General features: G+C 39.0%; 4 protein-coding genes across 16 annotated transcripts; 2 read left to right on the top strand and 2 right to left on the bottom strand.

Moving 5' to 3' along the window:
- The first annotated feature begins 1,761 nt into the window (after positions 1-1,761).
- On the top strand, positions 1,762-6,184 carry LOC148854173 (putative LRR receptor-like serine/threonine-protein kinase At1g14390). Its single transcript, XM_088983431.1, has 7 exons — positions 1,762-3,754; positions 3,915-4,048; positions 4,527-4,770; positions 4,854-5,047; positions 5,174-5,223; positions 5,455-5,566; positions 5,707-6,184. Exons 1-7 carry the CDS (start codon positions 2,521-2,523, stop codon positions 6,013-6,015), a joined length of 2,277 nt encoding a protein of 758 aa, XP_088839557.1. The 5' UTR covers positions 1,762-2,520; the 3' UTR covers positions 6,016-6,184.
- Positions 6,185-7,009: 825 nt separating this feature from the next.
- Positions 7,010-14,597, bottom strand: LOC148854172 (ubiquitin-conjugating enzyme E2 2-like). 4 transcript variants are annotated; one of them, XM_088983428.1, is made up of 7 exons: positions 13,628-13,974; positions 12,912-12,973; positions 12,662-12,795; positions 12,532-12,557; positions 11,678-11,767; positions 10,358-10,446; positions 7,010-7,392 (listed from the first exon to the last, which is right to left on the bottom strand). In XM_088983428.1, exons 2-7 carry the CDS (start codon positions 12,918-12,920, stop codon positions 7,264-7,266), a joined length of 477 nt encoding a protein of 158 aa, XP_088839554.1. In that variant the 5' UTR covers positions 12,921-12,973; positions 13,628-13,974; the 3' UTR covers positions 7,010-7,263. The 4 variants fall into 4 exon arrangements, with proteins under 4 accessions (XP_088839554.1, XP_088839553.1, XP_088839556.1 ...); XM_088983427.1 differs by lacking the exons at positions 12,912-12,973; positions 13,628-13,974 and adding an exon at positions 14,336-14,597; XM_088983430.1 differs by lacking the exons at positions 12,912-12,973; positions 13,628-13,974 and adding an exon at positions 14,090-14,457.
- A 5,625-nt stretch (positions 14,598-20,222) lies between these two features.
- Positions 20,223-27,659, bottom strand: LOC148854171 (ubiquitin-conjugating enzyme E2 2-like). 2 transcript variants are annotated; one of them, XM_088983425.1, is made up of 6 exons: positions 26,792-27,659; positions 25,965-26,122; positions 25,846-25,871; positions 25,089-25,178; positions 24,098-24,186; positions 20,223-20,620 (listed from the first exon to the last, which is right to left on the bottom strand). In XM_088983425.1, exons 2-6 carry the CDS (start codon positions 26,087-26,089, stop codon positions 20,492-20,494), a joined length of 459 nt encoding a protein of 152 aa, XP_088839551.1. In that variant the 5' UTR covers positions 26,090-26,122; positions 26,792-27,659; the 3' UTR covers positions 20,223-20,491. The 2 variants fall into 2 exon arrangements, with proteins under 2 accessions (XP_088839551.1, XP_088839552.1); XM_088983426.1 differs by having other exon boundaries at positions 25,965-26,098.
- Positions 27,660-50,407: 22,748 nt separating this feature from the next.
- LOC148854170 (Small GTP-binding protein) lies at positions 50,408-58,733 on the top strand. 9 transcript variants are annotated; one of them, XM_088984007.1, is made up of 12 exons: positions 50,458-50,977; positions 51,882-51,937; positions 52,031-52,632; positions 54,137-54,293; positions 54,459-54,513; positions 54,991-55,058; positions 55,145-55,249; positions 55,344-55,415; positions 55,692-55,805; positions 56,727-56,867; positions 56,958-57,017; positions 58,247-58,733. In XM_088984007.1, the coding sequence occupies exons 1-12, from the start codon at positions 50,627-50,629 to the stop codon at positions 58,410-58,412; spliced, it is 1,947 nt and encodes a 648-aa protein (XP_088840133.1). In that variant the 5' UTR covers positions 50,458-50,626; the 3' UTR covers positions 58,413-58,733. The 9 variants fall into 9 exon arrangements, 7 of the variants coding, with proteins under 7 accessions (XP_088840130.1, XP_088840128.1, XP_088840129.1 ...); XM_088984006.1 differs by having other exon boundaries at positions 56,724-56,867; XM_088984005.1 differs by having other exon boundaries at positions 54,047-54,293; positions 56,724-56,867.
- The last annotated feature ends 2,608 nt before the right edge of the window (positions 58,734-61,341 follow it).

The raw sequence follows: 61,341 nt of genomic DNA, 5'->3' as shown, positions 1-61,341 counted from the left end.
TGGGGATAAAATGCTTTTAAATTTCTTGAAGTATTAAATGATGTATTGTGATATGTCTAAGAGTTGTAGTAGTTGGTATAAGGAAAGCAGACAAGCTTATTCAAGCTCTGAATTCCACAATTTCGTAAGCTTTATATGAAGGGCTAAGTGGGGATAAAATGCTTTTAAATTTCTTGAAGTATTAAATGATGTATTGTGATATGTCTAAGAGTTGTAGTAGTTGGTTTAAGGAAAGCAGACAAGCTTATTCAAGCTCTGAATTCCACAATTTCGTAAGCTTTACGGACTTAATTTGCACTTGCTTTAAAATGCAAATTGGCATTATAAATAGGTGTAGAAATGGTGGGTTTTGATTAAGAAACGCCAAGCCAAACACAAGGTGCATTTACATTTTGACATTTCCCAAAGCGGTAGCAGCAGCGGGTCTGTCTGTCTGGCTTATTAATGTATCCTTTTACATTTGACATTTCTCTTGTTTGCACATGCAACGCCTTATAGGCTTCTAATTTCTATCCGTCTATAATATAAATTAATGGTGCTCCATTTGCTTCATCTCCATGCCTTGTTCGGAATATATCCACAAGCTACTTAAATTGATAAATTCCCCCACCAGTCCACCACCACCACCATACCATAAAGAAACTAGCCAACGAAAACCACGCGACTCCTCGTTTGTTTGTGGATTGATTGAGTTGAGACTCTTCATGTGAGCTTGACATGACCTTGCACAGAAAAAGAGTTTAGGAAATGTTTGGTCCCACTCCCATGATCCCATCCCATATAATTCTCATCGTCGTTGCATAACAAAGCGGGAATGGGAATTCTGTTAATAGAACCGTGACCACACAGACAGAGAGATTAGAGAGAGAGAGTAGAGACTACTAGCCAGGCCCATTTAAGAACTAAGCCTATACAAAATCTTTCACACGCCGCGTTAACAGACTTCACCAATCACCACTAGAATAAAATAAAAGATTAGGCAACTCTCAGCCCAGCCCAGCCCAGGCCCAAAACGTCGTGAATATAATATATTAATCCCTAAAGTTTATTGAAATTTACTCCCTTACTTTAACGACAATGCCAAGCCAACCAGGCCAGGCCAGGCCCATACTCCGCAGCACCAGAATCCGAGTGAATGTAGTAGTAAGGGTTTGACCTGACACTCCCCTCCTCTCATCACTCATCTTGTACTTACTTCAAGGCAAATATTCACCGACCCAATTTCCAATAACCTAGAAATTATGACTTTTAATTCGAAATGGTATAGGTGTATGGTGTATCCCATCTGGACCGTCGAGATCCTTGTTCTTTCATCTTTGAGATGTTGACTATTCAAATTAAAAGAACTACTTGTAACTTGTAAGTAAGGAAGATAGAGGGAGATGCCCCCGTGATTTATTTTATGAATTATGAATTAGTAGCCGCGTGGCACGTGCACTCTACCAAAAAGGGAGAGTCGGATTGGACACTAATTAAAAAAAGGAAAGCCTTGAGTAGGTGGAAATTGGAAAGACAAACGGGGGCACATAAGGAAAACAAAATATATTCCAACTTGGAGGGTTTTTTCTTCTTTTCTTGAAGGGTTAAAAGTGAATCTGAGATCAAGCTTTAGTGCTTTACCTTGAGAATTGAGATGCTCGTTCGTTGTCGACTTGTCGTTGGTGTACTGTAGTACGTCGTTAAATTTAGTCAAACACCGTGGATCTCGATTCTCGAAATCTGCTGCATTTTGAAGTTTGAACAAAGCACTCGTTGACACGTACTCAATTTCAAAGTTTTCAACGCCAACCGCGTACTGAAACCCGCGAGCTATTTGCTATGATAGCTTGCGAGGCAGAGGATCACGATTCCTTTTTCTTTTTTTCCCATCTAGACTAGACTAGATGTGGGAATCCCACTCTCTCTCTCCCTTTCTGTGTACTAACTCGGTTATTGCTCTGGCTCTGCAAGTTCCAGACTTCCAGTCCTTTTGATTCCTTTACAACTCACAACCCTCCAATTAATTTCAATGTAAAATAGCCAAAGCTTCAGCCTTGGTCACAATGGTCTTCTTCTTCTTCTTCTTTTTCCCTGATAATTGTTCCGTAGTATAAATCCTGCTCCACGCCTCCATTCTTCTGATCACTGTCCGTCAATATTTACCTTTTCCAGTGTTCAAGTATCGTATGAACCTGAGACTCACTTCTGCTTGAAAGAGAAAGGAAGCTAGCTTTCCACTTTTAGCAAACGTTTGCTGCTTTCTGACAGAAACCAAAGACACTCTATAGAGTTTCCTTCTTCAACTGCTTTACAAAAGCCGACTTTATGAGGTCTACAGTGGAATTCATGAATACTGTTCTTCCATAAATGGCAGTAATTGCCGTTTTCTGAATTCTGGCGATCTTTTTTCAAGGTAGTTTCTCCTGGAACGTCAAAGAAGAAGCAATTAAATGAGGTTGGTTTCGTCATCTTCATCTCTCTCACTTTCTACTTTCGGAAAGCTTGGTTTTGGGTTTTGAGTTTTTCTTCATCTTCTTAGTAATGGAGAAGAGTCGGTGTTCGTGCTGTCTGCTACTAGTAGTCTTCATTTTAGCTTCACTTCCTCTTTGCTCCGTTGGGCAGTTGACCCAATTTGAAAGACGAATTCTTTTTCGAGTTCAAAAACTCCTTGAGTTCCCGCCTGCTCTTCAAGGATGGTCCAACTGGACCAACTTCTGTTACCTCCCTCCGTCGCCGTCTCTCACGATTGTCTGCTCAGGTAATCACGTAACTGAATTAACCGTCATTGGAAACAAAACCTCCCCTCCCGTCAACCCAAAATCGCTTCGAGGGAATTTCTCTGTTTCCGATCAAACTCTCTCTGAGCATTTCTCAATTGATTCATTCGTCACCACCATTACCAAGCTTTGGAGATTGAAGGTGTTGACTCTTGCGTCATTGGGGTTATGGGGTCCATTACCCGCCAAGATCAATCGTTTCCGGTTTCTCCAATTTCTGAATATAAGCTCCAATTTCATTTACGGAGAGATCCCTCCCTCGATTGCCTCTTATAAGTACCTAAGGAGTCTTGTTTTAGCTGATAATTTGTTCAATGGAACTGTCCCGAATCTTACTAGCTTAGCGTTTCTGCAAGAATTGGATCTGAGTGACAATCTTCTCGGACCCAAATTTCCCTCTCTAGGAAACGACATCGTGAGTGTTATACTGAACAACAACACGTTCCAAACTGAGATTCCTCTCGAGCTCAAGAGCTTTAACCAGATGCAGCGGTTAGACATCTCTTCCAACCAATTAAATGGGTCGATCCCCACTGCTCTGTTTTCTCTGCCATCATTACAGTATCTCAATATGGCTAGTAATCAACTGAAGGGGTCCCTCGAGACGAACATATCTTGCAGCGACAAGCTCGGTTTTGTGGATCTTTCTAACAACCAGCTAACAGGAAGATTGCCTCCGTGTATTGAATCTAATTCTTCGAACCGTATTGTGCTCTACTCCTGGAATTGTTTGTCCAGTGGGAACTCGAATTATCAACATCTTTACTCCTCCTGCTACCCAGCATTGGCTGTTCTGCCTACGACTCCAAAACAGAAGCACCATTCTAGCAACAAGTTAGGTCTCATACTCGGTATAGGTGGGGGTATAGTGGGAGGTGTGCTTGCTTTGGGCTTGTTATTATTTTTTATTTTCAGGAAGGTAAGAGCAAACAACAGATACAAGAAATCTATGTTCAACAGTCCCATTCGCAGCTCCCCGGTACTACTCACTGATACAAGTAAGTCTCTTTTATATCCATGTATAGACTAGAATTCATGAATTGTTGCTAGAAATATCTCCAAAACTGGATTACGTCCATACCTCTACAGCTTTGTTGCTGGGTTTAATCTTACTGCAAGATTTGTTTCGTTAATGAAGCAAACATTTGTTTTTGATAGGTTATGCATCCGAAGCGATGAGGTTCGGAGCACTAGGGCTCCCACCGTATCATGAATTCACCTTGGAGGAAATTGAAGAAGCAACCAATAACTTCGACCCATCAAATTTATTGGGGCAAGGATTGAAAGGACAGGTTAGGCAGCAGGTCTCTGATAGTTTTAGTTCTAGGATAATAAAAATGAAAAGAAAGAAACATCTGGTGGTCTGTGTCATAACTCTTATCTCACTGTAACTATAAACAATGTAGGAATGACTTGATAGGAACTCTTCTATCATGGTAAGATTGGTTAGTGCCCATGCCTCAATATGTGCTTGATGATAGAACCATAAACTTTAACACCTTTTTGTACCCAGTAATAGAACAGGGTTCTTACCAAGAATGAGTTGTTTTCAGAAAGTTTTTCTGTCTCTATTTGAAACCATGAAGTCAAGTTTTGTCATTGGAACACACCCAAACATCTCAAACCAAAAAGGGTAATTAGAAAACCTGGATTTGAATAATATTGTGATAGATATTTATAATTCCAGGAGGAATCATATACAAGGAATTGTGGTACACGTAGCCATCCATCAATTCCCCCAACTTAACCCTTATGTTTTGATGTTTTCAGCTTTATAAAGGTTGGCTGAGAGATGGTTCTGTGGTTGTAGTCCGATGTTTAAAACTGAAGGACAGGCACTCACCACAGAGCTTATTGCAACACATGGACGTAATTTCAAAGCTCAGGCATCGGCACTTGGTTGGAATTCTGGGACATTGCATTGTCACATATCAGGATCACCCTAATGCAGCCAACTCTGTGTATCTTGTTTTTGAATATATTTCAAATGGAACATTAAGGAGTCATCTAACCGGTAAAATGAATTCTGTCACAAACATTAATTTTGCAAAACCCACAAGTTAAAATTTTCTTTGATCTCTTGAAATTTTCTCGCAGACTGGAGAAAGCGGGAGGCATTGAAATGGTCACAGAGAATGGCGGTAACCATAGGTATTGCTAGGGGAATACAATTCTTGCATACTGGAATTGCACCTGGCATTTTTGGGAATGATCTAAAGACTGAGAATATTTTGATGGATGGTAATCTCTCGGCAAAAATCAATAGCTATAATCTGCCATTACCAGCTAGAGTAAGTACAAAGTTGAAGTTCATCATTTTTTTTTTTTTAACTTTTCATTCAGAACATGTACTAATTGTTTCATGTTTGAATGGGATCTACATGTTACACCAACTCTCTCTTTATTGGAACTTCCAGGTAGGTTCTGATGGCCCTTTTAATAAGCATTCTCTCGGTCATCTTAGCAGGTAAACTGCTTTTTCTTTTCTTCTGTCTCTTGTTTATTTTGTTTTCTCCTTTTTCTTTGTCTTAATAATTCTTTAATAGCTGGGCCTAATCTGCTGCCTAAATGGTTTATAAATTATAACTAAGCTATGGCCCATTAGCTTAAGTAGGTTTGTGTATGATCATGTAAAGTTGTATATACTCATTCGGAAAGGTCTGCTAGCTTTATTTGCTTAAGATTTTTGTATGTGCAGTGCTGAACAAGCAGAAAAAGAAGACATTTATCAGCTTGGTGCTATTGTAGTAGAAGTAATTACGGGTAAAACAATCACATCCCAAAGCGTATTGGATGAATTGAAACTTCAGGTATGAGTAAATGTTTCCATCAAAGTGAGACATTTCCTGATCCTTCCATGCCTGCATCAATTCAAGTGCTTTTTGAAATTATGTCACCATCAACAAAAGCAGAAATGATGCCTATCAATGCTTATTTTGGCTTTACACAGCTAGAGAAGGGCTTGACAGATGCCCCAGCAAAGCTACGAGCAGCCACAGATCCGGCTATTCGAGGCACATTTGCTTATGAGTCACTGAGAACCGCAGTTGAAATAACCACCAAATGTCTATCCAAAGATCCTAGCCAGCGGCCATCAATAGAGGATGTTCTCTGGAATTTGCAGTATTCAGTTCAAGTTCAAGATGGATGGACCAGTAGTGGTAACCTTAGCGGAATGCTTAGTGGAAGACTTAGTGGGAAGCTTAGTGGAAGACTCAGCGGAAACCTTGGTAGAAACATCAGTTTTAAAAGACCATGAACCCATGCACCTTTCATCTCCCTGTGCAATCCATCTTAATTCTTTGTATATTTGAATGATTTTCAAATAAATAAGCCAGACTCCATATTATTATTTTTCAAATGCCTAAACTTGTACTATTACTGCCTTAGTACAATATTATTCAAGAAACAAGATGTAGTTATCTCAACTTCACTGACGTTCAGTTCCAGTAAGTTCAGAGAAATCTTACCATGAAGGGATCTTGGTGCGGTATAGACTAAATAGATTACATAGACTACTGTTGAGAAAACAAAATGTTACATCAATGCTTCACCAGAACCAGATTGAATGCACTGGCACTGGTTGCGCCATTTTAGGTTTTCTATCTAGCTCCACCAGATTGAATGCTTCGCTTTTCGCTTACCCTCTAATTCATCTTGAATGATGCAAACATGCAACCAACCACCAACATTGCCCTGTCTGTTGGGTCTGTTTTCAATTCAACGGATGATTGGTGCAATTATCCATCGTCCCAACTCCCAAAACCCTCTTCATGCTTGACATGCACACGTAAAGGAAACACATTCGTGTCTTCCCATCTCAAATGTGAAATGTTAAACAAAGTCGTATTAAGGCAACCAAGGCTGAAGGCTCTAGGGCCTGGGCCTCGGTGGGGGTAGGGGGTGAGGGCACAAAACCGAAGATAGTCCTTTAAGCCCCTCCCAATTACTTGCCACCTGTTTCAGATCAGCATTCATATGGCTGGGGGTTCTCTCTAGAGAACTCTCCGTAATCTAATTAAATACATTATAATCTGAGGGCTACGGTCTTTGGTTGATGCTGATTCTGATGGGTCTCTTCTCTATGCTTGAAATATGGAACAGGTGGCAAGTAAAAGAGGTTCGGGCCAATGCACGTGTCCCATCTGACAAGCACTGCCCCCACAAGCCTACCCAGGATAAATACTTAACCCCGCTGCCAACCTTTATTCTACCATAAATATCATTTGCAAATTGACTCGAGCACAAGATAGTGATCATGTTACTTTATGCTGATGCATGTAATTGAACCATTGAAATTAATTAGAATTCAGAGCAAGTGATGCAGATAATGCCCTGTACATGAACCCAGACATAAATTTACCAGGTTTCTCTGAAATCATCCGTCCTCGAAAGGAAGCAAACATATACTATAATTGGAGTAGAATAGAGTTAACAATATAATGGTTTTCAACACTACTCGGGCATTCTCAAATCCTTGGAAACATTCAAAGCACCACATCAGGAGTCAGTCAGCTGTCCAGCTCTGTTCAACAATTTCACGTACTCTCCTGTTATACTCACGCTTGTTCTCGCTGAACATTCGTGCAGCTTCTGAGTTCGCAGGTGAGTTCGGATTTGGATCACAAAGCAACGACTACAATCACAAAGCAAACATAAGTGAACTGGTGCATGAAAGAGAACATATCCCTACACTAATACCAAATAAAGGTCACATACTTTTTGACTGAAAAATAACACTAAGTATTGGACTGGAAAATAACACATTGGGCCACCACCCGAGTTACCAGAAAAGTTTCCTTGGTCAACTAAATAGATAAAAATGACAACAGCTCCGATATCTCTGATATGTAAATAGCTAAAATGACGTCCCTGAACTAAACGTAACATTTGATAACAACTAGAAATTGTTCACGGTTGAGAAGTGAGAATCACAAAAATAACAGTTCCAGGTACAACCACAGAGCGTATCTAGGATGTGAGGCTACAGGACCAACAGTAGATAGATATGGGTGTATGCCACGTGTACCATATTACAAAGATATTAACCACCAATGGGTCTCGCACTCCACTGATACATATGGCAATTACCATATCCAAGTTATTACAACCAATGCTCTAAATGTTGTATCCAGAGCTCTATCTGTTTGAACTGACACAATACAAAGTGGATCTCAAATTCTCAATTTCATTAAAAAGAATACATATGGCAAGTCCTGCAGCCCTAATAACCCAAACCAATGTTTTAAAAACTGACCCAGAACAGGAACCACTTTGGCCACCGATTTTCAGGTCAGCGGTTCAACTGTCTGGTTTGAATGGACAGCTAGTTGTAATTTAAAAAATAAAAATATGGCCAAAAACCATTGTCTGGGTCAAACAAGTCAATGGTTTGACCACCTGGGTCAACAGGTCACTGACCAAGTCAGGTTTTTGCAAGGAATGGATTAAGAGTGAAATGGAACTGGTTGTCTAGATGTTTCCGGGCCGAACGGCCCAACCATCTGGGCCAACAACGGTTCGAAAACCATGACTCAAACTACTCAATCAAATATAATTAGATGTTCCAAAGATAGAACCTAAAGAGCAAGGGAGACCCATACATTCAAGAGCACCTATACATTCGTTTCCATCAAGGAAGAATAAATCTATTGCTCAGATGTATGGCATGTTCAGACAGGTTGGCATACATTTGTACACCATACTATGCTACACCCAGCTATTTAGTTCACTCACATTACATGGGCGGGTTTGTGAATATCAGATTTATATACCACTGGCATCATTAGCAGATGAAGGCTTAATGAACCATCCGAGAGGATAAGCAAAGAAACTGGGATTGAGCCATGAAACAAGGATAAGCAGGAGAGATGTGGTGCACTTGTATTGATGAACCCAAGAAGGGGCATGGTTTGTTGCCCAAAATATCCAAGTTGGTTACCTTGCTGGGAGAAAAATAGAGAATGAAAAACTACTACAAACTACTAGAAAAGCGTGCTACACTGCTATAGATGGTTCTCCTCTCGCCAAGGAAAGTTTACTTGTGTATCCAAAAACCATTCACCAACCATGACAAACAACACAACTATAGTGGTCAAAGATGATTCTAATATCTGCAACTCATTAAAAGTAGTGGAGAATAACCGTTTTTCAGATCCAATAATCATCTAGTGCTTTGCTCAAGCTCCTAGTGGTGGTAAACTATTGTCCTCTGTGGATTGAGAAATTTCTGTGTTTAATTTCATGGCAGACTTTGCCATCCCTCTTAGATGTTCTTAATCCAAGTACAATAACACTGAAATAAAATAGAAAATTTATGGTCACAGTTGAGCTCAAAATTATAAGAACAAAAGATTTTCTGAAGCAGTTTAGCTATCCAGCAACTGAGCTGTTCAGTGGACTCAGTTGCCTTTGTTTACTAAAAAGTCCAGTTTGTCATTGTGCAGGAACAATGGCAAGGTGGTCAGAGCCTCAAAGACAGTAAATGGGTAAAAAGATAGATCTAGGGGTGAAAGTCGCAACAGAACTAAAAGTATCTTTTTAGTAAACAAAGGCAACCAAGCTCCTTGAGAAAATTCAACTTTGTACATGAAGAACATTTATCAGAATAAGATTGGTCAGCAACATTGTCAAGACACAAAAGCCCTTGTAGGCTTCATTGTCTAATTATATTTATATTTTAGACAGCTGATGTCCCTGAGTTCCAGACTTTTTTTTTTTTCTGAAGGGCTACACAATGGGGGTAGCCCATCCCCCCAACCCATAACACCCCCCCAACCCAAGCACAGGCAAGATTTGATCCCAAGCCTCTGCCACAACCAGCAGGAGACCTTACCAACCAGCTGGTTGGCACCTTGCCCCTGAGTTCCAGACTTGATCCTTTCTTTATTCAATTTAGCAAACTGTAATACTGGTTAGCTAGCAAAATTAATCCTCAGTTTTGTAATTCTAGGGCCGTTTGATAACAAGGTAGAATAAATGCTTTTTCATCTGGAAATGAATACTTTTTCTATAACTCGGTAAATTAGGCCTCCTACAGGGGTTTGGGCTACCTTGGGCTATTATGCACTCTTGGAGCATATAGTTTCTTCAAACTTTTTACTAATACAAATCTGTCATTGAGAGAGAGAGAGAGAGAGAGAGAGAGAGAGAGAGAGAGAGAGAGAGAACCCTTGGAGATCGTGGTCAAGATTAGGCAAGATCATTGATATCATAGTGGAGCCCATATTCCATTGAAATGCTGTCCTAGGTCTGCAAATTTGATTGCCATGGTTTTTCATAGGAGAAGTGAGGACATCCTACTCCAGTCATGACAACATAGCCTACTAGCATGCCAAAGCTCCAATTCAACATCTTACCACTCTTAGCCTAGAGCGGAACAGTTTAAATAGAACTTAATACAATAAAGGAAACAAATTATATGAGATCAAATGTCATTACTTGGATTGTAAGGTAGTAATCATTTATTTTCATTCATAGGCCAATTAAAAAAAAACAAAAAAACCGTGAAAGTCAATCAGGCAAATCATTCTCAATTAACTCCATTATATATAAAGAGATTTAAATATCCACCAAACAGCAAATAGAAAAACCAATTGTACCTGGATAGATGTAAGTATAGCAGCTACATCATAAATGGGACTCCACTGGTTCTGTAGAATATCCAAACAGATACTCCCATCGGCATAAACTGGCAAAGTTCAAGATCGAAAGAGAAAATAGTTAGAAATTGTGCTAGCTGAATAAATATCCAACTGTAACCTGTCTTAGCCAATGTAAATTAGGTTTCACCACTCAACATGAGGGAGAGTGGAGAGATGAAGCAGGGAAAAACAGAGAAGGGAGGAGAGAAGGCTTATACGCTCACAAAATATACTTAAGAGCAGTGTTTTAAAAGTGCAAGAAGCAAGGGAATTTGTGCCTGAGGCGCAAGGCGAGGTGCACGCCTTTTTAAGCAAGGCGCAAAACATTAAAGAAAAAGACTAAAAAATAAAAAAGTCAGAATTTTCAAAAAAATGCCAAAAAATATTAAATATAATGTTAATAAAAATATAAACTTAAATTTAAAATAAATGTTTTAAAAAACCTAATATCTAAAATTAAAATACATAAACATAACATGTAAAGCATATTCAAATGGAAATTTAAAAATTAAAGCAAACATATAAAGAATTCTCAAGCATGTAAAACCCACAATCTCTTTTTTTCCTTAATTGCATTGCTTCAAGTAGCTTATGTGATGTAAAACATATTGCATTCTTCATTCTATGGGTCGCCTTTGTACCACGCCCCTCAAGGCAAGCCCGAACAAGTCTATGTTAGGGTTTCAAATTCTTATTTCTCACATAAAAAATAACGACTTTATAACTTTCATTGCCTTTTAAGAAGATATTTTATTGCAATGAATGAATGAACAACATTAGCAAATAGGGGGTTCTCCTTTATGTGAGAAATAAGAATTTGAAACGCTAACATAGATTTGTTCAGGCTTGCCCCAAAATGTGCCTCGCCTGTGCGGGTGCACCTTTTAAATCACTGCTTAAGAGTCAACTACCAAATTTGCTTTTTCTGTAGCTTTACCCTCTTGCACTGGAACCTAATATTGCTTTATTATGTAGAGTGTTAGTTGCTATGCATGGAAAATGTAAAACCAAGCATTTAAAGGAAATGCATTGCTTCATCCTATGTATAAACTTAAACCAAAAGGGCCCAAGAAATTCCAGTGCTACTTCATTTAAAGACAGTAAATGCAAGAAAAAACTGAGGAAACTTTGCAGCATGAGATATATAACTAATGATATTTAATTTCTGGCTTATTACATGCTCCAATTAGAGGCCAAGAATGAAAAACTAATAGAACATCGACCTCATCACAAATTGCATTATAGTAACATGTTTTACACTTCTTGCTCTCGACTTACTGTTTGGATGGAACATTCGAGAAACAAATCGCACTGTAGGTGGTTTATTGGGATAATCCTCTGTAAACTGAAGTGTCAACTTAAACGTACCTGAAAGATTCAAATAAAAATATTTTCAAGGAAGTAAAATCATGCTAATGGGAGAGACTTTAGAAGTGGCAATTTCTTAAAATTTGCAACAACCTTATAATCCAACAGATATCAGCAAATCAAAACCCACAAATGAATTATAGATCCAATAAACCCCTGGCCATGTTGAATTGTTTATACATTATGGAAATACAAAATAGGCCAAGAGAAAGTTCTAGGCCTAAGAATGCTAGTAATGATTCGGTAGCAGATCATTCAATAATCAACCTCATAAAAGACTCATTCTAAAGAATAGTTTTACATGTATAGGTATTAGTGGCACTTATCCCTGTATTTCAAGATGAGTGATGCAAACATAGAAAAGGGAAAGAAAGCATAGAAGAACAAATCTAGCTTTCCAGATTCCAATGCCGGTAGTGACTTCCTAATTCTTGGGTGACAACTTGCCTTAGGTGGACCAGTGCTTAGGAAAATGAGAAAAGTTTTTTCAAAAATTCACCTTAAATATTGTAGGTCAAACAGAGGGTTAAGCTTTGCATTATGCAGTATTGCAGTACATCACTTAACCTAACACACTTGGTCATCTATTTGTAACTAAAAAATAACAAGTCAATGGCTTATCACCTAAAAAAAAACGTGAAGGACTTCACATCTCAAGCAAGCCACAATAAAATAAGAGATAAGTTGACAAAGAGAAATGAACAATCTGACAAATGATTTAACATCCTCTTCAAGTCAAATGTGGGGTTCAAGGATTGACTCACCTCCATCCCAGGGAGTGTCATCAGGGCTGAAATGCAAAACCAAAACAGAGCATCAATAAGGCTGGTCCAGAACCAAAAAAAAAAAACAACCAGACCAAGATGTAAAAAAGCATTTCTACATCATACTTACCCAAATATTACAGCATGCCAAAGCATTATATTGTTGTCTTGAGGTGCACCACTGATGCCTGCAGGAGGGTCTTGCTGCAACCTTTTGAAATCCCTCATCAATCTCTTCCTTGCAGGAGTCGACATCCTCACCGCCTATGGATCTCAACCAGAAGCCAACCCAAAAGGGGGGAAAATCCAATATCAGAAACAGCCGTTCAAAAAAATGGACTTTTGCAAAAATACCAAAGGATGGTCCAGGAAAATTATACCCCATTCATTCCCCAATTAAAAAGGGGAAAAAATGTATCCAATATAAGAATGAGCTCAATTTCTGAAAACAAGCTATGGTCAAGACCTCAATTTCTCAAACTGGCAAAAGAATTTGCTAGCTAAATCCCCAACAAAAGGCTTTTACTGATTATCTGATTATGAGTACTGTCCCAGTTACAAGAACTGTAACACTAGTTGTTACCAGTGGCAAAAAGAACAAAAGGAAAAAAAAAAAGTCGATGTAACATAGCTTTTTCTGCGCAAGCTATCGCTGTAGCTTACTTAACTCTGGAAACCAACAAGAATTAAATTTGATCCACATAGCTAAAAAACAATGAAGCATCATCACATGTAGAATACCTCGGTTTAACTAATATTTTTTAAGGATTTAAAATTGGCATAATATGAATCATAATCAGAACACCGGGATCCAATACATGAGGTTCTTCCCCAATCTAACTTAAATATACCAGAGACAAAACCAGGTCCATAGTTTATCAAAACAAGTACAGCCAAAATTAGAATTCCTTGTTTATCAGAGCAAATAATACAAAAGCGAAGGAAAATAAATAGTGCCCCTTTATTCTAAATGAGACTTTTTTTTCTAAACTAAAATCACCCTATAACCAAATCAACGGAAATCAAACTAAAAGAGACGAGCAAAATCAATCAAGAAAAGAAAAAGGAGCAATCAATTGATAAAAAAATGTCTCACCCGTTATCAAACGCGGCGAGAAGCTTTGACACTTAAAAGGGTTTACTATTATCTGTGCAAGGTTGGGGTTTCCTTTTACCGGTTCTGATTCTAAGTAAGTATGAATTACAGGGCTTCGGACGATAAAAAAGAAAAACTCGAAGAAGAAGATATATAAACAAAAAGGAAAGAAAAGATCAGAGAAAGATCTCCATAGCGGACGATCGACGCAGAACTAGGGTTTGATGTTTCATGGAGATGTGTTTGGCTTTTCTGGGCTAGTACTCAGCCGTCCCAATCACTGCCTCCTTCCCCCCCTCTTTTTATTTTCTTTTTGCCAATTGAGTATTGTCATGACGACACTCAACCCTCCAAAATTCAAGTAAACGTACATAACTACGTATATATTCTCCCCGTCATTGTCATCGTCGTCGTGGTATAAAATTGTATACATGTAGCAGGTATGATTGTAATCCATCTTACCAATTACCATAAAATGAGAAAGTCTTTATCTTCTTCTCTCCCTCTCCTCAGTCCTCTCTGACAGACGTTGATAAACCCAACTACCGTCATAGTTTGGCTCTTTTGGATGAATAACACTGTCCCTTTTACTTTATTTGTAGCAGTATTCATTCTAGCATTCAACTCGAATCCCAGACCCAGAGTGTTTTTGTCTTCTGATTCACTAATCATTTAATCCCAAACCCAGAGTTTCGTGCATTGGTTTACCTGGAATTCGTTGGCAAAGTAGATCTGAAGGAACATTAACATGCTAATGGTGCATCACCCATGTTTACACTGATGCAAATGATGGATATTTGCCACTATAAAGCTCTCTTGGGAGTTGGGATGGGGAACACAGATTACTTTTGGCTTATATGAACTACAAAGCTAAAGGCAAAGCTTTAATAGGCTTACTATACACTGCCACCTTTTTTTTATCAGGGAAAAGCATACCAGCTGTCAGATAATGAACTTTCTAGATTGGCATGCAACCATGTTTTCAAGAGGTCTCTATTTATATTATTTGTGAGGAGATGTTGACAAAAATTGGAACAGACATTAACTCTCTAAGGCTAGTGGATCGTGGGTTGAATGGTCCAATTGGTGAGTCCCTGCTAAAAGGAAAGAGGTTAAAAAAAAAAGGTTTTTAAAACCGATGTAGAGATCAAACCGGTCAGGGTTAAATGGTTTGATCATTCAAACTAAATGATTAATCCGTTCTAACAAAAAATAAAAAAATAAAAAATGGTCAAAATCATTCAAACAGTTAATCACCCGAATCAGCAGTTTATTAATCAAAATTAATGGTTTTTGAAGAAATTCCGGTTTTAGGAAAAGCAAAATCAATCACCTGATTGATTCCTGGTTTTTCCGATCCAACCATCTGGTGCATTCAGTTTTGAAAACCATAAAAAAAAAAAACTGATGAAATTTTATTAAGAAAAGGTTTACTAATTGGATTAAATAGGCAGCTTCTCTACATAAACTTGCTTTATTCTACCATATGCCCGACGTTGTGTTGGTACTTGTCAAAAGTTGTAATTTTTAAGGTAAATTGTATCTAAAAAAGATGGGTTTATGTCGCTCACATGGCAAAGTGTTGCCTCAAATTTTTTTCCATGAATAAAGGGTTCACGGAAAAACAAAAAAAAAAACAATAACAAAGGGTGGTGGAAGGAGCTCAAGGACTCCTATTAAGTTCCATGATGAAGCTCGCTAAACAATCAGCACAAGAACTCCGACAGTTAGGAAAACTGGTAATTTTAACTCTGAAATCTGAATATATAGTCCAACCATCCATTCTGGTCTAGGCCTGACAACACTGATTGGGGAAGGGGGTAAAGAGGACTGTGTTAGGAGTAGGGAACTATAACCTCTCCACTCCTGTCTAGATTCTCTTCTGTCGCAGTCCTCTGAATAGATAGACAGGTACTAATACTGGGTCACCAAACCAATGAGCAGGTATTGGTTGGCCTTTAAGTGAACAAATTTACTGGGGCACCTATTTAGCGTTGGATTTATATAACCAACTTTATTTTGGTCTATTCTGCTCAGTATCACGCCTTTTTCTTTAAGATTATGTTTGACTTGAAGGAAAGAAAATGTAGGAAAAGAAAGGGAATATAGAAAAACTTTTATAAATCTTGTATAGATTTTCTTACCTTTTTCTTTTACATAACAATGAGTAGCACAGAGGTATAATGTGGTAGTGGTAGATCAAAACCATCCATAGGTTGGGGGCCCTCTAAAGTGATATATAAATATATTCATTCAATCCTTTGATTCTCATCATCCTTATTCCCATGCCCACCTTGTACCGGTGCTTAGAAAAGGTGGGTAAAGGAAGGAATAGGTAAAAAAATCTTAGGAGGATGACAGTTCAGCCCAAGGTCAGAATTTATAGACCCAAAGTAATGTACTAGTTCGGAATTGATGCTAATTCCTAAATAGATACTGATGCATGAAGTGTAAACTATTGACATTTTAAATATTTATAACTCTACAGTGAAAATCAGAAATTTACAATATTATAAGTATCGATGCTTTTCGGAAAAAATCTTTTATACATGTAAAGATTGTTTTGTACTACAGTAGGGGCCAATATATGCAACTCTGGGCTATAACATAGACAGCTAGTAGACACTCATTAAGCTATTCAAATTTTCTCGTTCTTTGTTGGGTGGGACTGTGGGAGTGGGGACCGGAGAGCATCGGCCCACCGTTCCCACCTGCAAAAAGAGAGCCGACCAAATAGTAGATCCACCCCGGTTTAAGATTTGCCTGATTTGGCTGTTTATATTTAGTGCCTTAGTGGGATGATCCCAGCAAGCTTGGTCACCTACACACGCTTTGTAAATAGTGCCAACCCTGACGTGTTCATCACTCATTTCTAATAGTCTCAGATTTCTCAGCAAAGAGAGTGGTAGGGCTCACACGGTTTGGCCAGAATCTCAGACTGACCGCTTTTCATAAATCATCACCTCCCTTTCGTTTATTAGTCTAGCAGAGAAAAAGAAGAGAAAAGTATGTACAGGAAACTGACCGCTTTTCATAAATCATCCATCACCTTTTCGCTTATCAGTCTATCAGAGAAAAAGAAGAAAAGTATATACAGAATAGTAAGTGAAGTCAAAGATGACAGTTACAAAAGAATTATCGACATTAGAGTAAATAAGTAATGGTAAATTACAGATAGGTACTTTTGGGGATTTGACACACATAAGTATCCTCAACTTTTAATTGTAATATTTGAGTATTGAACTTTAAATAATAATATTAGGTTCATCCGTTAGAATTCCATTCCGTCGGTTAAACATTACATAATGTTAAAAATATTTTTTTATGTATTATTAAAATCAGTTTTAATTAATCAAATTTTTTCATGATGACTTTTTCACATTGATAGCAAATAATATATTTAAAATTTGTAGGGAAATTGTCTAAAATTCATCATGAGTTTTCAGTATTTCTCTTAAACTCATCACAACTTTTCAAAATATCTAAAACTCACCATGTCATTAACTTCATGTTAAACAGACTAATGGGTGTTAATCTATTACCATTTTAACCTTCATAGATAAATATAAAATATATACAAAATAAATTAGCAGGTGTTATTATATTATCATTTTAATATTTAGACATAAAGAAAGGATAAAGTTTAAAAAATATTTTTAAATATAAAATACATAAAAATTACAAAAAATATAAAAAAATTATAGAAATTACAAACAAAATAAAAATTATTTACAAATTATAGAAACTATAGAAATTGAAAAACAAAATTGAAGAAAAAACACCAAAAATTATAGAAAAATGCAGAAATTATAAATAAATAACAAAAAATATAGGAAAATTTATAGATTGTAGAGAATAGAAAATGTAAAAACAAAAAACAGAAATTATAAAAACATTGGAAATTATAACAAAACACTAAAAATGCAAAAAAAACAAGAAATTTGAAAAATAAAAAAGACCATTTTCCTCTAACTCACCATTCAAGGGTAATTTTGTCATGAAAATTGTTATTCATGCTGGCATTGACACCTCTGTTAAGAAGCATTAACAATGCACTAACAGAATGTGAGTTTTGGAAAATAAAAACTTACTGACATGGTGAGTTTTAGACATTTTAAAAAGTTGTGGTGAATTTAAGGGAAATGTTGAAAACTCATGGTGAGTTTTAGACAAATTCCCAATTTTTTAACCACAACATTCTCTAGTGATGATATTACTTCATAGAATGATTTTAAAAATACATGAGAATGGCCTTTTTGACATTATGTAATATTTAATTGACATAATACTAATGGATAGACCCCAAGTGTCTATTTTTGAAAGTTAAGGTACTCAAGTGTTGCAATTGAAAGTTTAGGGTACCTATATATCACTTCCCCCAAAGTGGGTACCTATTTGTGATTTACCCTTAAAGTAAATATGAAATATCCTTTAGAAGTTATTCTTTCAATAACTACAAGCATTTTCACCACCAAGGTTATTAAAATCGAACCGGTCAGGGGTCCGATTCCCAGGTCAAACGTTCTGATCGTTCGAACCAAATGGACAACCCGTTCTGACAAAAAAAATAAAAAAACGGCCAAACCGTTGGACGGTTCAAATGATTCGACCGTTTGAGTCAACAATTTGCTAACCAAATCAATGGTTTTTGGCAAAATAACAATTCTGAGGTAAAATAGAACTAGTCACTTCCCGATTTTTCCAGTCCGATTTTAAAAACCATGCTCACCACACCTATATGAGGAATTCACATATACCTTTTATGTCACAAGAAGATTATCATAATCAAATCTTTTCTCGAGTCCAACAAAGCACTTTTCCCCTTTTTCTCATTTCTTTCTTTCGTTTGTTTATGAGTTAGGGGATGTGCTACTCCTGTTGTGTAGCCCTTCAGAAAATTTCAATTAGTTGGATTGAAATCTGTTGGTTGTGCTTATTTTGATTTAACCACTGTTTAGAGTGAGACCTGTCTGTCTCATAGTGGGCCCCAGTCTTCTTAAACACCAAGCAGCTTAAGAGGGTTCCCCACTTTTGTTTTTGACTGTGGACTGTGGAAGAGAATAATATCTAGACAAACTATCTTCAAGTAATATGTTGTTTGCTTTTATTTATTTGATGCATCATTGGTGATAGATACAAAATAACCCGAATTAACCAAACCTTTTTAAGTGTTCTACAACTAGAAATGAAATAAGCTTGTGCAGAGAGGTGAAAGGGGAAGAGGGGAGACCGGGAGAGAACGTTTAAAATTGAGTTCTTTGCTTTGTCTGGTTAAGCTAGCAAATACCAAATACTAATAGCCATGAAAAGCAACCGTCAAATGAAATTGAAGAAATGTTGAGTTCGATCATTGAATTGGGAAGTCTTGGGGAAAAGAGAGGAATGGTAGTCTCACTGATTGGCAAAGCAGAAAACCGAACTTCAGATATTGGTTTCCCTAGAAATTGACATATTTGACATACAGGAAATGGAATTTTTATGGAAAATTCATTTCACAACTTAAACTGTCAAAGCCAAATCAGTTTTCAAGTAGAGTTTCCAATATCCAGAAATGAATACACTTGTTTTGTGTCCACTAGGGGTGTCGATTGGACTGGATTTGGTCCAATTCGATCCAGTCCAGTGTGAGCCCATTACAAATGGACCAGGTCCAATCCAATTCAATGAATAATTTGAACCATTTTAGACTAGTCCAATTCAATGTTCAGACCGCCCAATTTGTTCAAATTCTTTTAATTTAGATTGATTTCAACCCAAATTCGGTCCATTGACACCTATATTCTTATCTTCAATGGACTGGATATTGACTTAATCCAACAAAATCCAATATAAATTTATTACGGATGGATCAAACCAATTCAATCTAATAAAGATTTTGGACTGAATTGGTCCAATCCACTGTCTTTTTGGTCCATCCAATCCATCCGAATTGATTTTGGACTGGACCATTGACACCCTTAGCGTCCACTCCATTCATTCTCAAGTAGAGTTTCCAATACCTCTTGCCTCCATGTTAATAGCCATTTTGGACAACATTTTCTGCCGGTGGTCTCGGAAAACAATGTCTTAATAAAAACGGCTTTCTTAAGCATAATCTTATTCCATATTTTTAACCAATATCCCAGGAAACGATTTTCTAGATGTCTATTTCCATGTTTCTATTTTAATTTTTTTTTCCATCCAACGGGAGTAAGTGGAAAATAATTTCCAAGGAAGTTAGAAGTTTTACTAGGAATCAACTGCTTCTCATTTACAAAAAAGGAAACATTTTAGACATGGAATGCCTATTACCTTCTCCTGGGATGAAGCAAAAACAACTAGAGTAACGAGGGAAAAAAAAAAGAGTTTCAGCCTCATGAATAGGCTGAATCTAGAGCTACAAAAAGTAACTATTTGTCCAAATTCAGATTTAAGGCAATCCGAATTCAATCTATAGGTATTTATCAGCTTTTCTTCCTGCAATTGTGTTTGATCAAAAACTCTGTTTCTTTCGCCCCAAATAGCCCAGAAAACAGCCATTACCCACAATACCTCCCCATTGTGCCAACCATTATTCAGCCAAAAATATTACAAACAAAAATACCAAGCACACAGGTTAACAATCATGATCATCATGCAGATGCATGTAAGTGAACTGATGACAATTAACGCAAATGAATACACATGATGCTCTATATACATCTACTCTTCTCAAGGATAAGAAACGTGCCAAGTTTATTGGAAATCGACTAAGTGGCCAAACACCCATCCTTCAAATGGAAGCAAAATGACATGATTCAAGTCAAAGGGAATTTTGAATTCAACGGTTTATAAATGTCAATATAATAAAAGGTATCCAAGTCCAAAGCACCCAAACCAAAATTGCTAGTCAGCCGTCCAGCTCAGTTCAACAATTTCACGAACTCTCCTGTTGTACTCGCGTTTGTTCTCACTAAACATCCGTGCCGCTTCTGAGTTCGCAGGTGAATTTGGGTTTGGGTCACAAAGCAGAGACTACAACAAGAAACAATTAGTTATGATGATGGCTGTATGAGGTGATTTAATTTTGAAGGCATTATGAGTAAGTTTTCCACAAAAGGAAGAATAATCCACCTCATCAAGAAAGTATTTTTCTTTTGATAAGTAGAGAAAATATCAAATTGGAGTGGGTTTAGTATAAAATGACAGAAGTACTAAAATGAGTAATTTTAAGATTTTATTGTAAACTTGAGAAAAATACTTGGATCAATTTAACTCCTTGCTCTCATTTTTATCAGTAATAATCAAATTTTGTTGACTACAAGGAAAGAAATGTGTACAAGTACAGAAAGTCTGCCTAGCACCCCTTGAGTAGACATACACTGACCCTAGCCACCATACCCTCTCCACCCTTACGAGTTACATTTCAATCAGTTTTCTATGGAAATATTTTTCTAAAATAATTGTTTCCTCTGCACTTCTTGTCTGGCCAAAGCACTACCTAGACTACTTATTGATCTATGAAACCAAATTAAAAATTTTCGCATCAACCCTGCCAAACACTTTATTTTAAAAATGTTAAATAATATCTCTTGATGAAGAATTTGTAGGTTGCTGATGGTTATGATGGCCGCTTACAGAATTAATGAGAAGATACAGAAAAAGAAGAAAGAGGACTTGATCTATCAAAAAAAAAGAAAAAGAAGAAGAAAAAATCCACTAGGGTTTATGGGTTATCACTCGCCGTATGCAGATCATTTACCACATTATTGCAACAATACATATAAACTCTCTAGGTCATTCAAACACCATCTCGAACAAAACTCAAAATTATGATTCTATCTTTCATACTCTTTAGCTTAACTAAATAATCGATGAACTACTTAACCACTTACTCCAAAACTTGAAACATAACAAAAATATGACTAGATAATACTATCGGGCTGGACCACCCTACCCACCAACTCGAAGTGTAAAATGACCAAAACACCCCCACTATCCAAATATACAATAAGTAAATTGTCCAAAATTCCATATCTGATCACTTATCTCCTGCATTTTTTTTTGAAGTGCACTCATCTCCTGCATTAACATCTCCCTTTCTTTGTATAATATGACAGGGACTTGTATAGATAAAAAGTACGTGTTAAGCCACTATAAATCCGCAAAGTCCATAATAGCCAATGTAGCAAGATCATGCAAAAACATGAAAACATGTAAAACATACCCTGTTTGAAGGTGTCAGCTAAGTGCCCACCTAGGTGGGCTAGGTGATAAGACACCCTTGGTGGGGTGCCTAGCTTAAATGCCTTGACTTGTAAATCAAAAAAGCACCCATCTAAGTGACTGACTAGGCACCTGCCTAGGGGACAAAAATCACAAGGCAGGTGCTTTATTATAATATTACTATGGCTGCATCCTATCAATATGTGTCTTGACACATGCTATCATATATTATACGTTAGTTATGCTTGTTTTAGGTTTTTACCATTGAAATACAAAAGATCAAAAGTTCTGAAAAGAGAAAAAAAGAAAGAATAAAAGAATAAAATGAGCTTATTCTTTTTGTACATCTACTTTCTCTCTCTTACAATAAATAGAATTTCTTTTTCTCTTTATGTTACTCTTTGTATATTTGTTAATGTAAAACTATAGCCCTATTTAGTTGCTAATTTGACATAAAATTGTCCAATTAAAATACTTGTTACCTTATAGTGTCATGTTTGAAAGCATGAAATTAATAGATTCAAAATGCTATTGTTCTTTAGATATGATGTTTTGCCATATTTTGAGAGGAAAAATAACATTATTATTAAAGAGCTTTGCCGGTTTTTCTATTTACATGTTCATTAGCTATCAATTTTGGGGGCTCTTGTTAACTGAATGAGAAAGGGGTTCAACCTGCCATCAAATACAAAGTTACAATAGATCCCCCTGGTTTAGCAACAAAACCTTGAAGAACCTATGGCAATCTTCTTAATCCATCATATGGAAAATCTAAGAATCCCATGCAATGATGAGGCCATCAAATTGCATGGAAATGCATGCAGTATTTATTTCCCATATTTTGTCCTTCTATCCCTTAGCCATTCTTCTGCACTAACGGAAGTTCACTGACCAACCCTCGTGGGAATGCATGCTAACTACCTCATCAAGCCAGATCCCTCAACAAATTCTCTGGATTAGACTCTCATCATTGACAATAATGTAGCCTACTAACATGTCACTTCTGATACAATCTCTTCCCAGCATAGACCAAAATGGTTTGAGAAGTATTGCTCTCTCCTCAAATTTGAGTATGATTGAAAGAACAAACAGAAGTACAATTCCATAACTTAACTGGGGTTTGATACTGCTAGAATAGGCGATGAAAAGAAAATTAAGGAAAAGATACCAAATTTAAAAACGTTCCACTCAGTATTTTTGTAACTCCCAACTAGTGTTTTAAAAGTGCAAGGCGCAAAAAAGGTGCAAGGGCCAATTTGTGCCCGAGGCACAAGACTTTTTGAAGCAAGGTGCAAAAATACAAAAGAAAAAAAACTAAATATAAAAAAATAAAAAAAATGCAAAAATAAAAAATAAAAAATATTAAACATAATATTAATAAGAAATATAAACTTAAGTTTTAAAATTAGTGGTTTAAAAAACCTACTATCTAAAATTAAAATACATAAACATAACATGTAAAGCATATTCAAATGAAAATTTAAAAATAAAATCAAACATATAAAACATTTTCAACCATGTAAAGCCCACAATCTTTTTTTTCCTCAGTTGCATTACTTCAAGTAGTTTATGTGATGTAAAATATATTACATTCCTGATTCTACGAGTTGCCCTAATAAAATATCCTCTTAAAAGGCAATTAAAAGTATAAAATCATTATTTTTGTGTGAGAATTAAGAATTTAAGACCCTAACATGGACTTGTTTGGGCTTGCCTCAAGGGTCGTGGTCGGTGATCCGGGAGCCTAGGCGCTAGGTTCGAAAAAAGCATACAATTTTCAAAAGGCGCATCAGGCACACGCCTAGGCGCTCCAGGCATGCGTCTTTTGAAAGTGCTGCGCGCCTAGGACCTAGGCGAGGCGCCTTTTAAATCACTGCTCCCAACAACTTATCTGTGGAATGATGAATAGGAATTGGATTGATTGTTAGAAATTTTATTATAAACCAATAATGACCAACAATTTAAGTCACTTTTAAATTTAGATTTTTTTCTGCAGTTATCAAACACCACCTTAGGTTATAGACTAGTTTAACCATGTGGAAATCCATCAAGTAAATTATTCTCATTGAGGAGGGTGACTACTAGGGAATCAACTCTCTAGTAATGTACAATTTGAAGAGCTCAAATGGGTAAGGTAACAGTGGTTACCTAGGGACTTTTGGAGTGCTTGGCACATTACCTTTGTATATATCCATTATTCTTTTCATATTAATTAATAAAGTGGACAGTTGCCAATAAAAAACATGTAAAATGGTTACCAAACAAAAATGGAAGAATCAGTTGTACCTGGATAGACGTAAGTATAGCTGCTACATCATATATTGGACTCCATTGGTTCTGTAGAATATCCAAACAGATACTTCCATCGGCATAGACTGGTAAAGTTCAAAACTCAAAGGATAGGAAGTTAGAAGTTGCATAAGCTGACTCATTATCCCAACTTTAATTTTTATAACCAATATAAAAAATATATCTCAACACCTGATGGAGGGAGGAAAGCAAAAAGGAGGGAGGGGGAGCAAAAGAGAAGGGGAGATAGGAGAGAGAAGCAAAGAACAGACAATAGAAAGGGAAAGGGAGGAGGCTGTACAAGCCAGGAAGGAAATCAACATATTTTTGAGAACCAAGTAGAAAGTTCTTTCCTACAGCATCTCTTGAATTAAAATCCAGAGTTGCTTTCCCATCTGGAGTTGCCAATTAACTAAACATGGAAAACCTATAATCCTGCACTAAAAGGAAATGCACAGGATACCCATGTTTTTGAGATATAAAACTAAAATCACTATTCTATGTAAATGTATAAACTTGAAACCAAAAAGACTCAAGAAATGGCAGTATCTTTTCTACTCAAGAACAAAAAACCCTAGAGAAAAAATGTAGGCTGTATGTTTCAGCATTAAATGTGTTAAAAATTTTCATCCTGAAATACTTGAGCTATACTTTTGCACCTTCTATGATGAAAATTTTGTTCTCCTTGCCATTTTTACCAAAACAAATAAGAAGGGGTGGAAAAAAGTTTTCACTGTTAAAAGAAAAGAAATAACAGCTGAGATATTTTGGAATGAAAAAAATTTGCATCCATTTTAGGAGAAATAAATGCAGCTATAAGGAAAAATAGCAGCACAATAAATGTGGTGACAAAAATGTAATATCCGGACTTACAAGCTACAACAGGTTTCAAGTAGGGACAAGAATGATAGTTTGATAAAAACTAATAATCAATTGATCCTAAATGAAATTACAAATGTCCATAATGTACTTCTTGCTCTCAACTTACTATTTGGATGGAACATTCGAGAAACAAAACGCACGATTGGTGGCTTATTTGGGTAATCCTCTGTAAACTGAAGTGTCAACTTAAATGTGCCTAAAGATCAAACAAGAACAAAGCAATATAGTTAAAGTAAAAGGATGTAAACATAAGAAACATTGAAAAGGATGCTTTTCTTATAAATTTTCAGTAACTTACAATTAAATACATAACAGAAAAAATAAACATAAATATGTCAATTGAACACTTGAATAGATCTTTTTATAATTAAACCCGTTGCGGTAAAACAAAATAGGCCAAGTACAGGTCATGAACCTAAGAACTGCTAGAATCAATAATGGTAGCATATTATTCAATGATATACCACATAGTATATATTCAATAACTTGATTCCAGAACATAATTTCAGGTGCATTATGGACATTGATAAACAAGAATATTCCTGATTTTAGGGTTGAGTAAGCCATCGAGCTACAACATCAATATAGTAAGTATCAAGCCACGATGATCATAAAGTTGGAAAGGAGTACTCCCTTATGCAACCCATACACCTACAAATCAGAATAAAATTACAAAATGGAGTTTTATCCCCAAATTTTGGGACAGCAATTAGGAATATTCCTTTCTAAAATTTTTGGGAGGATATCAGCTGAAAACAAGGCAACCCTATATAAGACTTCAATAAGAAAAAAATAAATGATCCATCATTTACATGATCTAACATCAACTTCTAGTCAAATTGGGGATTCAAGAATTCACTCACCTCCATCCCAAGAAGTGTCATCAGGGCTGAAATGCAAAACCAAGATAAATGCATTAATAAAGCAGGTACAAATGGCTACCCAAAATCAATCAAATCACAAGCATAGGGGGGATGCTTACCCAAATATAACGGCAATCCAAAGCATTATATTGTTGTCTTGAGGTGCACCACTAATGCCTGCAGGAGGATCTTGTTGCAACCTCTTGAAATCCCTCATCAATCTCTTCCTTGCAGGAGTTGACATGCTCACCACCTATGGAGTTCACCCAGAAATCAACTAAAACAAATCGAATTTCAGATACAGTCTTTCTCCAGAATAGATAAGAGCAATTGCTAGAACCAACGATTAGAGTTGCAGCCTACTCAGGAAAAATAACTAACTAGAAATGCAAAATCCAGCAAAGAGTAGGCAGTAAAATCTAGAATGCACTCTGGCCTCTGGGTGCTTAGAACAGCATAGTCACACTAGAGAGATTAATTTCTTAAATGACACAAGAACCTGCGGCCTAAAACACAAAATATTTTAAGCGCGAACTGGATTCTAAGTATCACCTCAATTACAATAAGTGCATAACCGGTTGGTGCGGATGAAACTTAAAATAAATGTTTGTCTATAGATTTTACTCTGAAGAATAACATCAATTGAATTGGAGCCGATTGGAAACTAGCCTTAAAATTTTTAAGGTTTTTCCTTGGTATGCATCATAATCAGATAACGAGAAACCCATAACAAGTTCTTCTCCAATTTAACTCGCACATACATAGGTAAAGCCATAGTTTATTGAAACAACTGCCGCTCAAATTAGGATTTCTTCCTCATCAGTACAAACAATACAAACTAAACGGAATATATAATCTTTTCACTATAACCAAATCAATGGACCAAAGTAAAATAAACAACAAAATCAGGAAACCGAAGGAACGACCACTCAATAAAATGAATCACCTGTAAGCAAACACGGCGAGAAGCTTTCACTCTTCGAGGATTTCAGGTTATCGAAAATATCTAGGGTTTCCTACTTTTCTTCCACCAGTTCTGATTCTAAGTACATGAATTCTGGGGACCCTGGCGCAGAGACATCTTCCACGTACATAGAGAAAAAGACGGGAGAGATCAGTCCATAGCGGACGATGCACGCAGAGAGCGGTTGAGGGTTAGGGTTTGGTATTATTTCACAATTCGCAGAGAGATGTGGTTTGGTTCTCTTGGCCAGCCGTCCTGGCTCTGCTTGCTTCTGTTGCCGATGAGAAATTTTTCGGTGATGAAACTCCGTCGCCCGTCGCTCAACCCATCATTCCCTCCATATATTATATAAAAGAGGGGGAACGGGTCTGCTTAATCGGATCGTTCCAGTACAAGGGCATGCCTTACACCGACTTCACAGAAGTAGATTTGGAATCGGAATATCACACGTGGAAAATTAGTTTTGTCCCCAAATTGCCTAATCCGGATTTGTTCGTCACTGGGCGCTTCTCACACCGATCTTACAGCACATCTCACCGTGTTTTGAAAACATTTCGCATGAATAGGAAATGTACGGTACATGTCCCCGAGGTTGCGACGTGTTTTGAGATTGGTGAAAGGGGCTCGGATCTGCTAGTCATAAGCTCCATCTATAAGACATTACAACTATGCATTGGGAGAGGTGGTTGTAATCTGTGGGTTGATACATGGAAACAACTTATTGGACAAGAAGCAGAGTGCTGTGAAAGCATATCCGGATTCCACTAGAACTTCGGCTCCTATTAAATTTTAGCGATAAGCTTGTAACCATCTTTTCATGGAGTCCTGATCTACACCTCACACCAACCTCATGTTCTTGCCGCGTGACGGGATCTATTCGTACCAAATGGGCGCCTCACATGCACATTCAGTGTGTACAGGGAACATTTTTCATTAATAATAATAAATAAATGGAACGGGATCTGCTCCTCACATGAGGGCGCCTCACATGCACATCCACCGTGCATTAGGAACATCTCTCGTGATTAATAAGTACGGAAGATGTTCCCAATGCATGGTATGATATACGTGTGAGGTGCGAGTGAGGCCCTATGTGAGGAGTAGATTCAATCTTACGGGAGATGTTTCCAATGCATGATAGGATGAGCGTGTGAGGAGAAAATCCGGTCTCTCTTGCCGTATATCAAGAACATCTCTTCTATTTGTACTTGTTATTCATGTTGTTCATGGGAGATATTCCCAATACAAGGTGGGGTGTGACTATGAGGTCGATGCAAGATGCGCTCTATGAGGAGCATATCCCAATTCCTTTTCATGTTGGATTTAAAGCTATTTCATTAAGCATTGGAAGTGTGGATTCATCATCCACCATTAAATCTGATTTGATGTACTTACATTTTAAAAGGACTAAAAGTTGTTAGATTTAGCCATTTAGGTTTGAAAACTATGAATCCGTTTTGCCTTCGGGTTGGGGTATTAGGTTTAAAAGTCAGATTGGTCATAGTTTTACGTCCATGCCATTTAGATTTCTATTAAAATAAATTTTAGTTTAGTACCCAATACTTTGGGAATAGTCTCATTTTAGTACCTAAACTTGGACTACCTTTAACTCCTATAAAGTGTCATTTTACAACACCATTAATGACGTTACAATGGATATTAAAATTACCAAACCACCTTTTATTTGTCGTAAACAATCAAATACCAAAATATGTTATAGAACTAATGACTAAAGGCTCTATATTGAAACTTGGAGGAGAAGCTCTGAAGTACATCTGAAGATACTGTCTTTAGAATGTTATTTGCCCCCACTCAGTTTCGTTGAGTTTGTTGTTGGGTTACAGGCAAATCTGTTCCCAGGATACAACAGAGCCTCAGGCGAGAATCTGTAACCAGCAAAGTTGGAGAGTCTCCGAAAAAACCTTATATGAAACAATAGCAGATTGGATTGAGAGAGAGAGAGAAAGTGATTTTTGAAAATTGTTTTGTGTGTAGCAAATGCTTGATTTGTGCTCCTTAAATAATCTCTGAAGAGTCATGAAGGTGTTAGTTCAGAAAATGTTCTTTAATGCAAGCCTAAGGTGCGAGCAGGGCAAGGCCCTTGGCGCGAGAAGTGGGGGGCAATTGATGAAGGAAGATTTGGCCTGACCTCACAGTTATGCGACACGTGGCAAAGGCAACAGCTCGGCACAAAAGCAAGCCTAAGGCGCGAGCACCAAGGGGAGAAACCAGCGGTCAGAACTCCCTACTGGGGGCCCGAACTCACCCTTGGCCCCAAACCAGAAAAGTAATCCGAACTGACCTGCATATAATAGTTCAGGACATACTTCGCCGAACTGGCCTAACAGTTCGGGACATACTTCGCCAAACTGGCCTGCCTTGTAATAGTTTGGGATACCCCTCGCCGAGCTGACCTGCCCTATACATACCTCCGAACTCAAGACTTCGCCTCGCTCACCACTCCACATCGCCCTCAGGGCTCCAAAACCAAGTAAACCGCATTATGCCTGACACCGTGGAAGTCCGTACCCGAGGGCGCCGCACCTGACTGACTTGGGATCTGACGCTTGGCGGCCGCACTCTAAACGGCCACCTACCACCCGCCTCCTGACACCGCCATCTCCAGAGAGACAGTTAGGCAGTGACGGTTCTGTCCCAGCAGAAAGGACGACGCCCGAATTGACAAACGCAAGGGTAATCCTACCCGACCTGACAAAGGCCTCGGAGCGAGTGCGTGAAGTGATTATAAAAGCCCCCTGCCCCCAACAAACAAGGTATGTGAACTTTGCACTATTTGGTCTACACTTTGCCTTTGAGAGATTACTGACTTGAGGTTCGGAGTTATCACACTAGGTTCCCCCCGGAGTTCTCTCATCTTTCCCATTTCAGGCTCCCCGACGCTCCAGCTTAGAGGCGAATCCGCTGACAGCTAAGACTGGCTGGATTGCGCTCCATCAATTGGCGTCATCTGTGGGAAAGCTTCTAAAAGCCTCCCTCTAAATCTCTTTTACCTACCCTTCTTTCAAAAACTCCAACACCCACTCTGACACCAAAATGGCCTCCAATGGTGCCGGACGTGGAACCGAAATAGCCACTACCGGAGAGCAACACCATGTCCCGGCGGTGTGCATTGGGCAGTTCACCATCCCCCTTTCAGTGGATGGGATCCCAAGTCTGAATGTGCCACAGGCGGTGGCACCTCTGAACACTCCCTCGTTGAACATTCCTCTTCCACTCCCCATCGAAACGAACTTCGCGAAACCAACCGCTGTCCCACTAGCAGCCCGCCAAAATCAGCTAGATGATCTCATGCAATGCATGCGGGCAATGCAGGCCCAAATACAGCAATTCCAGCAGCACCAACTCCAGCAACACCAGGTGTTGCACCACCTATCCCAACACCATTATCAACAACAGTTCCCTCAGCTACCATTGAACCAACCACTGCTTCCCCCCCAGCACCCTGTTTCAAAGCCGATCAAGGCCTCCTCTGGTGGACTACCTCACCAAGGAGAGGCTTCCCGACCACAGAACCCCCCTAATAGTCAGGCCTCATCCCCGGGCCGTAAGCAAAGAAAGATCACCCCCGCCTCGCAGCTCGCGGGTGGGTCAGGAACCTCGCCCACGAATTCACCCCGGCGGTCCAAGCCCGAGTTCCCACTCACGGAGAACCGCTTCAGCGCCTTAGTAGTAGGCCAACATTCCGGGCCCATCGAGCTCGGCAACACGGAGGCCAGCAGCACCAGCACCAGGCCCACTCAAAGAAGGTGCCGACGAAGTCGCCGAACTGCTACCCATATGCTACCCGAGCTCAGAGGCAAGGAAGAAACGAGCTCGGGCGAGGTAAAAACCGTCCCCATTCTCTCAGCTCCTTCCCCCCTTTCAGCAGAACTTTTGGCAGTCCCCTTGCCTAGAGATTTCAAACTCCCTTCTCTGGACAAGTATGATGGGTCCTTTGACCCCAACGACCATGTCGACGCGTTCCAGTCGCAAATGCACCTCGCTAGGGCAAGCGAGTCGTGCATGTGCGTGGCCTTCACCACCACCTTCAGAGGGGTGGTCCGCACCTGGTACCGGAACCTAGCTTCCGGGTTAATAAGAAGTTGGCCCCAGTTCGTGCAGATCTTCACTGTGCACTTTGTTACCAGCAAAAGGTGTCCCAGAACCAAGGAAAGTACCTTCGGGGTAATCCAAAGAGAGGGAGAACCCATCCGGAGCTACATCAAACAGTTCAATGAAGCATGTTTGCAGATCCCTCGGTTAGACTCCGCGGTACAGCTCGCCGCGGCCAAAAGAGGGGTGACGCACAAAGAGTTCAAATGGCACATGGTGGCCAGCCAGCCAGCAACCATGGCCGACTTCCTCAATCTCGCGGACAAGTTTATGAGAACAGAGAAAGATATCAACCAGAGAAACGAAGACGGGGTTGAAAAAAGAAAAAGAGAAGGCGAGCCCTCCAACCCCGGCGACAGAAGAAGCCAGAACCGAGAGGCGAAGCCAAGCCAACCGTCTCAAGCTCCCTTAGCAGTTCGGACGGACTACACGCCATTGAACACAAGGCGGACCGAGATCTTGATGACGATTAAGGGTGCCCCTACATAAAGTGGGCACCTCGCCTGAAGAGCAACCCAAACGAGAGGAACACAAATTTATATTGTAGTTTTCATAAAGATCACAGTCATAGCACCGAGCAATGTAATAATCTCCGCGACAAGATAGAAGGACTCATCCGTTGCGGGTACTTAAGAAATTTTGTACATTATGACAATAGTAATAAAGCAGGTCGACAAGGGGAACACGGGAAGGATGTCCCCGAGCCAAGCAACAGACCGGCTGAAGCCTTGCAACGACCTCCCCCAGAAGAAAGGCTAGTCCGGGGAACCATCCATGTGATAGTGGGCGGTTCGGTGGTGGCAGGATGCACTTCGACGGCAGCAAGGACGTCAGTTCGCAAAGCAGACCGAGAGGAGCAGAACCCTCCCAAGAGGCCGAAGAAGGAAGAACCAATCTCTTTTACAGAAGACGACGCGCGAGGTGTTCACTACCCCCACGACGACGCGCTCATCATAAAGCTAAGGATCAGCGACTTCGAAGTCTGGCGTGTACTGGTAGACTCAGGCAGTTCGGCGGATATCCTATTCAAATCGGCGTTCGACCAATTGCAGTTACAGAAAAGTGAATTGAAACCCGTGCACACTCCTCTGGTGGGCTTCAGTGGAGAGGAAGTCAGGCCCTTGGGGAGGATAATAGTACCTGTGGAAGTCAGCACATGGCCATGCGCGGTAAGACTCAACCACGATTTTATGGTGGTCGCGACCCCCTCCCCGTACAACGCCATAATAGGGCGACCAATTACGCATATTCTGCGTGTTGTAGTCTCCACCTATTATCTGGCAATGAAGTTCCCAACGGACTTCGGTGTGGGGGTAGCGCGGGGCGACCAACTTGAGTCCCGCAAATGCTATGTTGCCGCCCTAAAGGGAAAAACCAAGACAGTCGACGACCTCGAACTGGAGTGGTCTGCGGAGCAGGGCGAGGAACGAGCTTCGCCCACTGAGGAAACAGTCGCTGTCCCGACCTCGGCTACAGATCCGACGCGAACACTCCAGATCGGTGCCTCCGTCAAGGAGCCTTTGCGAATTGAACTGGTAAGTTTCTTACTCCAAAATTTAAAATGCTGGAGGGCGATCGACGAAGAAGTCGAAAAGCTCCTCGCAGCGGACTTCATAAGGGAAGTTCATTACCCGAGTTGGGTAGCCAACCCAGTGCTGGTGAAAAAAGCCAACGGCAAGTGGCGCATGTGCGTCGACTACACTGACCTGAACCGAGCTTGCAAAAAAGATTGCTTCCCCCTGCCCCGAATTTACCACCTAGTGGACGCGACCTCGGGACATGAGCTGCCAAGCTTCCTGGACGCCTACTCAGGCTACAACCAGATCAAGATGGACCAGTCCGACCAAGAAAAAACCAACTTCATTACCGAGTTCAGCCTGTACTGTTACAAGGTCATGCCCTTCGGGCTAAAGAATGCTGGTGCGACCTTTCAAAGACTTGTAAATAAACTTTTTCGGCCTTTAATTGGCACGAAAATTGAATGTTATGTAGACGACATGGTCGTCAAAACACAGTTTTCGCGATAATTAATAAAAGACTTGGATTCTGTCTTTCAAATTCTACGTCAATATAACATGAGACTAAACCCAAACAAGTGTGTCTTCGGTGTCACCTCGGGTAAGTTTCTAGGGTACATTGTCAACCGGCACGGTATTGAGGCCAACCCGGACAAAATAAAGGCCATCCTTGATATGAGACCACCTCGGAAAGTAAAAGAAGTTCAAAGGCTAAACGACCGCATAGCCACTCTGAGCCGCTTCATGTCCAAGCCGGCAGACCGCTGCCTGCCTTTCTTTAAGGCAATCAAAGGCAAAGGGTTTGAATGGACCCGAGATTGCCAGCTCGCGTTCGACAAGCTAAAGACTTACCTCGTCATCGTACCAACCTTAGCCAGACCCGAGGAGGGCGAAGTCTTAGAACTGTACCTCTCGGCGAGCGACGAGGTGGTCAGTTCGGTATTAGTAAAACAAGTAGACCGGGTCCAGCGGCCCGTCTATTATGTTAGTAAAATTCTGCCGGGAGCAGAGACGAGGTACCCATAGATAGAGAAAATAGCCTACGCATTGGTGATATCAGCTCGAAAACTCCACCCGTACTTCCAAGCTCACACAGTCGTCGTCTTAACCGACAAACCCCTAAGGAAGTCTTGCTGAAGCCCGAGGTCTCCGGTAGGCTAACGAAGTGAGCCATCGAACTTAGCGAGTACGATCTCCAGTATAAACCATGGACCGCAATTAAAGCCCAAGCTTTGGCAGATTTTATCGCCGAGTGCACTTTCAGCCACGAAGCCAAACAGGTTGAGTTCGAGGTCCCCAGTGTGGGCGAACCCGGAACTCCCGAGCCAATAGAGTCTGAACCCCATGAAGTAGCAGCCAGTGTGGCATCTCTCCTGGTCAGGCGAAACGCGAACTGGGATGAGGAGCCCTGGATCCTTCACGTAGATGGTTCCTCGAACCAACAAGGCAGCGGGGCTGGAATAGTCTTATGCGGCCCGGACGACACAAAACTGGAATACGCACTACGCTTTGAGTTCACGGCATCTAACAACGAGGCAGAATACGAAGCACTGATAGTCGGGCTGAACTTAGCGCAAAAGGTAAGAGCAAAGCACTTGGTCATCTACAACGATTCCCAGCTCGTGGTCAACCAAGTCACGGGCGAGTATCAAGCAGGCGAGCTCTCTATGATCGCATACTTGGCAAAAGTTAAAGAGGCCCTGCTCAACTTCCAGTCACACTTCATCAGGCAAATCCCGAGGTCAGAGAACACTGAGGCCGACCCTCTATCCCGGCTAGCCAACACAAGTCACAACAACATGAGAACCGTGTACATAGAGAATTTACCTCGGCCTAGTATTCTCGGGGGGGGGGGGGGGGGGGGAGGGGGACAAAGGAGGTCACTCCCGTCCTCGAAGCAGAGCTGAGCTGGATCGACCCACTCGCGAGCTTCTTGATAGACGGAACCCTCCCTTATAGAACGCAATGCGGCCAAGAGGGTGCAACGTTAGGCAGCCAAATATGTCATAATTGACGAACGGTTGTATCGACGGTCCTACACGCTCCCCATTTGCATTGCCTGCGACCTACCGAAGCCGAGTTCGTACTCCGCGACACTCATGAAGGCCTATGCGGCGGACACCTGGGTGGCAGAGCACTCGCCTAAAAAGCACTTCGACAAGGATACTACTGGCCAGCGATGAAGGTAGAAGCATTCGAGCTCGTCAGAAAATGCGACAAATGCCAGAAGCATGCCAATATCCACCATCAGCCTGCTTCCGACCTCAAATACCTCACCGGCCCGTGGCCCTTTGCACAATGGGGCATCAACCTCCTGAGGTCATTCCCGCCAGCAATAGGAGGGAGAAAATTCCTAGTTGTGGCAGTGGATTACTTCACGAAGTGGATAGAAGCCGAACCTCTGGCAACAGTTACGGCTTGAAACATACAGAACTTCTTTTGGAAGAACATAGTATGTCGTTTCGGGTTACCTCAGGTACTAATTTCTGACAACTGCAAGCAGTTCGAGGATATCAAGTTCCAAGAGTGGTGCCAGAACATGGGGATTCGGCAGAACTTCACATCAGTCGTGCACCCGCAGGCAAACAGTCAGACGGAAGTTATGAATAGAGCCATCCTGCGCGGACTGAAAGCACGTCTAGATCGAGCTAAGGGATTGTGGGTCAAAGAGATACCAAGCGTTTTATGGGCCCACCGAACTACAGAAAAAACCGCCACGGGAGAAACCCCCTTCAACCTCACCTACAGCACAGAAGTAGTGATCCCAACGGAAATCAAAGTACCAACATTGCGACTATAAACATACGACGATCGGACAAACGGAGATGAGTTACGGACCAACATTGACTTACTGGACGAGGTAAGGGACCTCGCGCACATCCGGACAATGGCCTATCAGCAGCAGGTAGCTCGCTACTACAATGCCAGAGTAAAGCAGCGAAGCTTTCGGGTCGGCGACCTAGTCCTTCGTAAGATTATGGTGCACGAACCCAGCGTGGGCAAGCTTGGACCAAACTGGGAAGGGCTCTATAAAGTAAAGAGAGCGCTCGGGGGGCATACAAGCTCGAAACCTTAGAAGGCAAACAAGTACCTCGAGCATGGAACATTGTGAATTTAAGGCGATACTATCTATAAACCGCCAAGCGAAGTGGACGAAATCGCTTCAAGGGCCTAAGGGCCATGATGCAGAGCCAAGAGGAACCTCGGCGTAAACAAGCAAAGAAAAGTCAGGCATATTATCAGCTCGGCAAAAAATCAGTTCACTACAAAATCCTTAGCGCCAAAACAGGTCGCGTAAGTACAATAACCCGGACAAGAAACATTAGCATATTATCAGTTTGACAAAGAATCAGTTTGGGAAAAGGAACACTTAGGCAAAAAGATTGTCTATTCCGTTGCAAGAAACATGAGTACATTGGCCATCAGAAGGCACTTACAAAAAAAAAAAAAAGCTTTACATGCCCGGAGCTACTTCTTCACCATCAGAAGGCACTTCAACAACACCCGAAGGCCCTGCCTCTCCTTCAGAATCCGGCTCGCCATTGGCAGCATTGGCCATCTCCTGAGTTATATGCGAAGTGGAGATGGCACTAACATCGAGGTTGGGGTACGTGTTCCAGATCATCCACTAGCTCAGCTTGAACCCCCTTCTGTAAGAATCCACCATCAGATCGTCAAAACGCGGAGAGGCAATATAGTCTTCAACGGCCTTCTTCTTGGCGTCTTTGATGCCTTGGGAGAAAATCTGCGTTTTCTCCTTGATGTCCTCCTAAAGATATTCGACTTGATGCTGCAAGTCCAACTTCAAGTCCACCATGTGCTTGACGACTACCCCCATGGCCTCGGCATCACGCTGAGACATCGCCTGCCTCAGCAGCTCGGGTATTCGCCTCGGCGGCACGGAAAGCCTCTTCAGCAGCATGGGCGGCAGCCTCAGCAGCTCGCGCTTGTTGCGAACTCCTCTCCACTTGGGTAGCTAAGGCGTGAATAGAAGAATTCACCTACCAAAAGAAACAAGTGAGCAACAACAGCAAAAGCGATAGAAAATGAAGGCAGACGACCTGATTCAAAGGAAGATCGGTCCACGCTGCAATCTCCTCGAGGAAAGTAGCCTCCCTACTCTTCTGAAGAGCGTAGTTCGGCGTCAACACACTCCTGAACTCCCCTTGAGCTCCCGAGCCCGAGGGCCCAGCTCGCGTATGAGCGGACCCAAAGTGAGTAGGAGCACTGGAGTAAGCAGGAGCACCTATGTGAGTAGTCTCAGCGTAAGGCACCCCGGCCGCTTCATACATCGGTGGAGCCACCTCAGGCTCCCTAGGCAGATCCTCCGGCGTGTGGCCTGGAACTTGAGGCTCCTCATCCAGGGTAGCTCGGTACGAGTTCGCTTGGCGATCCGCTTCCTCCTCTTCATGCCTTGGAACAGGCGCCCCCCACGAGTTCTCTCCGCATCCATCACACCTGCAGAAACGAGTTCGACATAAGAAAAAATGAAGGAACAAAGCAAACAAGAAACCGCAGAACTAGAAACCTACCCGAACTCAGGCCGGCCGCAATAAGCTTGGCCTCCGTCAAGTACTGATGGCACTTTAAACCTTGCCGTGCCCATTGCCGGAGGCCCTTCACCGTCTCTTTGTCGAGAGTGACACCAGAATTAGGAGCGGCCTCACCCAACCCGGTCTGAAAGGGCCATCCTTGTGCACTTCGCACACCGAAGTAGTCTCACTTCCACGCCAGGACCTTATTAGGAAGATCGTGCAGAAGCTTAAAGCCCGGGCAAGGAGAAAGGTAATACGTCCGTCTTCCCCCAGGAAGAGAACCCGCTTGTCTCTTGAGCATCAAGATGGAGGAGAATATCTCCAAGTCTAAAGGGAAATTCTGCTCGCAAAAAAGGGAGACAGTCCCCACTAGGTTCCGAATAGAGTTCGGATGAAGCTGGTCAATGGTAACACCGAAGTGGTTTATAATTTCGACGAGAAGAGGGTGGAAAGGTAGTCGCAACCCCGCAGCGAGCTGCTCTCGAAAAATCACGATCTCATCAGGACCGTGTTCCCAAGGAAAGCTACCCGAAGGAATGAAATATGTATACCCCTCAGGCAGATTGTAAGACATAAGTATAGATTGGAGCCCCTCGGGCGTCATGGTTGAGGGACCAAACCTGTCTAGCATCTGACCTCGGCGAGAGGTAGACACCAAACTGCCCGAAGCGGCTCGGCCTACGGGTTCATAGTCTTCAAGTTCCACCTCAGGATCACTAAGGCAGTCGGGGGATACGTCACGGTTTGTAGAACCTACATCAGTCCTATCTGAAGAGTCGTCTGAGCTATCGAAGCTAGACATCGAGGAAAAGAGGTGGATTCAGGAAGGTACTCACCGGAAAGTTTTGAAGGCTCCGGAGACGGGAACAAGCCAAAAACCTTGAAGGCCAAGTAACCAGCATAGACGCGAGCTGAAAAACTTGGACACGAACTGGAAAGTTGGACGCAAGCTCAAGAAGCAAACCGCAGAAGTGACAAATCAGCTGGGGTCCCCCACTATTTATAGCTATAGTAACCAAGAACCGGCAGTGCAGATCAAAGATGATCCGATGGCCCGCATTCGCGTTGACCGCACGTCCCTTGAGATCGAGACGTGATTGGCGCACGTCTTTCCGAAAAAATCGAAACGTCAGCACACGTCTTTTTGAAACCGACGTCGCGCTGGTGCACGTCTCCCTGCAACTGACAACCGCCAGCGCACGTCCCTCCAAAACGACAGTGGTGCACTTTTTTCAAATTTAAATGACCCACTGTCACGTCCCAGTGGCGTGAATTTTTGAAGTTTAAAATAAACGTGCGCTGCCACGTCCGTCAACATTTATGAGCAGTAGGCACGTCTCCTGCCTTCTCGGACACTCCAGAAAACCGAAGAACCCTGGCAAAAGCAACTTGCGCAGTAAAGAACGGAACAAATCCACCTACCACCTCGCAAAACTCCCCGCACCAGGGCAAGACCCTTGGTGCAAGAAGTGGGGGACAATTGATGAAGGAAGATTTGGCCCGACCTCACAGTTATGCGACACGTGGCAAATGCAACAGCTCGGCACAAAAGCAAGCCTAAGGGGGGAGAAACCAGCGGTCAGAACTCCCTACTGGGGGCCCGAACTCACCCTTGGCCCCAAACCAGAAAAGTAATCTAAACTGGCCTGCATATAATAGTTCAAGACATACTTCGTCGAACTGGCCTAACAGTTCGGGACATACTTCGCCGAACTGGCCTGCCTTGTAACAGTTTGGGATACCCCTCGCCGAGTTGACCAGCCCTATACCCCTTCGCTCACCACTCCACATCACCCTCAGGGCACCAAAACCAAGTAAACCGCACTATGCCTGACACTGAGGAAGTCCGTACCCGAGGGCGCCGCACCTGACTGACTTGGGATCTGACGCTTGACGGCCGCACTCTAAATGGCCACCTGCCACCGCCTCCTGACACCGCCATCTCCAGAGAGACGGTTAGGCAGTGACGGTTTTGTCCCAGCAGAAAGGACGACGCCCGAATTGACAGACGCAAGGGTAATCCTACCCGACCTGACAAAGGCCTCGGAGTGAGTGCGTGAAGTGATTATAAAAGCCCCCTGCCCCCAACAAACAAGGTATGTGAACTTTGCACTATTTGGTCTACACTTTGCCTTTGAGAGATTACTGACTTGAGGTTTGGAGTTATCACACCGGGTTCCCCCCGGAGTTCTCTCATCTTTCCCGTTTCAGGCTCCCCGACGCTCCAACTCAGAGACGAATCCGCTGACAGCTAAGACCGGCCGGATTGCATTCCATCAGTTTTCATGCTAAAACCCGATGTGACTTTATGCTGAAGCACATGAACCTAATTGCAAATTAAAAAAACTGTAAGAGTATGAGGTGCAACTTAATGTACTTTGAGGTGCAACTCCCAACTTCACAATGTGCAAGTTGACGCTAGTGAAAGCTTTTCAAACCCACAAAAAATATATTTTTTATCAAAAAGAGTTTAAATAATTGGATCTTTACATATTCCTATGTGTATTTTAGAACCTTTGTGGTTGTCCAAATTTAAAAAGAAAGAAAAATGATTTCCTGTGGAAACCAAAATGAAATCAAATCACCAAAAATGGATTATATTTTCCCTATTGCATCTCTTTCCTTGTGGTGAACATTGGAACAAAAACTCAAAAACTTTAAGAATGTCTTAGGCCCTGTTTGGCAATACTCCCACTTGTTCCTGTTCTTTTAGAAATTCCTGTGCTAGAACAAGAATTCTATTTCCTATTCGAGAATGACAGAGGTGTTTGGCAATTTATTACTCGGGAGCTTATTTCTGTTCTAAGAAACAAAAACAATGTTTGGATTTGTTCCTCATGAGCGGATTTTGAGTGGTTTAAAGATTGTATAAAATTTTAGTACTACGTAAAAGAGGAGATAGTTAGAAGAATACAACAACAGATATGGAGCAGATAAAGAAGAGGTTTGGCAAAATTCACCATCATTCGCCGTTAGAGGTTGCAGTGTTCACCGTCACCATAAAGCAAACATTGGAGGTTGCAGTTTTCACTGTCATTCATCGTTGGAGGCAGCAATGTTCACCATCATTGATCAGAAAGCAGACGTCGAAGGTTGCACTGTTCACCGTCATTTGCCGTCGACCCAACATTCACCTGACGTCGGAGGTTGCAGTATTCATCATCATTCATTGTCGATCCAACGTTCACCTTGAGCTCCCTGGGTTGTGTGGCGGTAAAGAGAAATCGAACAAAGGAAGAACCATAAGGCTTGAACTTTATGCTGTTGGGAGAAATGCCCAAAATGCCCTCCCTCTCATGTGGGAAATGTTGCACACGTGTTCATAAATAACCAAAGACGACGTGAGAACCACGCGTTCTTGGAGAACGTGTTCTCTCAAAGCGTCAATTTGTCACTCCCAATGAATGTGTTCGTTTGGGTGTTGTTTTAACGTGGGAATGAACTCTCTCTCTCTCTTACCAAACACATTTCTATTCCGTAGAAATGTCGAGAACAAGAGAAATACTCTCATGAAACATTGCCAAACAAGGCCTTACTTGCCAAATAACCATAAAAAACAATACTGGTTTTTGATAAATAGAACACATAAAAAACCATAATAAAATCATTTAATCTCAAATGGACTAATATTCTCTATTTCTTTGGGATGAACAAGAAAAAAATGCATATTACTTTGTTAGCAAATAACCATAGGTTTAGCCATTGCTTATTCCAAATCCCTTTCATACATTAGTTAAATAATTCTAATTCAATTGTAGGCTTGTAGTTGTAGCTCTACTTAAGATGCCAAGTAACCTTGAAACTGAATTGAGCTTCTTCCAATATCTCTCCAGTCATTACTTTCTTCTTGCAAATACCATAAATGCAGGCATCCAGTAGATCAAGTCAATAAATGCAAAGGCCAGACTGTTCTTTGTTTCACTACATAGAAGAATTGCTAACTAGGCTTCCCGATGCCCACTTCACTCAATACAGAAAAAAAGCTTTATGATGATCATTCTTTTATTTATGTAGTAACAAAATATTACACCCCAGGTTTTTAGCATTCCCAACATGATGAATTTTCTAATTTCTTAGTGTAACGAAACACCTTAAGAAAGCAATAGATATAAGTAGTGTTTCTTATTCCTCTTACTAGAGAGTGCAAGTATTGTATCAATGCATCAAAAAGAGAATGTGTTTTTTTTTTTTTTTCTATGATGTGGATTTTGAACTCACTACTTGGAAAGTAAAAACATCTGCTTTTTGAGGATTCTGAGACCCTTTTATATTGCATGGAGGCAAGCAAATTGTTCGTCTTTCTACATAACATACTTCTGTTATAAAAACTATGATGCAATCTCTAAAGTTCTAGGGATAATTTTCTTTCTACCTTAACCCCTAGTTTACAACCAAAAGTTTGTTTTGGGACCTCTTGACTCTCTTCCATCCTTAGTGAAGAATGAATGCTTGATGCCAGTTTAGTCATTAATCAGGCCAAAACTTTCCAGCACAACTTACATACATCAATGGAGAATAGTTGGGAGAAGAATGGAAAAGAGAGACTAATATAGTGGAAAGAGGAGGTAGGCTGGTAGTGGGTTTGAAACCCTATACACACTGATCTAGTTTAGATCTGACAAAGAGGACAATGAATAGCGTCTTCTTTGAAGGGTAGTTTTTGGATTTATAAATGTTTGAAATTGCATGTGACATTATATGCGTTAAATAATGAACAAAATACTAACAACAAGGACTAAACTATCAAGGGAGTTCAAGTATTAATGGCATGCTTTAAAGTTCAGGTACTAAAGTGAGATTAACCCTAAAGTACAGAGTACTAATTTGAAATTTACCCATTTACAAAAGAAAAGTAAATTGGGAAGTAACTATAAAGTCTAAAATATCTTTCATCAAAAAATAAGTTGTAGACACTAAAACTCTTGGACTGAATGCTATTAATGATACTAAATTCCAAAAACACTTTGAATAACAACAGCTAAGGACAAAAAGATAGATAACCACTACAACTTCAACTTAAAGAGGGGAAGCTGTGTAGCAAGGACTAAAATAGACTATTAAACTCAAACCCAAGTGATCTTTGGCTATATAACCATGGCTGGTACAATCCACCTTAAAAAGAGAATGGATATCTTTCCAACAAAAAACTGTTTCACCAAATTCCAACGTGATTTATACCCACACATCTCACCTATGTTTGATATGTATGGACATAGATTATGTTGGGAGCATTATTCCCCTAAAAAACTTATGTCCATGATTATCCTAACATAACCCTAGAACTTGGTAGGAACAAAAAAAAAAAAAAAAAATTTTGTAAGCTTCTACTATGCTTTTTGTTGAACCTAGAGAGGATGGCTTCAAACTCTATATAGATATTTTCACTTGCTTGAAGATGCCACCCATTTTCAAAAGAAATCATTAAAAAAGGGAAAGTCTACGATGTTGGAAAGACATACCATAAAGGTTTTAAGCAATCACAACCCCATGAATTTTGATGGAATCCCAATGGAGCCTAGATTTACTCACAACAAAATGTTATATACATGCATCTATATCCGTACATTGGAAACATCTTCCCCCTACAAGAGATGATTCGTAAGCATCAATAAAATAAAGAAAGGCCACATTACAAGAAATGATCCACAAGTATCTCCTCATTGATGTACCGATTTTACGTGCACACAAGTGTAGTAAGTGTTTTGTAGTAAATAAATCCACACTCCCCATGAATGAGCCAAAAGGTTTTGACTTTTTCTTGTGTATTCTACTTTGATCACTTTAAAAGTAATGAATAGAAAAATATATGATCCATGAGCATTACTTTAAACTAGTTTCCATTCTATTATTTTGATAGGCTTGGAATCTACAGTTGTTCCCACATCTATACCCATAACACATTATAGTTGCACATTGGGAATATCTCCTATATCATTCATGGAGAGATATTCTTGGCACACAAGAGTGGTGTTTTTTGTGAGTAAGGATGTGGGAGATATTCCTAATGCATAACCATAATGTGCCATGTATAGGGATGTGGGTATCTACTACCCACAAGTTGTTCCCATATCCCAATGCACAACAATGGTGTTCTGTGGGTAGGGATGTGGGAACAATTTGTGAGTAGTAGATCCAAAGTGTATCAAGGCTATAGTTCTTTGTCCTCACTTCTTGTGAATTTACATGGGATTCTTGTTGCAGTAATAAGATGATTATCTTTAGTAACTAAAGCATAAGCAACACTATAATTTCTCATTAAATAATAGGTGAATGGATTTCCCAAACATTTATAAGGAGAATATGCTAGTCTTTGATATTTTCTTTTATTTCTTTCATCCATATTAGCATTAAAGGAATGTAGAATTCAGTTAGATGTTGCAAGACTTCCTCCTTTTAATGTTTGGTAGTAGCATGTTCAACCATGATGCCAAAAGCTGTTGAAGGGATGCATTTGATGCTTGGTTTGTGTTTAAATGAACTAAGTTTCATAGTATGGTGGTCATTGGTTCCATTGTCATTTTTCTGAAAAATGGCCCTTCCTAGCATCACATAGGCATTTCCCCGTAGAAGTTTGAAGTGTTGTTTAGTTAAATTGTTTATCAAAGAAACATATATCTTGAGTTGTGTGGGAGCTATTTGTTGGGGGAAACATTTTTTTATGTTCCCCCAATGCTTAGGTGTTTTTCACTATTGAACTTATATGGTGCTTAATGGCATCTAACAGTGCCTAATAGTTAAAAAACGTTAAAAGGGAGATGTTGTACAAAATGTTTATTAAATAAATGACAACAAAACTAAATAACCCCTTCAAACAAATGGGTAGTGAAAGAACAAATGCAAAAACGGTTCATCTTGATCGACTAGGGGTTTTCATTATATGGTCTAGACCACTAAATCGTACTAAACCAAACCATAATCGATGGTTTGGTCTTGTTTGTCCTTGAAACAATTTGGTTTGGTATGAGAATTCCTCAAGCCATAATTTTTTTTCTGTTTGATTTGGATTTCTAAATGTTAGAAACCATAAACACGTCATTGTTGTTTGTTTCAATTTTTAACTTGTAATTTGGTGCCCAATGAGTTGTTTATGTTTGAAAAAGTGAGTGTAATTTATATAATAGTAATAGGTGACATTGATTAACATTTCAATTTGATATTTGAATTATATTTTTAGGGTAAATTTCTTAAACTACCCTTATGGTTTAACAAATAGACCAAATGTAGTCTTATTGTTTAAAAATTGACTAATGCTACCTTACTCTTTTTGACAATTGACTAATACTTCTTTTTATCGTTAAGACGCCTTAATTTCCCATTAACAAAAAGATAAAATGACTAATTTATCCTATCATCGCCCGTGAGCGGAACTGTTACGCCAGCTCTGTCTTCGACCACTGTAAAGCCGGTGGTCATGTAAAACCCCTATTTCTCGTGGCTGCAAAACCCTTATTTTTCTCTCTCATTCTTTTTCCCCATCGTTGTTGGGTTCACGAACAAAGCAATAGAACATATGAGCTTCAACAACTGTTGAATGTTGCAGTGGTCACCAGCTTTCAGAGAGCTTCAGCAAGACGAACAGGAGAGATCTGCCGTTACTCTCTGTTGCTTGGTCTAGCCAAAACACAAGAAAAAAAGGAGAAGGGGACATCCGCCGGTGGTCGCCGCTATTGTCGATGATAGTCATCCATGTTTTTAGTTAATCTCTATTTCAATTTGCAACCGTGCTCGCTGAAGTCGACGATAAGAGCAACAATCAGTTTCCAAAACCACCTCCAATCATTCCATGGAGGCCAAGGGATGCCAAGGGAATAGACCAGTGTCGTTGCTGAAGTCGATGATATTGTCTCTGAAGTTGACGATAAGAGCAGTAAGAGCAGCAATCTTGCGAAGGATATCGTCTTTGAAGCCGACGATACAACAGTAGCGAGGCAAATTGCGGATTTCTTCTCTGCTATTTCAATCTGCTCTTGTTGATCTTCACGAGGCTTTACCTGTCTGAATCTTAGCTTATCTTTCGAGTTGTTCAGTTTCTTCAATGATAAGACTGAGCCTCACCATTGTCTCAACTAGTAGAGAAGTAAAGGCAACAAATGGAAGTGTTTCAGAGAATTCAAAAATCGCAGCCCAAAACTTATTCAGCACTGGCCTTAACAGTCTCCTCTCTGACTCCTTAGACTACTCAGTAACCCGATTAGATCGCCACTCCAGTAAAGCTAAGGGATCAATTCTGACAAAGGATAGGGAGACTCTAGAGTCCTTGGTGGGGTTCTATTTGGCAACTGTAGCAATTTGGTCAGCATGTTTCTGGTTTTGTTACTGGTGTAGAGCACGGAAGACGAGCTAAAGAAGAGCTCTTATAAGAGTAGAGCACGGAAGACGAGCGGCCGTTTCTAATAGCCACCGGTAACACGTCACTGAAGACGAGCGGAAACATCAACCTATCGCTGAAGTCGTGGAAGAGACCACTAGTGTAGCCACCGGCACTGAAGACGAGTGTCGGCGCATGGTGCTAGATTTGTCAGGGATCTGTAGAGGGTTCGGAGGTGAGGGTGAGCTCTTTGTGCCTGAGATGATGCTATCATTTTTAGTTCATCGTCTTCCGTCTCGGATCAACTGTTCATCTACGGAGGGCTTGGAGATCGGTGGATCAACTGTTAGTCGTCTTTTGTCTCGTATCAATTGTTCATTTCTCTCTCCACAACAATTAATGAGTTTTTTTCGATAAAATTTCTTTTTCGTGAAAAAGAAAACATTACCTGTAGATGGAGATTAACAAGCTGATCAATCTCCATTGTCTCTTTGTCTCCGACAAAACTCACACTTAGACCGTCTCTACCATTTGTGACGGAGAGGTTTTGGGGATGGTATTTTAGAAACAAATGTGGTATTTTTAGGAATGGAGGTGGGAAGGGTATTTTCGGAATTGTTCATAAATATATTACTCATGTGATATCACATGTAACAGAAAGTTAACGGATGCTAATGGTAAGGGTAGAATTAGTCAGTTTTAGAAATAGTATGGGTAATGTTAGTCAATTTTCAAACAGTAAGAGTGCGTTCAGTCAATTAGCTAATGGGTGTAAACGAATCGAATTCGAATCGGATCAGACAATATCTGAATTCTAATTCAATTAGAAAATTCGATATTTGAATTCGATTTGATATCCAACGGATATTGAAAATTAATATCCGAAAATCCAATTAAATATTTGAATATTCAATTCGATTAATTAATTATTTTAGATAATTAATAAATATGTAAAATAAATATTTTATTTGATATAAAGTATATAAAGTATATAAATTAATTATTATATATAAATTATATAAAAATATTTTGTATATTATATATAAGAATTAAATAATCGATCGAATTCGGATATTTATCAAATCGAATCAGGTCATATCCGATTTCGAATACCATTGACACCCCTAACCATAAGGGTAGTTTAAGAAATTTATCCTATTTTTTATTTATGTAGGTATGCATGTTATTTGGGCTTTCTAATTGGGTTTAGTCTAATAGAATGACAGAAATTACATTAGAAACTAGACCAAATCATCATAGAATAGTTTGGTCTAATTTGATTTATATATTAAAAGGATTTGATTATGTTTGAGGATTTCTTAAACTCTAATTTATTGATTTGGTCTAAAATCTTCTATAACCCAAACCCAATCGTACTATGAACACTCTTAATCATGATAATTGCAAATATAGCAACTAGACCAAATCATTTTGGAATTTGCCTTCAATGGGAATGCCATTCCATAAGGCTTTTCAAAGAAAACATTAGTGCTTATAAAGTACGTTTAGTTTCCATAAATATGACCATTTGAATAAGGTGGAGATGAGAATTGTTGGCTATCCAGGATATTTTATAAACAGACTTGGCTAAAAAGATTCCATTGGTTGTCTTAATCCAAATGATATTATGCAGTGAAATATTGTTGAAAAAGTTAGGTGTTCCATTTTTGTTCATTGTTGGCAGTGTTATCAAAATCTAACAATTTATGATGTGATTCACAATTTGAATCATGAATCCTATGGTTTCAATTTAAATCTCATGTTTAGACCCTTTATACAAAAAACCTTATGATTTTTGTTTAATCTTGTGATTTGATTCATGAATCTTATAATTTTAAACCTTATGATTTTTGTTTGAATCATGTGATTTGATTTATGAATCTTATGATTCATATGATTAACGCAATTTAATTGTTCAAATAAAATTAATTATATACATTATTGTTTTTTTTTTGTATTTAGTTTTGTCAATAGATATTTATTTTAAAGTCATTACAAGAAAATGATTTATTTATACTATTTAAAACTAGCAAACATTAAGAGAGTGTGCTACGCATGTCTGGAAGTATTAACCATATATAGTGTTGGGATTTAACTTGTATGACCTATACAGAAATTAAGCCAAGTATCCCATATCCATTTTATATGGCATAGATACGCTGGTTAAAGGATCATGTGTGAGTTTTTTGACTTAAGTCAAACTTGATTATATCATCTCAGACTTCTATTTTACAAGAGGTAAATCCATTGTTTTAAGTACATGTATCGTATAAGTGAATTATAAATAAATGGTAAAATCGTTTTTTTATATACTAGTGTAAGAGCACGTGTCATACACATGTTAAATAAGTATTACCATTAACCATATATGATATATGGTATTTAGATTTAACTTTTATGAACTACACAAAAACTAAGGCAAATATTTGCTTAATATGATATATGTAAATTTCTGACAAGCTTGTAAAAAATAGAAAAATCTTATGATATAGTCACAATTTTCAAGACATTGTTCATTTAGAAAAATAGGATACTGGAATGCCCTATGTGCTAAGTTAGTATTTAGAGATCCTATCTTAATCCTGGTAACCATGAATTTTGAAATACTTTGATTCTTTGACCATTATGTATGGCCTAGCATAGATTTTGCTTAAATGGTTTGATTTGTTCGAATAGCTCGATAGCTTTCTTCCATTAGATTGAACTATGCGTTAAAGCTTTGGCCGCAAAGAGACCATTGCACATTTTTTGTAGTATTTTTCTTTAATATATTTAGCCCTATGGTAAACTCTCATTTCTCAATATTTATGTGAATCCATATTTGCTTTGAAAACCTCATCATGTTTATCTCCTTTTTTTCATTCTAAGCTTGAGTCCTTAACATTTTGCTTGGCTGACATAGTAGATTAACACTTTTACTAATTAGAAACATTTTGAATTTTGATCAACATCAATCGATCATTTACCACTTCTATGATACCAATTGATGGGCTATCAATAGGGATGTCAATGGGTTAACAGTAAACTCAACTTGACCCAACACTATGGGGTTGGGTCAACATCAAGTTTATTGAGGTGTAGGGTTAAGTTAAGGTTTTGATTCTTTAATCCGAGTGATCGGATTTGGGTTTTGGATGACCTGCATCACTAGGTCATAATACCCCTATATTTAGGGTATTCTTGTAATTTGTTGACTTCTAACTCCATAACCTTTAAACTTAGGATTTCGTTTCATGTTTATTTTGGTTTTTATTCTTTCACCAATGAAGAGAGTGATACCTTAGAACTTATAACCTAAAATACTAACTTAATATAATGGATTTTAGATTTTCAAAAATTTGTTATTAAAAAAAAAAATACAATTGAAAGATTAGGATTGGGTTGGGTTGGGGTAGGTTTTACTTGGCCGAATTGTGGCAATGGGTTCAAAACATTGGTAAGGATTTAGTTAGGAAGTCAATTTAGATAAGAATGGATTGGTTTCAAACACCCATGCAATATAAAAAGGGTTGGATTTGGTTTGGGCCATATTAAAATGGAGCATGTATAGATCGTATTTATGGATCCCTTCAAATATGAATATAGATTCAATAAGGATGCAAGGCCCAGAGACTCTAAACTTTCCAATATGAACTCAAATTTTGTTCACAACTCTTTCATAATCTCCACAACCCTCTCTCTCTCTCTCTATCTATGTATGTACACATACACATCCGATGCATGTATACAATTAAGTGTTAACCATATATGGTACGAGGTTTTTAGATTATACTTTTATGATCTGCACAACCCATGGCAAAGCATTGGCTTTAAAGCATGTCAATGACATTATTTTTAATCAAAACATCTAATCATCTAGATAAAATCTACTGCATACAAATACTTAGGCATCCTACTCTAGGATTCAAGGCCAATACTAGAGCAGAATCTCTCATCCTCTAGTTAAAATCTAATACAAATTTTTAGATGTCTGCATTTTCTTGTTAGATTTTAGGGGTTTCCATTCTTGACCAATTTGAGCACCAAGGTAGAGATGTTCCACATGTAATACTTAGGTGAGATTTGTTTTTAATGCACTTAGGTGGCATTTGATAATTGCAAGAATAGATGCTTTAAAAAACACTGCCAAAATATAGTTGAAAGGGGAATGAATAGTTGGGACAAGGCTTAGAGGGTGGGAATGATCATGGGTTGGCTTGGGATAATAAGGACTATATATAGCTTGGGCTTGGGCTTGACCGGTATGAGCTTTGGGCCTAAGTCATTAATTAAGTTTTATATAGTATATATTATACACTAATATTTTATATTATATAAGATATAGTATATGTATAAAATATATTACATAATTTATATAAAATAAAATGTTACATATATGTGCCATTTATAATATAATATCAATCATGTATACATGAATATATATTTAATACATAAATAATATATTGCTGGCCATGCCTAAACAACTAAACATAGGCCCAAACTCTGAAAGTTTTCGACTAAGCTATGCTGGGCAAGAAATTATCTCCCCCAAATCCCTATGATGATATTTATGTTGTGGGCTTGATTATGATGGGTAAAGATGTACCGAAAAGCTTATAATCAATCAATCTACGTTATAAAAGTGGTTATCAATCAGGTGGGATTTCATCAAAATTTGACGAGGTTCTAATTGCTTAAAATCTTTATGGTATTCTGTTTTGGGCATTATAGATTTTCTCTAAGACTGTGTTTGGTTGCAGTACAAATTTATTTGTATTAATGTAAATGCATGAAAGTGTAAATATAAAAAATGTAAATTTTTATTTAATTTAATTTTATATTTTACTTTATTTTGTTTCATGTCTTAATTTACTTCATTTGTATTGTAATCAAACAAAATAAGTTAAAATTTAAAATAAAAATAAATTAGAATTTATACTTAAATCATTTGCATTGTTATGGTTTTGCATCAGTGCAAATTTATTTGCATCGCAACCAGACTAAATCTTGTCTTTCTTTAATCAAAAGAAAAAAAAAAAAACTTTTATTCACCGATCGTTTAAATATAAAACCTAAAAACCTTAACCTTAACCCGATCCAACCTAACCCAACATTTTGGTTTTAATTCGGGCTAAGCCGGCCCAAGTTGCTGCACTACCGTGTCACCTAATTCCCGAATAGGTTAGCTTCTCGGTCCTGAAACCGAGAGTTGAGATTTGAGACTTGCGAACGGAACAGAGCCGAGCCTGTTGTGATTAGCTCTATTTTCCTTCCCTTCCAGAGAAAGCTCTCTTCAAGCTTGAACGATGCAACGAAACGGAAGCCCTGTATCATAAGCCGGTAAGTTGAAGACAGGAATCCTCAAATGGGCTATTTGAGTCGAGCTTCGAAGACGCTTAAACCATCCAGGTACTTGTATCTGTTATCTGGGGTTTCCACGTATAGTCCATTTTCTGCTGTATCTGGAAGGATTCCAGTCGCTGGTGAATTCGGTTGGCGCTCTATTGGTGGGCAGCGTGTTCTCTGTTCCCAGTCCCGCCAAGGTAGCAGAGAAAATAACATAGATTTGAGCCAGTATCCTCCTGAAAGAATTCGAAACTTTTCTATCATTGCTCACGTTGATCATGGAAAGTCTACCCTCGCTGATCGGCTTCTAGAGCTCACGGGGACAGTCAAGAAGGGCCATGGTCAGCCGCAGTACCTCGATAAGTTGCAGGTAGACCCCTCTGTGTATTTGAAAGTTTTCCTAAAGTATTTTCCTTTACAAGAAAGAAAAAGAAGAGATAGAAAATTGCGTTTATTTTCTTATTATGTGGAGTACTAACCCTGATGGGTAGTGCATTTCGATATATCAATACGTGTATGTTAGTTCCGTCCAGAAAACACAAAGGCAGAAGAAAGTAGCAAAATCCCATTTGGATCACTTGCATATTTCTTCAATCTGCTCGAAACGATTAACTTGTATACATGCCCATTTAGAGAGTGATCATGTCATGTGTTTTTGACATTTTCTCTAGCAAATAATATTCTTCTGTTTGTTATTTATGTGATAAATTATAAAAAGGAAGATAAAAGCAAAATTCATCGAGTAGCATTTAGGAGCTAACTTATTTCTTTCTAACCTTTCAGACTGAAATATTACTTCAAAGATCATACTAATTTATCTGCTCTTGAACTCGACTGCCTCTGGATTAAGGAGACTAAAGCTTTCTTGAAAGAAACAGTTTGATAAATGATCAAGAATAATTCCAAGGAAGTGCTATAGAGGGAGAAAAATCCATCTAGGCAACAATTAACAGCTAGAGAGTTACCCAGTTCCCTTTCATTTTTTTTCCCTTGAATTTACACTTGATTGAACCTAGGAGTTTCCTGTCTGCAGCTTTCTTTTTTATGAGAAAGAGATGTTTGAGTTTGGGATCATTTCAGCTTGACATAGGAGCTTTTCAAGGAGTACCTCAATTTTCTTTAGCCAAACATATCTTCCATTTCTATTATTTTTGGTATACTTTTCTACTCTGAGTGTGGGATGATTTTTGTTCTTAGATTTGTTCTCTACTTTTTTGTTCTCTTTTATTTATTGTTTAAGATGATAATTTTGCATTATCTTCTTATACTTATAGGTAGAAAGAGAAAGGGGAATCACAGTTAAAGCTCAGACTGCAACTATGTTTCACAGGCACAACTACGGTTTTCTTAATATTAAAAATCCTGAAGATTCACCGAGTTTTTTACTAAATCTAATCGATACACCTGGTCATGTGGATTTCAGCTATGAAGTATCAAGATCTCTTGCAGCTTGCCAGGGTGCCCTTTTGGTTGTTGATGCTGCCCAAGGTGTTCAAGCACAGACAGTTGCTAACTTCTACCTTGCTTTTGAATCTAATCTGACCATAATACCCATCATAAATAAGATTGATCAACCAACTGCTGACCCAGACCGCATCAAGGCTCAGCTCAAGTCCATGTTTGATCTTGACCCAAATGATGCCCTTCTAACTTCTGCTAAAACTGGTCAGGGACTTGAACATGTCCTTCCTGCTGTTATAGAACGAATACCTCCTCCTCCAGGGAAAAACAGTCTACCTTTACGGATGCTTTTGCTGGATTCTTATTATGATGAGTACAAAGGAGTAATCTGCCATGTTGCAGTTGTTGATGGTGCTCTGCACAAAGGGGATAAGATTTCATCAGCCGCAACTGGCCAAACATATGAAGTTTTGGATATTGGAATCATGCATCCTGAACTCAGACCTACTGGAGTTCTTTTGACTGGACAAGTGGGCTATATGGTTAGTGGCATGCGTTCAACCAAGGAGGCACGTATTGGAGATACACTTTATCATACTCGAAGCATTGTAGAACCTCTTCCAGGTAAATCTGTTCTTTTTTTCTACTCATTATTGACAGTATGCTTTCTGACTTCTCAGATCTGCAAAAAATGATAAAAAACCCTAAGATTTTCAAAATAATGTTGGCAAACTGTGATAATAGTTTTGAAGGGGGCAGGGTGAAACCAAAAATGCAAAGGATCTTTAGAGGGGCAAGAACAGCCTAACAACAATAGTTATGCTACAGATCAAACGAAAGAGTGGTGCTGGTTAAATAGTAGCCAATCCTTCAACAAATTCATTGTCGTTTTTTAATGTTTTTGAGAGATAACCAGAATGACAGTCTCTGACAACATAACCTTTGAGAATAAGCAAGTTAAAACCTTTTTCACACCCAGCCCAAAGATGAGTCTCATGAACATGTTGCATTGGTCTAAAGAAGAATGTGTCAAAAAAAAAATCTAAAGAAGAATGTGGAATATAAATCCGAACTAAGACCAATGTAAATTAACCATAATTGGCTAAATAAAGCATAAAAGATCTCATTAAAACACAAAAAGAGCAGTTACTATATTTGTTTTCAATAAAACAATACAAACACAAAATGAAGTGTAACTATATTTACATAGTTATTTATTGTCAATAAAGGTGTGGTAGTGATGTTTACACCCCACACTTTGGGGAAGCAAAATGCCTAGCCTCGTAATAGCATTGTAAAACATCGTTTGATGAAAAATGTTGACATCATCCCTGGTGGCATATTGCAGCCATGCACAAAACAGCTCAATCCATTTGTAGGTGTAGACTAGAAAGTGCCCCATTGCTCAAAAAGTGGACAGCTCGGCTTTTCTTTCAAAGGGTATTTACAGTTTCTGTTTCCTAAAGAAAGCTGGATATTCCTTCATGGCTCTGTGTCATGGATTAAAGGGTAAAAATAACCATCACTCTTGATCCATCTATTCCAATTTTAAGTTGTTTAAACCTAGTTGCATTGCATGTTTCGGCCTGCTGTTGCAATAAAAGTTTTCTTTGATAAAGAAGAAACATTTTGTTAATTATCAAAAAAAAAAAGAAGAAACATTTTGTTGAAAGAAAAATGAAGATTACAACCAAGGTGAAGAGATTTAATCCAAAAGCAACTGTCTAATCTGCAATGATATTATGAGCCACTGCAATAACTTATTCAAGTGACTGTCAGTCTCCAGATGAAGGGCTAAGTTATGCATGCTGCTTGGCTGTTACATGTATAGTGTTTTTCCAGTTACTAATTTCCTTCAAGACAAAATAATTTGTTTAGATATGGTCAAATTATATCAATCTGGAAACATGGTTCAGTTTTGGATTCACTTTCTTATTACTGTTACTTTGTTATCTGATTTGGCTTAGTTGTTTCAATTTTCTCAATGTGATTGAGTTCTGAACTTTGTATTTGATACAGTTGTCTTTTCTTAATGCAGTATGTAATCAGAATTTAAATCAACTGGTCCTGACTCTGTCCTTTCTTGTGGTCTTTTTGTCTCACTTGGTAAATAATTCTAATGTTACAGGCTTCAAGCCTGCAAAGCATATGGTTTTTTCTGGTCTTTATCCGGCTGATGGATCCGATTTTGATGCTCTTAACCACGCGGTAGAGAGACTTACCTGTAATGATGCCAGTGTTTCTGTTACTAAAGAGAGTAGCACAGCACTTGGACTGGGTTTTAGGTCAGAACATCTGCATCTGACTGAGAATATCTTTTCTTTTAATATTTTAAGTATAAGTATTAGCTTTATCTCTGATTTTCAATTATAGAACCTAGGATCTGTTTATTTAAACTGAGTTAACATTATCTAAAATAAAATCAAAACTTACTGGCATTCACTCTGCAGATGTGGATTCTTAGGTTTACTTCACATGGATGTTTTTCATCAGCGGCTTGAACAGGTACTCATTCCCTATTTTACATTTTCTTACCAGCAAATTAAGTAAGATTTAGGGTGAATCTGTAGTCCAGGTACTATAAATAGGAAGTTTAGGGCAGTGTGTTTTAATTTTTAAAATGGCCACACTAATGTTCTCATGGTGGATGTCTCCTAGTTCAGAAAATCAATATGGTGATATGCTTGTAGCTATTTAACATTGCAAGCTGTCAGATTTTTGTGGTCTGTTCAAAATCATCCACCAATGGTTCAGAAAGAAATCCATTGATTAGTGCAATTGTTATCCATTTGATTTGTGTTTTGATCTGGGAGGTCTTGGGGACCAATTGATTAGTAAATCCTAGGATCCTAGCCTGGTTCCAAGATAGTAATTACATCAATAAACCTTAATATATAGATTTACTGAGTGCTAATGGATTACTCATAAAGCCATCAGTTTATTTCTGTATGTTGATCTCAAATTCTTATTTTGTAATTACAGGAATATGGAGCTCGTGTCATTTCTACTACTCCAACTGTACCATATATATTTGAGTACTCCGACGGAAGGTATCTGGTCTGCCAATCAATAATGTTGCTTGTTGTTAGTTTTAGATTTTCTTTGCATAATCCTTATTCCTTGGTGTCAACTTTAGCAAAGTTCAAGTTCAGAATCCAGCTGCACTGGCCTCAAATCCAGGAAAACGTGTAACAGCTTGTTGGGAGCCTACTGTAATTGCTACTATTATTATTCCTAGTGAGTAAGCTCTTGTGTTCCCTTTCTATTTGGCATAGTGTGTCTAGACAACATGCAAACCCTTTTCCATTTATTCTTTGTTTCTCATTTGCTTAAAGATATGTTGGACCTGTTATCACCCTTTGTTCTGAACGGAGAGGGGAGCAACTGGAGTACTCATTTATTGATAGGTAATTTTCTCCAACTTCATCTGCGTTCCTGTTTCTCTCCTGTTTCTCATCTATCTTGGACCAAATTTATGTAATTACATTCTTTATGTGTATGCATCTGGTACACTCAATGGAATTCTAAAGTGTCAGAAATTCTTTTGGAAATTTAGAACCATGGCTTGGATAATTGGAATTTATAATCCTTCAACTGGTTGAGTATTGCCTCTAGAACTTGGTTTTGCATTTACCTTTTGTGAACTAGAAGATGACTCGTCTTTCTTTCTGGTAACTGTGCAGTCAACGGGCCTTTATGAAATATCGACTACCATTGAGGGAAATTGTTGTGGATTTTTACAATGAACTGAAGAGTATAACCTCTGGGTATGCAACATTTGATTATGAGGATGCAGAGTAAGTCATTTCTCCCTCTCTCTGTGCATCTGTAACTCTGTACAAGTATGCATATTTGTTGATTGGTCTATATATAGCTGCACTCTCCAAAACAAATGCGCAATCCTGCCATGAGGTTGCAAGTTATGTAGCTTGCAAGGTTGGCCAAACAAATAGTCTGCTAGGGCAGGGTCCCTATATATATGAACTTGATGTGCTTGCTTAGGTTTCTCATAGTTTTATGGAAGCCCACAAAAGTTCCTTTGTGCAGTTCTTCTGGTTACATCCATGTAAAATGTTGATCTAGACCAGGGTCATCAGTGGGATGAGTTAGTTTCACTCAAGTGATCTTGTTTGAGGTTGGTCTTGTGGCTCATGATCCAAGCCTGACATTGTGTTAAGGTTGTTTTGACTAGATGAGCATGAAACCTCCATTTATGTCATGGAGGGATGATATCAATTCTGAGCTGAGCTTTCATCAGAACCATGAATTTCCGTATTGGCCAAGTGCTCACCTCCCCGAGAACTAAAAAATGTCTACAAGGATTTATTTTGAAGTTATGGCAGGTACATTTGGGGTGAAACATGTTCCATAGATAGATTGTGGTGAGGGGAACATGCGAAGCTCTTTACAGCTCAGCTCCCTAGAGCAGCGATACATGGAAGAGTCCTGGTTGTTTAGACCCTAGAAAACTCAAATCAATCCACTAGCAAACCGGTTTATGTATTATACATAAATGGATTGCAATTAAAAGAACTGAGGGGAGCCATGCCTGATCTATTAGAATCTTGGTGAGCCAAACCCAAAATTGGCACCTTTGGCTCTGCACTACAGTCTGAGCTTTGCAAAGCTTCTGTGTTGACAGTTCTAATCTGGGCCACTGCTTCTCTCTCTCATGGATAATTAGCCATTGCTTTTCAATGTTGTATTGTGTTCAGCAGTTACCAAGCCTCTGATTTGGTGAAACTTGATATCCTTTTGAACGGACAACCTGTTGATGCTATGGCAACCATTGTTCACAATTTAAAGGCACAGCGTGTTGGTCGTGAGCTTGTGGAGAAGCTGAAGAAATTTATAGACAGGTTTTTACTGTCTATGTAGTTTTGGATCACAAGTTTTGAATTTCATGCATTCTTTATCTAAAAGCTTGAATATTTCACAATGTTGAACAGGCAAATGTTTGAGATTACAATACAGGCTGCCATTGGATCAAAGGTTATTGCAAGGGAAACGTAAGTCCCATAAGTTTTCTCTACTAAAACTTTATCTTTTACTAAAATGGTCTAGACTCTGATCTTCTCAGTTGTTGGCTTCTTTTTTTTTGGATAAAATAGTTGTTGGCTTCATGTGAGCAAGAGAAGTGTTTGATTCTATCTATCTTTATATGAGAACTGTCAGAGCTCCACCCGGATCTCTACACCGGAAGTTGACTATCAAATGATTTTAACTATTCTATTTGATGGTTTAATTATCCAAAGACTACGGCATATATCTTCTGCCTCTAGTAGATCTCCAATAATAACAATAATAAGTATATTGTCATTGTTATTATTATTTTGCATGCTTGCAAGCATTGCAGTGAATATATTCTAGTTTGACGATTTAAGTCACTTGTTTGTGAAAACATGATAACAAACATAATAATATAGGACTTCATATTGAAAATTATAGCTTTGAATTTATTAGGACTTCGCTAAAACTGCTTTTGACAATGCCATTGGTAAATAATAATATGCATCGGATAATGTTATTGATAAATAATTGTTCACGTTCCAGCTAATAAAATACATTCCACATGGAAATGCACTCTCCTGTGGGCATCAGTCATGATATTCTCATTTAATTTTCTTCAAGAACTAGGACATGTCATTGTGGTAGAATGAGATATTTTTTTTCATCAAAAAAAAAAAAAAAAACTCATTCAACCAGAAAGGTTCTCTTCTTGATTTGGTTCAGGTAACTACTATAATAATGCATCTCTCTCATGGAGAGATCTGCTGTGACACAATAGTTTCTATCTTGTAATCCTTCGAAATGATAAAAGTGGTGTGGAAAACAATCCTGTAAACTTTGAAATTGAAGATAGAGAATACTACTCAGATTGATCTCAAAAAAGCTTACTCCCAACTAATTTTAGTCAGCTAAATAAATCCTGAATTGCTATTATGCTTTATTAAGGCCCAATGACCTCCCCAGGCATGTTCAACCAGTTTCCTTTTTGGCCTTCATGCCTCTTTTGGAATTCTTAACCTGAATTAGGTGCTTCTAAACAAACTTGAATGAGGCATTTCTTTCTAAAATCTTACTAGGTCCAGCAAGCAGTCTTTGATGCATGTGTCAATGTAGAGAATGATATCATCATTTGAATTAGATTGTACTGTGGACATTATAGTTCTCTTGAGTATGCATCAAAACACATACTGTTAAACCATATAATCCCCTTTCTGGACTTGCTTTCCAGGATATCAGCAATGAGGAAAAATGTTCTTGCCAAATGTTATGGTGGGGATGTTACACGTAAAAGGAAGCTTCTCGAGAAACAAAAGGAGGGAAAGAAGCGGATGAAACGTGTGGGCTCTGTTGATATACCTCAAGAGGCTTTTCATGAACTTCTAAAGGTCTCTTGAAAAGAGATAAAGAATCAACCTTTATGTAACTGAGAGAATTGTTCTCCTTTCATTCCTTCTTTGTTCAATTGTTGTATTTAGTGGATATTACAGATCAACTATGTTTGTCATTCTTTTTTATTTTTGAAGGTGCCAGCTGGCTCAGCTAGTAAAGTCAGTGGATGTAGATCCCACTGACCTGTGTTCAAATCCCGCCTTCACCCTTACCCTCAAGGTTGTCTGTCCAAGAAAATTAAAAATGTTGGTTTTCTTTTCTCCTTCCTACAGAAACTTGTCAATGGAAACCATTCTATATTATATTTCCATTTTCTTTTAATCCCATATAAGCTTATTCTATCATTTCGTTACAGGTTTAAACACGGTTTCAAGGTTCAAAGTATTGACACATATCAGCCCGTATCGGCCGATATGTATCGTTCTAGGACCCTTCCGATACACCCCTATAGTGGGTGTATCAGAGGTCTGACTGGTTCAGGGGGTGGAGGAGCCCTAAACCGGATCCCCTGAACTGGTTTCAGAAAAAAATAAAAAAAAACAGTATCGATTCGCCCGATACGCCGGTAGGGGTGTATCGATATTTTGAACCTTGCATGGTTCCACTTTTGGTTATGACCTGTTTGCTACAAAGATCACCTCTTCCTATTGACTAGGTTGGCTAGCACCTCCAATTGAAAATAACGGCAACCCCTAATGAGCATGCATTTGCCCCTTAGAACTTGACTTTGATTTGCTCTGATAATGTATGGAGGATTGGGCCAGCCTGGCTCGTGCGTAGATATTCCAACTTGGTTCATCTGTTAAACCGGATAACCCCCTCATTATTGGCATTGTTAAGTCTTAAAGGTTAAGGGCGGGTGTTCAAACTGATTCCAGATGGCAAATTTGATGTTTATTTTAAGCGAGACTTTCTGAAACGCCATCAATTTCTCCTAGTCATTATAACCCATATATAAAAACTACCCGTAGGAAGATTTAACTTTGATCTTCAGGTTTTATGCTGAAAGGCAATAAATCTATCACTATGCTATACTCCAATTACTTGTCAAAGCTGCATGGGTTCTGAATATTAACTTTACATTTCCTCTTAGTGGATGTTTGTGGATAAGGATTGATTATTTACATGCTTATTTATAAATATTAATAGAAATTATATTGATTTTCTAATATAATCGTACACATGCATACTCTGCTTCTTCCATCATTTTTCAATGTTTACCAATTGTTTCACATTTCATATAAGCCACCAAAGCATGTATTTCTTATGTATGTCTAGGATTCATTTGAATTTTCTGAGCATATACAGGCGCATCTTTACTTCTCCACTGTATTCATGTGTATCTAAAATATATAATGATTCGTTTGTTAAAGTTTTCTTTCTGACGCTCTTTGCATTTACAATACTTCGAATCTTATTTCAGAGTGATTTGACTTGGGTTGGCTTGCACATGTCAGTGAGAGAATCTTCGGGGGTTGTCAGTTCGGTGACAAGGTTTCTTCTCTCTTAATTTCTTAAAGGAGGCCAACATTGGTAGACAGATTGAGTTTCATTTTGAAACAATACTACTTCCTATCTTATGCTTGGAAGTTGGAGCAGCACTCTTGGAAATATATACCGATTACCAGATGTCGGTCTTGATTCTCAACCTATGAGATCTTCATGGAAATCGGTCGCAATGGAACTCCATGATTTAAGACATGATGCTAAATGGTCGGTATTAGACTGCCATTGAGCTTTTTGAGTAGTTCATTTCGGATGGATTGGACCCGGATTCGACTATTCGGAATTCAATGGATAGGTGATTTTTGTACTGATGAAGGAATATGATGTTTTTAATTATTAAATCATTCACAAGCCTTTACCGGTTTGATCAGGAATTCCAAGTCCATCCAGCAAGACCTCTCGAAACCCAGCTTTGCTAAATTATGATCTGCTTCATTTGCCTCTCGAGGAATCCAACAAAACCGAATCGAGAGGTTCCTTATAAGCTTCAAAATGTCCTTCCTGATGTAAATCAGGTCCTGATGCAATAGCTTATCCGGATCATAGAGAAGATTAATCAGCTGCAAGCAATCAATTTCCACTTCAAGATCCGAGCGGCCCTTTCTTTCGATAGTTTTCAGAGCTTCAAAAAAGAGCAAGAGCTTCTTGTCACGAGGTGCCAATGTTGAAGCCATATGACCCGACCCTAGTCCCCTACAATGAAGGGTTGACAGAAGAGGTTTTAAGAACATCCTAGAAGCTCCTTGAAGTCCCACGACATTTCAAGAGAGTTCAAGTATATTCCAGAAGCATTTTAGAAGATTCATGAGGATCCTTGGACACTAGATATTTGTACACTATTCTAGAACAATTGTAAAGCTTTGTTGTACATAAATGTATCTAAGGGAACTAAGATAACTTCAGAAGGAAAAGTCTAGAAATATGTCTAGAACATTCATACTCTAGAGAAATCCAATAGGCAATGGAAATACCTATATAAAAGGGGACTTCCTCCTTCATTTGCATTCATCAATCATTTAAATGTTGTATTCCTCCCTTGAACAATATAAAGAGTTCATTTGAGTTTTCAATTTCTCTTTCTTTATGTGCTTTGTGCCCTTGTTGACTAAGTATGTATCTTAGTGTGAAGAAAAAATTGGTGAGCTACTTTATACCAAGAGCCAGAATAGTGCTCTAAGTGAAAAAGGCTGTCCTGTGGAGTGCCGAATAATTGTCCAAATATTGCATGACGCTAGAAGAGACTAGGTCCATGACATTCTGCTACCAAGGGGGAGGACGTCACAAAAGAACCACAGCCTGCCCACCAACACAAACCATTCCCATCTCTTGCAGTAACACCAAAGGATCCACGATGATCTTCAACAAACAATTTCTTGGTGGAACCCAGCAAAAAAAACAGCCGCCTTCTTATCAGATTTTGAAGAGCTT

This window comes from Nelumbo lutea, chromosome 4 (assembly GCF_056320005.1).
Source record: "Nelumbo lutea isolate HS-2025 chromosome 4, American lotus-T2T, whole genome shotgun sequence".
Classification (NCBI taxonomy): Eukaryota; Viridiplantae; Streptophyta; class Magnoliopsida; order Proteales; family Nelumbonaceae; genus Nelumbo; species Nelumbo lutea.
This window is presented reverse-complemented; position numbering and strand designations above follow the sequence as displayed.

Excerpts from the sequence above, each read along its gene's own strand:
- LOC148854170 (XM_088984001.1), top strand. The coding sequence starts at position 50,627 with ATGGGCTATTTGAGTCGAGCTTCGAAGACGCTTAAACCATCCAGGTAC. Across the intron at positions 54,514-54,990 it reads TTCATCAGCGGCTTGAACAG|GAATATGGAGCTCGTGTCAT; the intron begins GTACTCATTCCC and ends TTGTAATTACAG. Across the intron at positions 57,018-58,246 it reads AAGGTTATTGCAAGGGAAAC|GATATCAGCAATGAGGAAAA; the intron begins GTAAGTCCCATA and ends CTTGCTTTCCAG.
- LOC148854172 (XM_088983427.1), bottom strand. The coding sequence starts at position 14,377 with ATGTTAATGTTCCTTCAGATCTACTTTGCCAACGAATTCCAG. Across the intron at positions 11,768-12,531 it reads TGACACTCCCTGGGATGGAG|GTACGTTTAAGTTGACACTT; the intron begins GTGAGTCAATCC and ends TGAATCTTTCAG. Across the intron at positions 7,393-10,357 it reads CTATACTTACATCTATCCAG|TCGTTGCTTTGTGATCCAAA; the intron begins GTACAATTGGTT and ends TTGTGATTGTAG.
- LOC148854173 (XM_088983431.1), top strand. The coding sequence starts at position 2,521 with ATGGAGAAGAGTCGGTGTTCGTGCTGTCTGCTACTAGTAGTCTTCATT. Across the intron at positions 3,755-3,914 it reads GGTACTACTCACTGATACAA|GTTATGCATCCGAAGCGATG; the intron begins GTAAGTCTCTTT and ends TGTTTTTGATAG. Across the intron at positions 5,224-5,454 it reads TCTCTCGGTCATCTTAGCAG|TGCTGAACAAGCAGAAAAAG; the intron begins GTAAACTGCTTT and ends TTGTATGTGCAG.
- LOC148854171 (XM_088983425.1), bottom strand. The coding sequence starts at position 26,089 with ATGTCAACTCCTGCAAGGAAGAGATTGATGAGGGATTTCAAGAGGTTG. Across the intron at positions 25,872-25,964 it reads TGGATTGCCGTTATATTTGG|CCCTGATGACACTTCTTGGG; the intron begins GTAAGCATCCCC and ends TTTGCATTTCAG. Across the intron at positions 25,179-25,845 it reads TGACACTTCTTGGGATGGAG|GCACATTTAAGTTGACACTT; the intron begins GTGAGTGAATTC and ends TTTGATCTTTAG.